This window comes from Schistosoma haematobium, chromosome ZW, assembly GCF_000699445.3.
Source record: "Schistosoma haematobium chromosome ZW, whole genome shotgun sequence".
NCBI classification, from domain to species: Eukaryota; Metazoa; Platyhelminthes; class Trematoda; order Strigeidida; family Schistosomatidae; genus Schistosoma; species Schistosoma haematobium.
The window spans coordinates 36,003,793-36,075,881 of NC_067195.1; the positions used below are offsets into that span (position 1 = coordinate 36,003,793).

General features: G+C 35.4%; 1 protein-coding gene across 3 annotated transcripts; it reads left to right on the forward strand.

Moving 5' to 3' along the window:
• The first annotated feature begins 4,562 nt into the window (after positions 1 to 4,562).
• SGSM3_1 (Small G protein signaling modulator 3) lies at positions 4,563 to 48,263 on the forward strand. Of its 3 annotated transcripts, XM_051211214.1 has the most exons (17): positions 4,563 to 4,825; positions 4,861 to 4,980; positions 5,013 to 6,128; positions 7,352 to 7,630; positions 15,123 to 15,550; positions 16,617 to 16,751; positions 18,183 to 18,381; positions 20,505 to 20,650; positions 24,343 to 24,438; positions 30,192 to 30,326; positions 34,888 to 35,172; positions 36,885 to 36,992; positions 38,552 to 38,811; positions 40,366 to 40,582; positions 41,463 to 41,548; positions 43,218 to 43,340; positions 44,311 to 48,263. In XM_051211214.1, exons 3-17 carry the CDS (start codon positions 6,095 to 6,097, stop codon positions 44,702 to 44,704), a joined length of 2,925 nt encoding a protein of 974 aa, XP_051071252.1. In that variant the 5' UTR covers positions 4,563 to 4,825; positions 4,861 to 4,980; positions 5,013 to 6,094; the 3' UTR covers positions 44,705 to 48,263. The 3 variants fall into 3 exon arrangements, with proteins under 3 accessions (XP_051071252.1, XP_051071251.1, XP_051071253.1); XM_051211213.1 differs by having other exon boundaries at positions 4,563 to 5,933; positions 15,123 to 20,650; positions 34,888 to 40,582; XM_051211215.1 differs by lacking the exons at positions 4,563 to 4,825; positions 4,861 to 4,980; positions 5,013 to 6,128; ... (3 more) ...; positions 18,183 to 18,381; positions 20,505 to 20,650 and having other exon boundaries at positions 20,848 to 24,438; positions 43,218 to 48,263.
• Positions 48,264 to 72,089: the final 23,826 nt, after the last annotated feature.

The following is a 72,089-nucleotide window of genomic DNA, read 5'->3' on the forward strand; positions in this document are numbered from 1 at the left end:
ACCAGAGCGGTTTGTATCCAGGATCTGAGGATTGCGTTCGTAGGGGTGCGGACCAGAAAACGCTGCAGACGTAGGACGGAACCACGTTGAGCCAAGGAACCAGAAGCGACCATAATAACCAATCGCGAGACCAAATGCATGCGAGACATATTCGGAGTCAGAACATCGACTAAGTGCGTTGACAAGAGCGTGGGCGATCAGGCCAGCTTTCTCCAAGATTGACTGAAGTCGACGGTACTAAACGGGCGATGGTCGGAAGCGTGGGCTCAGAATTTAAAAAATCAAAGAAAATGAGAAAAGGTGTAGCACGCATATAGTGTAGGGATAGAGTCCTACACCGTATCCGTTGTTGATTGTGCGGTTGGTCTCGAAAGCGTACGGGTAGGCGCGCTCGGCGACCGGAACGTGAGACAGTAGTCTCATTCGTACCTCGTGAGCCTGCAATCTCATCCGAAGTCAAGGGCGGCGTGGTCTGCTGATCTGGACGTGAGACTGTCGTCTCGTACGTAGATGGTTTCCACGCGCACTAGAGTTGGTTTCTAACAGGTCGAAGCTACATGGGTGTTCGAGGTAATAAAAAACATTTGAAAAGATTAAATGCTCCAAAACACTGGATGTTGGATAAGCTGGGGGGTACTTTTGCCCCAAGACCCAGCACAGGTCCTCACAAATTGAGAGAATGTCTACCACTCAGCATATTCTTGCGAAATCGTCTTAAGTATGCGCTCACTTATACAGAATGGTGCAGATGACACGTGCTGTTGACCGGGACGTGAGAATGAGGTCTCTGATGTATCTAGCGTGGGATCTGAAGTAGATGTAGAGATCCTGCTAGTAGGTTTTATAGGTCCATGTCGATCAACCTTGAAGGTCTTTTCATGACGAGGAATCACGTGGAAAGGTCCTTCGTAAGGCTGTTGCAAAGGTTTGCGTACCGAGTATACTCGTATGAAAACATTTGAACAGGTAGATAACTCTCGAGGAAGAGCGACCTGTCGATGTTGTGTTTGAGTTGACACCGGAGGCAGTGTTCGCATAAAGTCAGACAGTCGATGGACGTAGTCTGACTTATCGAAATCGTTACTGCTCCGTGGTGTGAAAAATTCCCCAGGCAGGCGCATTGTCGTGCTGTATACGAGTTCAGCGGCGGAACATTGAATATCTGCCTTTAAGCTCGTTCTGATACCTAAGAGAACGGGCGTAAGGTTTCGTACCAATTGTTCTGAGTTGGTGAAACCGTTCAACTAAACCATTCGATGCTGAGTGGTAGGCGTTAGTACGTGTGCGTTCGTACCAAGGAGCCGGGTCAGTGAGGAGAATAATGCGGACTCGAATTAATGTCCTCGGTCAGTCGTGACGGTCGAGGGACAACCGTACAGCGCTATCCGTCGTTCTACGAAACGGTGAGCAACTGTCTCCGCTGTGATAGACGTCGTGAGAATAGCTTCGAGTCACTATGTGAAACGATTGATGCATGTGAGTATGCGGTGGTGGCAATGGTCCCACAATGTCTATATGAACATAGTCGAACCGAGCATCAAGCGTAGCTAACGCGTTAATGGGGCAGCTACGTGCCTGTGCACATTTGATCGCTGACATTGCAAGCACTGCTTTGCCCACGTACAGACATCTTTATTCATAGACGGCCAGACGAATCGCGCAGCGATGAGGTGTAATGTGGCTGCGATACCTGGATGAGACAATCCATGCAGAGCATCGGAAACGAGACGACGGTAAGCAGAGGGTACGATGGGTCGGGGAAAACCAATAGAAGTATCACACAATTACTGGTACGATTGGCTATAATAATAATTGTTTCCATTATACCAATGGCGTTCTCTTCATAAAAGTAGGTCACTACAAGTACGTGCTTGTCAGTTCTTCTCCTAACGCTATCCACTAGAGAAGTGGTCACTTCAGCTGCGAGAATTACAAACGGTGACAACTGCTGATGGGAAATAGTGAGAGCGCACCTGGGTGTTTGTTATTTGATGTGCGATCTTTTAAGGGTTGTCTCGGGGAGAATGGTGAGGTTTTGGTAATATGTTTGTGTTGGAGTATTTTGGCCGGTGGGTACCTCTTGTTCTATTGATAGAAGAAACCAAACTAGTAGCAAATACACCTTTAATTAGATCTTGGAACAGTACACAGGGGACTATTAAGTTGCTTTTTTCCAAACACACAAAGCTTTTCAACATTCGGTATAGGCAAATAGTAAATATAATCCCTATACAAAATAAAGAAGTGATTCAGTACTTGAGCTTTAATGTTCCGACGTTTCCTTAGATTTTTTGGTCAACTCAACCGTTTAACCTAAGTTGTTGTACAACTAGCAGATAACCTTTTATTCATCTCTAGCTCAGCAAGAATAATCTCAGGTGTTGTGGTTTTTTCTCATATGAATTAAGTAATAAAACTATCACTAATTGGTTGATCTTCTCTACATTTAGTTCCCGAGATTTATGTCTCATTTAAAGAGACACTGTACAGTGACATCGTGGACTTCACAGTAGGAATGTGCGTGCATTTTAAATATTTAGGAACGATTCTGGAAAGACCATGCAGAGTCGTCTTAAAACTTTTGGTTTAAAAGAACAAAACTCAAGGTGCTGGCTCCAAATTTCTATCCGCTACTCGAAATCATTTCACCTTGTTATACATTATAACTTACTGTTCTTCATTACTGTATTTTCTTACCTTTAACAATAATTTATCCTAGTGATGTCAGTTAGTATAAGTTTTGCCTACCAACTTACCATACCCTTGTCCGTTCACATCCAAGTGCCTTCCTGTTCGTCTGTTCTTCATTTCTTTCAGCATCGCGTTCGCAGTGCACGTCTATGGAACTTATTCTTACACGTGTAACAAACTGAAAAAAAATAACGTACGCGTTTTTATAGATCACCGTTCAGATCTTCTTTATAAACGTCATTTTGGTTGGTCTTTGGTTGCTTGCAGAGCTTTCTGAGATATAGCTTACTGTCTATGTTTTGCGGTCTATTTTGGATTTTAGAGGGTCGTCTAACCGATGGTCTTTGGGATGTCAGTTATATTTCTGCTGTATAACTTGCCAAATCTAAAGTTTCTGTTCGTTCAATGGTTTTACTTTTTGCGGTGTCTTTGTCATTACACAGGCGGGATAGCTTGGCTGAAGTGATGTCTTCTCAGAATTGTATGATATTTGTCCAACTATTTCCTATCAAAGGCTGTCCTACTTTCGAATAACCTACTCTCTGACGCTTAAATATCAAATAAAATGAGAAAGTTTTGTATAATGTCGTCGTACGGAATTCTACTTTTTTGACAGCTAGATTGCTGCTATTTTCCCTTCTCAACGCTCACTCATTGCTCACTACTGTTAACAGTTACTTGGGTGTGATAAACCAACAACTTGGTGAAATTACTACGAGAAACGAATAGAAGCTATCCGATTAACCTCAGTGGGTGCTATGAAGGTTCTATAACTACACGCTATTAATAATGTTAAAGTATAAGGTAGTTGAGGGTTACATAATAGATTGTCACAACAATATACAATCGATACTGAATTCTGGTTTGTGAGCAGAAAAATCAGATCACAATATAAATGATTCAAATGGTTGTGGACGGAATAGAAGAAGCTTTCGCTTAACAGGCTTCCGTGTCTAGTAGCAGGGGATCACCAAAACCTCGATGCAGGAGCCTAGGTATGTTAACAATAAAAGAGGAAAAAGAAATTGGTAAATCATAGTATGATACTATCCTTAGTCCTAAAGAATAGATCAAGTCGCATCTCAAAGGACTCCTGGGAAGTCGCTTGAACTAGCTCAACCGGCAGCGAATTCCAGCATCTAACAACCCTTCAGGAGTGGGGGTTGTGTCTACAGTCTGTTCTCCTATGTTGTGTCTCAACTTTCTGCGAGTTACCCCCTAGATTTGTCTTGAGGCTCAGCTTAAGTAGGTGTTTAAGAGGATGTCCAGAAGTGTTAAGGATACTGTAAGCCATGAGAAGGTCACTTCGAAGACGTCTATACTCTAATGGGTAAGGGTTAAGTGAATGGAGGCGCTCTTCATAAGGTTCAAATTTGAGTCCTCGAACTGATTTCGTGGCTCGCCGTTGGATACGCTCCAGGGTGTCCTTATCCTTTTGGAATGAGGGAGGAAATACTATGTTTCCGTACTTTAAATGGGGACGGATAAAACTATTGAAGATTATATGGAAAGTTCTTCCGTCAAACTGGCCAAAAATGCGCTTCAACGTTACCAGTGCAAGGTTTGCTCGGAAGGTATTTGTAAGATCCATTTTGAAGGTTTTGTGTGTTGGTGAAAATCCCTCCATGTATATACTTGTACTTTGTTCCTATTGATCCCCTTAGTTGTACATTGTTGTATTTTGATTACATTTGAATTGTTAATACTTGTATTTTTTATTATAGTTTTTGTTTTTCTTACGTATTCACTAAGTTTGTGTTTCTTCCTGAACTGCATCTGTGTTGTTTTACTTGACATTTGCTCTTGGCGGTAGCCATATTGATTTGCTCCTCCTTTTGTGTGTGTTCTATCCAGTCAGGATAGAATAACGTTCATTTGTTTTGACTGGTAATTTTCCCTCATCTTCTATCAACTTATTTATTTATTGTAATTTAGATTTGATTGATTGAACAATTATTGGTTGAGTAGCCGGGTGGTAATATTTGTTTAGGTAACGATTTACATTTAAATTTATGATGAATTATAGAACCGCTATTTATCCGATTACTTGTTTTGATTTCGACGGGAAAGGGCGCGTGTCTAAAGTCCCCGGTCGGCTATTCTTCAACGTCCAAACCGTAGTTTGGATTTCACAGTATTTTTGTCACAGCGTAAAACTTTAAATCGTAGGGCACCAGGACTCCTAATTCTTTTTCGACTTGGGATACTACTAGAGAGGAGGTACCTAAGTTGTAACTGCAGTCTGCGACATGTCGCAGATGGACTACTTTACACTTTGAAGTGTTAAAGGTAAGTCCGTTATCGTCTGCCTAACTTTGAAGTCGAGTCAGATCCTCCTGAAGTGCCTGCCTATCGTCTTGGTTGCGTATCTCTCTTCAAAGTTTCACGTCGTCGGCAAAAGTAATAAGGCTGACGTTACCTGTTGGGTAAGATCATTTATGTGAACCAAGAAGAGAAGAGGTCCTCGTACTGAGTCCTGGGGGACCCTACTAGGACATTCCATAGCCTGAGATAAGGTGAAATTAGCCCTGACCTTAAAATGTTGATTTTCGAGTATGAAGTAAGCCAATCGATTAGAGGTGGTCTGATACCCAATCGTTTGAGTTTATTGATAAGACATGTATGGTTAACCTTATCAAAAACTTTTGAGAAATCTAGGTAGATGATATCAACCCTCCCCTTGTGATCGAGGATGCTTGTCCATCTGTCCACCGCAGTCAGCAGGCTGGTAATACAAAAATAACCCTTCGTGAAACCATGCCGTTGAGGTGAGAAGAAATTTAAGGACAGTAAATAGTCATATATACCATCGCATATCAAGGACTCCATGATTTTTGAGGGTATGGAGAGAAGAGCCACCGGTCGGTAACTTGGAGGTTCGCTGAGTCGACCTCCCTTGAAAATTGGTGTGATGTAAGTAAGCCTCCAATTGTCCGGTAGTGTGAGAACAGCACGCTAAGCGGCGTTGCCAAGATTGAGGCTGCTTCCCTCAGTATGACGGAATGGACCATATCCGGGCCAGAAGTGTCTAATCTTAAGTGTTGCAGTTTCCGGAACACCAAGTCAGCGCTCAAGCTCACTTCGGAAAGTTTTTTGGAGTTGTAGATGAAGCTTTCATCAGTATAGTTGATGTGGGTCAGTTGAAATGTCCGAGAGTATTGTTCAGCCAAAAGGCTAGCGGCGTCGCCGTCGTCGTTGGTCGGGCTGTTAAGACGTAGCAGTTAGGAAAATCCAAGTTTTCAGTAAGTTCGAATTTCAGAGCTGTCCTTAAATTTTTTCGTGTTTAATGTACTAATACATTAGGCTGAAATTCTCTTTGTTTGAGTGCATAGGTTTCGCATTCCTTAAAACATCCGTGTTGTTTAGTTTCTTGAGGTCACCGAAGGTCGAGTCGCCGACATAAATGCCCAGCGAGAGCTGTGGTTTTCGCGAAAGTGGTTAGTATTCCAGTTGTTTATTAGACTGAAGATTAAAAACACATTGTTGGCATAGAATTCTTTTGCGTGAATACAGTCATAACCAACCAAAATTACGTAGCATTTTAGTGACAGCGTCTCAAACAGAGCAATCTACCTAAATATTTTACTTTTATTCTAAACCAGACGTATAGGCTTGTGCAATTAATTTTTACTTCGTGTTACGTTCTCCAATTTTGTTACCCTTGGTTCATGTTTGTCTTTTTTAAAGAGTACTAATAGTTTGCCTGGAGCTCAGATACGTGATCACTCGTCGTGTATAGTTATTATAAAGGATCGTAGATATTGAGCAAATAGTCAACTGTTCATTCTTGCCTGTTGTTCACCTAAACTTAATGAATGTGAGGTGTCAAACGTTCTAGTCTTGTGACTACTGTATCGTTTTGCATGATAGACTGGTCAGGACTTCACCTTCAAGTTTAGCCTCTAAATCATTTAGAAACTGCAGCTGGTAGTTGATAATGATATATAAAGGCTGCTATAAGTAATATAGTATGTGAAAGGCTAATTGAAGCCTTTAGTGCATCTGTTTACATTGGTCATGATCATACTCAGTAATGATTCTTAGCACTAACTTCATACTCTAACTTCGAATTTTTACAGCTACTGAGACGAGACTGTGATTTATGTATAAACCAGTGAGATATAAGATATCGGGCCTTGGATTTTGGCGTGAAATTCATTCATCCATTGGCTAAATAGCGTTCTGGCATTTTAGCTGATGTCAGTTCGTGATAAGAGCCCTAAAACTAGTTCCTAACCCTAACCAACTGAAAACCATAATTCTAACTCCTCACATTGGTTCAGGACCCTCACTATGTCCTAGTTAGTAGGTGGAGATTAGGAATGTTTTTCTAGCGTCGTTAAACAGTCCATGATTTATAGTCTCACCAATGTTCCTTATATTTACAAAACCCAATCGGCATAAAAGCTTAAACTCAGTTACGTAATGGATTATTCAGTTCCATGTTAGTATTAAGTGATGTTATAACAGACAAACTTTGAGTTTGCAGAGAATGGTAAAGAATATTTGTTGAAATCATAATCACTTTGTCTTGGATACTTTATTCCGTCTTACCATTCGAATTCATTTTGTGTTCTTTCCTGGTGTCCATCATATTTCCATGATGCTTTTCACATAATTTTCATTTCAACTAGTCATCTATCTGGTTTTTTGCTTGAAGATTCAAAAGATAACCTGAAATACTCAAGATCAGATTTGAATGGGCAATCAGAAATAAATGAAAATCAACTGTTCCGAAAAAATTCAATCGAAAATTTACTCGATATGCCAATCCTTAGAAAGGAGCTGACCGAAATATTGTCATTCTCTGCTCTTGTCCCTTCACTTAAACCGTCATGTGTATATAGACAACTGGATGACCAAGTTTCACCAGAATCCAACGTTCCAATGTTAGTCAAGCGCTACTTTGATGAATTTGGATTTCGAATAGATGATCTTGGTAATATTTTGTGTAAATCATCCCCGTACACTTTAATTAACCCGTTTTATATAGCCCATCAATAAGGATAATATCGGTAATGTTGAGTACATATAAATCTAAAACAAACACCAAAAGGGGTCCTCATCGATAAAGCCGAGCGAATGAAAAGCACCTTGCACTTCGTTTTATAGGGATTCAGGTATTAAATACAACTGTAAATGACAGAAAATGTGAAGACATTAAACTAAATTAGGATTAATTAATTGTAGCCAGTTACTGTGTATAAAATAAACTAGTTTACGTATGTTTTGAAATAAATTGTTTGATTAGATTTCGAAACCGTACAATTATATATAAATTCATTTGACTGTGTTTCGGATTATATTTATGTACCATCGCAATTAAACTAGAATACCTGAAAAGTGACAAGAGTGCGGGCCTTTTGATACTGGATGGCTGTACCTCTAAAAGGTAATAATAATGACAAGATTTGGGATACAGTAATGGAAAGAATAGGTCACTCTGTTATACGAAATATAACGACTGCCAAACGGCTAACGAAACGATTATGTTACAGATAAAGCTAAGATAGATGCGAAAAAGTAAATGGAAGAATAAAAATTTGAGCAGTTTTATAAACCGAAACGACACGTCATGTCTTAGCTACATTGTCAGTCTAACTTCCAGCCGTGATTCTAAGAAAACAGATTATTCGGCCCAACCGACACGACCATCAAACGCCCTTACGCAATCCATGTATGCTAAATTCACCAAGCGTGGTGTCTAAATACAGGACGGAGAAGTTGATTTCTCTCTACATGATAGTGCACTGAATGGAAAGCGAATTTCGGTTCTTTATTGGAACTCAAAATCTGAAATTTAGCAGTTTTTTTTATTGGTATTCTAATAGAACATCTAAGGATTTTCCCTTTCATTTACTCAAATATATAACGTTCATACTATGAAATTATGTGTAATTATTCCCTTGGTTTACATTTTAATAAACGATAAGGGTTAGAATTCCTATATCCACACCCTAAGCGAATAGGTCTTAACTTTGAATCCATCAACTATCATGACTAAATAGAAACGTGCAGCTTTATCGGCATTTCAACCACTATATCCTAATGCAGCACAATAAGCTTTCTTGCTCCATCCGAGCTAGTATGTAGAGTGAAGACTACAGCTATCAGCAAACCCTCAGCAACGTTATACGGTATGAAAATTGTACGTCGCAGATCAGTTAGTTGGCAGGATTAGCTTTAATCGGGTCGATACTGTAATTGCCTTTGCCAGTGTAACTGCGTCACCATTGAACGCAAAGTATGAAGCGATCAAAGTATCAACAAGTTATTTTGGAGAACGCTGAAGTGAGAGATCAACAAGAGACAGAGGCTGTTTCGATTCACTCTTCCTAAATGTACCGTTTTTGGGAAGATGTTTCTAAAACGAACAACTCAATAGAAAGGTCATATAGAGACTCTAGCCAACTAATTGGCGCCACTTATCCAAACATTTATTGATGCCCTCAAACAGGAATAGAGTCCAAATGAATTAAAAATTGAACAGTCTGTTTCAGGTATCCGCTAAATAGCATGTAAAAACTAAGTGCAAGGCAGTAGCAGCATGTATCTGGCTGGTTGTAGGTGATTCGTAAGTTGTTCGATACTAAACTTCTCATACAAAATATTACACAATTTGAGTTTGCATATTTAGACATATTAACCTGTTATAAAAATTAATCATTTTATCTGATCGCTCGTTTGCAACTAGTGCTTATTGGTATGCTGATTTGATAAGAAGATACCGTCCTATATCAACAAGGTGTTATTTTTAATTAGTACATATTTACAGTAGAATTATGCATGTAGTGTTGAAATATTGAAAAGATTGATTAAATTTCATTTTTATATATTGTCCGTTGTACTTAGATTGCTTAACTCTTTATGATTATCTGTCAAAAATGACTTCAATTATAGGACCTTATTCAGCCATATCATCTGTTCACTTTCTATATTTAACGCGGAGGAGTTCATATTCATGCCTAGTAGTTTTGAGATCATGACATATCCATACCTAAACTTTTAAAAAGTTATGTGTTAATTACTTCTACTTTAACTTATTTGTCAGGCTTGTATATTGTGACGATCTAATCGAGATATATTGACTGGGACTCTCGTTCTTTTATGTCATATCATGCTAGGCAGGTCGGTCGGCGAGTGATAAGACCAAACGTCTCAAACTTAAGGTCAAGGATTGAAGTCATACAGTCAACTGCACAGGGGTTTGACAGTAGTACGATGTCTCCATCATACAACTAACTGCTTTCTCGTAAATAAAGGAAGGGGTTAGAAAAATACGTCTTCGAAAATGGCACATCCAACTCTTCCCCATTGATTTTCGTCACTGACGGTAGGATCTGAAAATTACGGAGTTAATGTATCAAAACTGTAGTCGTCAATATAATCTTTGATCTAGTTTTTTTTCGATACTTCAAGAGACAACCCTTCCAGGGTATTAGCATTTTGAAAATGACAACTACCTTCATACAATTAACGCCACACGAGATCACCTTACATTTAAAACCTATTTACCCCATGAAATTTCTGTTTTTCACTCCTAACCCTCATTTTCAGTTTTCGGTTCCTTCCATACGCACTAATGACTCAAGTTCGCTAAGTTCTATCCCAGGTTTACTAAAACCGCATTTCGAACTACATGTGAAGCTTACTGTGTTCAGACCCTATGTGGAATCGGGCGATACATCCAGGATCGCAGCGTGATCATTTACTTGGTCTCACCTACCCAATGTAAGGAGCTAATGCGACTTACCATTTCTGAAACTAAAGACTCGATAGAAACTTTTTGTAGCCTTGTTGGCGACTATGTAGAATATTCAAGAGGCAGTCAACAACAAGAAGAAATGAAAAAGTCGGGATCGTGAGGTCTTGTCTGATACCGGTCATCACTTGAAATGCATTTTGATTCGCTTTGTAGTGAAGTTTCCCGTAAGAGATCTATGTGTTATTGACGATCTTCCCAGGTATTCCCAAGTGTCGAAGAAGATTTAACAAGGCTTCTTTATCCACGTTGTCAAATGCTTTCTCAGTCTTGGAAGTTGATATATAATGGTAAGTTTCATTCAATTGATTGTTCAACAATGATCCGTAGCTTCTCAATTCGGTCGGCACATTCACAAGCCAACTTGTTGACCTCTAAATTGAACGTCCACTGAATTCTTCATTTGTTTCAACAATACTCTGTTGCAGACTTTATCTGGTACTAACAGTAGTGTGATTCCTCTGTAGTTTTCACACCTAATAAGACATCTTTTCCTTGATATGTTGATAAGGTGTCCCTCTTTCCTATCTCCATGTATTTATTCTTCCTTTCAAATCTTTTTTAAGAGAAAGTGAAATATCTTTGTAGTTACCTCTGTATCGGACCTCAGTGCTTCGGCTGGTATGAGTTTCTAGTCCTGCTGCTTTCCCACTCTTGATTTATATGATGGCTTTGCTAATTTATTCCATTGTTCGTGACCCAACACCTGTCATGAGGTTTATGTGTGTTTTTCAATGTTCGGTGAACTCAGCAATGTCTTCAAACAGCTCCCATTATTAGTGAGTGCGTAGCATTGAATGACATTTGTGGTAAATTTTGTTTGTTTGTTTCGAAGGATGAGTTGCTTGCTGATGCTGGTTGGGTGGGTTTCTCATTCTATTAGTGGATTATAGGGTTCTGTGGAGAGGATTAGTGGTATTGCTTTTGTGTGGAGCATTTACTTATTTATTTAAACATAAATATTGGTACAAGGAAGTGCCAAACAGATATGCGCCACATAAGCCATTCGATTTGTGTGAGGGCTGGAATACTGCCAGGGTACCCAAACAAAAACAACTGATTTTCTTAAGGGGCCACACGCCGAGCCCTTAAGCCAAAGGTCTAATCCACGAGGTAGTGGAGCAACGTAAGGAGATGTCGTCCCATTTTAGCCGGTAACCAACAATCGGTTCATACGCTATTTGTTTCCTTAGGATCCTGGAGGCCACGTACACCATTGGTTTGGAATCAGGGTTCTCAACTCCTTAGGTGGATCCTCTGTATCCATCAACCCTGTTAAAACCCCGGATATTCACTTTTTGTCCTCTCAATTTCGTAAACAACACCCCCATCGCGAGAAGGCAGTAAGTAGGACTTCCCTGACAGTGGGTGTATGCATATAGCAACTTGAAAGCACTTCGAGAAGGTGAGCTGACTCTCCCCACTCTCGGCCCTGCTAGGGAATTCGGGGGCATCTTTTCCTTGATAATGAGAAAACAACAATTTATCTTGTGGTTAGTCTTCTCTTTTCAGATTGCGTCTAACGAGTTTCACTTGTCACAATTGATTGATCACTGGGTGGTGATCAATCAATTGTGATTACATCTCAGTCCTACAGGAGGTTAGTCACGGCTCGGATAGCTCAGTGGTAACGTCTCTGACTGTGAAGCTGGGTGACACGAGATCGAATCCGCCAGGGAGCACCAGTTCCCTCAAGATTACAGGTACACCTTGCTGACGAGTGCCAAGTAACACGAAACCCGGGTCCAGGGTTTCTTGTTGACTACCTCCAACCACCATCTAATCTCGAGTTTCACTTGTCCTAAGCATGATCTGATCAGCTTATATTTTCTCATTTCTATAGCCATTCGAATGACACTGCCGATCTGCCACATTGCTCATACACTCCATATTGCTATCCATATTGTTGTGGTTGTTTATGGGAAGGTCATCTGCCTCATGGTTTTTGTAGAATCTTCACTTTGATGATGGAATATAATGACCGTTACCGTAGACATCCATCTCCGGCCGTAAGGTCCCAACAAGTACGGAGCTAACACGGAAACTATTCACAAAAAAGTCGTGTGTGACCGACTCCAAGCAGTTGTCCCTTGGGCATTGCGGTCACGCTCTCAGGTCACTAAAACCACCTTACAGCACTCAAGATCACTGAGTACGGAGTTTAATTAGTTTAAATGTTTGTCTCTGGTTAGAGATTTGGTAGCTGTGTTTCGTTGCATTGGGTGAGGTTGTTAATCATATTCTAAGCCTTCTTATTTTACTGTCTTGGTACCAGCAATTGTCCTAGAGTGACTCGAGCTCTCGTTAAATCAAGTTTGTGGCCATAAATGATGTTTTTTGGGGCAATGATATACGGCGAACTAAATGTTTTGTAGCCATCATCCTCGTATATTACCAACCTAGTGACCAATACTACCATTTGTAGTGTAGTTATTTTATATGGTATACGTAAAGGGAATCACAAATTTCCTTCGAAATTATAGTTGAACTAAGGAATAATGTAAGTAATATGTACATGCTTATTACCATAAAAATAAATACAACAATTTCGCATATACAATCAGTCAAATGCTACTTATTTTAATTCCCCTCACTCTGATGGAATATTTTTTCATTCAGTGGTTTCCTAATACTTTGTTAGTGTGCATTTCGCTTGTTTATCTATTCCTGACAGTCATCATTATTTTTACGTAATTGGTAGAGAAAATTGACTTTCCATGCCTTGTCCCTCTCTAAAGTTATTATCAATTCCTGACCTAATAAACGAAAATGAAATATGTACAAAGTAGAGACTATAACAAGTTGTGACCAAACTCATGTTTTAAATAACTTGTCATATAACTAGTGCATAATTAGAAAAATCGTCCAGTGTTACTTGTATCGAGATTTTTTATTATTGCTTTTGCTGGTTTGTGTTATCATTTTATGTAGGTCTTTTTCGCTTAGTTGTTATTCAATATAATTTTTAATAGTTAAACTTTGTTTTATCTTATTTTCCATAAGGGAACTTATCATTACCTTAGTAAGTGAAAAAAGGTTTAATATTTAAGAGTGAATTAGGCAAAATTAATTCATACTTTTGAGTAAGTTGTATGTATTCATCCTTGATACAAATACACAAAACCAAATTGTATGTAATCTTATCGAAACTTCATCGTCAAAGCAGTCGAATAATAGCACACCATACATATATGCATATATGCTACCATACAGCGTAACATCAGAAGGTAAATCGATCAACAAAAAGAAATATTGAAATAATCAGAAAGCATGCATCTTTTACCAATTCTTTTAAGTACAGTGGTCAGACAGTGCCAATAATTCAATTATTTGAATGATATCAATTCTGATTAGTTTTTCGTAGTGAATAAAATGTATGATTGGGAAACCTTATTCTAAAATGAAGAATATTTGAGCGAACAATTGTTTTCAATAACTTCATCATCAGGCTCTACAGTTATAAGTCCATAATTATAATATTTTACAAAGGCCAAAAATAAGGCATGTTTTAATGAGTTTGACAATGTTATGTTAAAAATGGTGAACGTTTGCATCTGTTACGAATACCTAGACTGAATATTATAAACCTCTTACCCCTTCCTTTATTTTATCTATTTTCCTTATTATCATTATTTGTCATTATCTATATCTTAATCTTCATATCCATCATTCCCAATTTGTTGACCGTAATTACCTTGATAACACCCCCCTTATTACATATTATATTCATACAACAATATTATTATTATCTCAGTTGACAAAATTATTTTCAATTTTGCAATAGTACCATTATCTTATTGTGACTGGACGATTTACTGACCTTTCTAGTTTGCAAATATTACATTTTTTTGAAGTATATATATATATATATATATATATATATATATATATATATATATCGTAACAGATGCAAACGTTCACCATTTTTAACACATAACATTGTCAAACTCATTAAAACATGCCTTATTTTTGGCCTTTGTAAAATATTATAATTATGGACTTATAACTGTAGAGCCTGATGATGAAGTTATTGAAAACAATTGTTCGCTCAAATATTCTTCATTTTTGAATATTCTATGGGGGTTTTTAAATTGTTGAAACCTTATTCTCCTGAATAGTTTTTTTATTTAATCAGAGCTATCAACATATCTATAGTCCCCATTCATTTCAGTAATGTTTAGGAGTAGTAGCTATCATTTTCGGATTTTAATCATTCTACTTTATCATTTAATCTACTGCCTAAAAGTTTAAAAAGCAACTAGTTCAGAATTAAGCATTTGATACCCTTGATATGCTTCAATTAGTTGCTTAAAAGGTAGAGTAACTGGAATGAGTCAGCCATCGATTTTAATACTTCACTTAGTTTAATTTGTGCAGCTAGGTAGTTTCGCTAGCCCTCACACAAACAACCAGGCTCAGAGCCAAGGATATAAACTTGTATGTGATGAGTTAGCTACTGTTTCAGACTGGTTATTTTTGAATATTTTCATTGGGTTTGGTTAGCTGTCCGGAAGATTTACAGTTTATCTTTATCTAGTTCGGTTGGTAATACTTTTATTTTACTTTAGAAAATAAGTTGTGCACAGTGTACAATTTTCTTTCACATAGCTATCACCTTCATCATTATATATGTATAATAGATTGTGTCACTATTTTATGTTCTATATAGAAAACCTTCCATGCCCATTCATCGAATCATCTGCCAATCGACGTGCTTGGTTGACCTGCTTGGAATTCTCTCATACTCATACACTGGGTATATCAAGTCTAGACGAATATGATGCCAGATATAGTTCAGTTGGATCTACCGTCGATGAAGATGATGATCAATTATGGTCAAGAGTAAACTTGCGTTTAGTTCAGTCACCCAGACTAACAGAACTTATTCGAGGACAAGCCTTAGATGTAGAAGCCCTTGCTAGATCTGGTGAACAACTTGGGATTCCTCATTCTCTTCGACCTCATATATGGCCTAGACTAACAGGAGCCTTATTAAAGGCAAAAGAATCTAAACAACGGATCCCTTCGATCACATATACTGAATTAGTTCAACTCAGCTCTACAGACACACTTTTGGCCGGAATTCAGATTGAAAAGGTTGCTTATTTTTTATATCGCTTTTAACTTGTTTATAAACAAATTGTTCGTTAATTTTGTAGTATTTACTTATTGAATAATTATATTACATTAATGAGGCTCATAATAATAAGTAGAAAACGAAAACGGATTATATGTCAAATATGCATTGCTCTTATTATTTGGAAAATATTCTCATACAGTTTGTTTGGTAAATGCAATTATTTACATACTTTAATTTTGTTTGATTTCTGTCAGATTTTATAGTGAAATTAGTTTTAGTATTTGAAATTTAAATATATACATACAGTCATATGTACATCTTAATGTCCTCTTTATCGAATGAAATATTTAGAACCAAGCATGTAGTAAGATCGGCATCCTGTCTCGATGGCTTACTATTCAGTTTTCTTGGCTACCGATTTAATAGGGAATTAAACCAAGTCCGATTTTCGTAGCAAGAACATCACATTTAGATGATCAGATTAATTTATTGGAATGTATAACAGAACAGTCCCTTCTCTAAATAAACATGTAACTAGCTTTTAGAGTTCTTATAAGATATGCATAATTAATAGTTGAGAGAAAAGTATAAACTGCACGCTCCATCCTCGGTCTTTGTGTTTTGATTTTGGACTAACATCGCCACTCTGTTCAATGACAACAGTAGTCCATTAGGACAGTAACTATTTGCATTAAACTCTTCAAACATCCTACTTTGAAAGAAATCTAATGGAAAATTGTTTTATCTGCCACCTACACTAGAAAGTTTTCAAAAACTCGAATATGCAAATCCATCTGTATTACTTTTCATTGTCAACTTTTGTTATCACCTTTAATTGATGATAACTTCGTTTATTGTTGACAGGGTTCTGTCGCGTAAAAAGAATAACAAATAGTCGAAACTCCGTAAAATCATTTATCACCACTCATTGAATATACAGTGGTTCCTTGTTTTACATGTATAAGTAATGGTCGATTCCGACATAACAATTGGCGACGATCAGTGATAACAATAATACAAATTGAAATTTCAGTAAAATGTGATTACTCCTCTCTTCACCGCCTTATTTCTTTTATGTTCTAGGATCTTTTCCGTACAATGCCAAATAATCTATGTTTCCATTCCTCAAATTCTACTGGTATTTCGCGACTGCGTCGAGTTCTGCGTGCCCTAGCTTGGTTGTATGTAGATGTAGGATATTGTCAAGGCATGGGATTAGTAAGTCAATAAACAAAAACAGTTCGTTGTTTAAATTTCCTCCTTTCTCAAAAAAGCTCGCTTAATAATTATTCAAACAAAAAAACTTCGTATTATAAGGCACCAAGAAAGCCTCCATGGTAAAGTAAGTGATAGTTAAGGTAGAAAGTTTATTGTTAGTGGAAGGTCAGTTGTACCTAAGGCTTATCGCTACAATAATATAAATAGTGGCTGCAAAAATACACTATGTGATTTCGATATCGAAATCCAACATTCAATATCGTCTTTCAAGGGGTAACTCGTTTATTTACTGAAAACCAAGATTGATCAGATCCTACTACTTAGCCCAGTAGACCTAATAATAAAAACTGATAAATATTCGGCATAAACAAACAATCAAACACCACAATAAACAACTGTTATTATAGAATACCTTAATACCAAATCCCATTCTATATTATGCTGTGCCACTACTTATCTCGTATTAACAATATTTGTTATTTATTCGTACAATTCTCCTCTGCTTTCCCTTTTTACCATCCATTGGGATCATATATAGCTATGACCTTATTAACTAGAGCATATCTACCACTGTTTTATCGGGTTTTTTGAAAAAAATATTTTTTTAACTATTGATTTCATTATTTTTACTAACTTTTCCTGTTTCCTGTAAACGAATTAGTTTTATTTTCATTATAGTAGTATAACCTGAACTATTATTGCTTCGGTTTTTAGTAGAAATAAGCTTGAACCAAGGGGGAAATTTATTCTCCTGTTACTTAGAAATTTGTTTCACAATGTGCTGTAAGATAAGAGAAAAGAAGTGAGGTCAATTATAATTGCTTCGATAGTGTTAATAGCTTTAATGGTATACCCTCTATACTAATAGTCATTATGACAAAATCGCACATAAACGTGCCAAATCTTAGTGAGGAAGTTCTACGTATTAGGCCAGTAAAGCATGACCTGACGGCAGGAACTCACTTTGTCAATTGGCCTGAAGGTTGTCAGTCTAACCCCTATGGTAAGAAGCTTTTCTAAGGAGTTCCAAAATAAAAGGCTACATTTTTTTTAAAGTTCACCTAATAATGATCAGTATGTCTAGAAATTAAATTGCAATTAGTTATCAATAAGCAATAGAAATAATTATTTAAATCCATAAAAAGCCATGATTTTTTCAAGAATAGTAATTAAGGCTTAACACGAAAAAACATAATGGCCCTTACTCAGTCTTGTAGGTCATTAGTACCTCACTCATTCATCAAAACACGACTTCTAACGTAACCTGATTTTATCACATTGTTTAATATGTGTATGTTTGTGCTGCATGACATTCATCTAGCCCGACGACTACAATATTTGTGCGAACATTTCTTTGAACTTCGTTAACCACAATAAATTAACCTGAATTTTCATTTCATTTTTTTCACTAACCTTTTATGCGTACAATAGATAGTTGCAAATTTATTATTATGCTTAGAAGAAGAAACAGCTTTTTGGATGATGTGCAGTATTATTGAGGATCTTCTACCACCATCATATTTTTCGTCACTTAGTTTATTGGGTGTACAAGCTGACCAACTTGTACTGAATCATCTACTTCCATTCTATCTACCAGAATTAGATGCACGTTTAAAAGAATATGAAATAAGTAAGCAAAATGTTCATTCTTCAAAATACCGTGAACAGATTCTCCGTTTTTTCATACATAACATCTAATTTATAGGTGTTGAATTAATCTTTGTATCTAATATCAAATGATGTAAGACAGTTACTGGTAATAACATGTTATAACTTGTGGCCCTGTGCCCCTATCAGTATATAACGTAATGATACCACCAATTAGAGAACAGCGACTTATCGACTAGACCAATGACGCGTAAACCCGTACGAGTGGTCTAGAATCCTTATCAGACCGTCTCCCTGCCTAGCAATGCCTGTTGAGTCCAAAACACCAATCTCAGCCTCTGAAATATGAGTCATGTATTTCAAACACACTGTATTTATATACAAACCAAACAGACCACATCTCACCACAAAATAGAAAACAATATTTGTACAAGATCTGGCCAAAAGTGGCTGTGAATGTGGGAGATTGTAATTAATAGACTGAGCATAATTCAAGAACAGTAAGTCGCATAATAATAGTCTATGGGTCAAGACAAAGCTTATAATAGGAGGAAATTGAATATGCATAGTTTAGTTACATAACAATTATACAATAAAAATATATGCATCATATTGGTCCATAAATAGGTCTCAAAATTACTATTCATAATTCTCGTCAGGATATAGCATAATATAATTCCTACTACTATCCCATCTTTTCTGTCAACCAAGTGCTTAAACAATAAAATGAGAAGTTGATCTCATTTTTACAGTTATATTATTTTTTTCCGTAGAAAGGAAACCTGTTTTTCCATTAAACTGTTTGTAAAAGTAATGATGCATTACCTTTCCAACGTTGAGTTGCGTCTTGTATTTTTCAAGAAAGTAGCTTATTATGTCATATATATATTGGTTTTTTGACTCATCGCTTTTCGTGATATTGTTTATCTACACCAGAGCATACACAAGAATCAACATGAATGCTAGGTCACAAAATGTGCCATCAAAACAGATTTTCTATCTATTTTTTATTGATCGAAATCTTGATTTTTATTTTCTTATTTTCCTGTGTATGTGTGCTCACTATTTTGAGTACAAAATAAATAGCCTTAGTTATTTTACTATATCAATCGAAACATGGTGATCGTTACATGGTATCCTGTCACTGAGCTTAAAGAATCAGACACCTACTTGCACAGACTGGTGAATTTCGATTGCTTTTGTAAATGAAAAAGCATGATACCTTATAGACAAAATTATATGTATTTATTTATAAACTATATTCTCTTTGACTGTGACTATTTTAAATGCTGGAGAGGAAAGTAGGGATATTACAAAAACGTTTGTACTAATCACTTTGTTGAAAGGTCCTGTTTCACAGAATTAAAACTGTTCTACAATATTGAAAAAAATTTTTGATCGCACCAGACGAGTAAAAAGTTACAGGTATTTTGATAAACCTTATCCTGCCTTATTGACTGTGATTCGATAAAATTTCATTGGTCTTCCACAGTCAGTATATCTCCCCAACAAACATAATCGAATTGACCATTAAACTTTCTATACAAAAGTCTGTAACAACTACAAGTCTTTTAGATTCCATTAGCACATTATTACGAGTTATGTTCTGATGGTTTTACCAGTCCTACTAAATGTAACCATATCTTAAATCAAACCACCTTCAGTTGTGTTTCATATAATCTCTTCCAGGCAGACAAATAAGCCCAAAGGATTAACCAATCTTCTAGGTACTGTTGTGACGTACGGCGGCCAAAATCTGATACTGATACACGGTATGCTATGCGCTAACCCCCCAACTGACTACTTGAGCGATAAAGTGTTTTGATCTACCGAATGAAATGCACAAATATTCATATATATACCACTCTATCCTTAGGAAATTAATCCATTGACCCCACTGAAATGTACTTGAGCTTGGGTCACTTATGATTACCATCGATTGACCTTTTGCTACTTCTGATTGGCTCTCCATATCAAGTACACTTGCATTTTTGTAAAAAATGATACAACTCAGAATTTTCAAATAGTTTTTCAAAGTTGATCCCATTAACTTAACAGTTAAACCAAGCTGATTGAGTAAGCACCATGATTATTTCAAACATTTGTTAACTTGTTTTCTTTTTCCTTTTTACACTCTGGACACAGGCCTACCGCTCATTACGCTACAGTGGTTTCTCACGCTGTATTCAAGTGTATGTCCTACAGCTTTAACATTTCGAATATGGGATTTATTATTTTATGATGGTTCAGTTGTTCTATTTCGCATCGCCCTTGCACTTTTATCCTACAAAGTATGTACAAAGTATACTTACAAAGTATATATATATATATATATATATATATATATATATATATATATATATATATATATATATATATATATATATATATATATATATATATATATATATATATAATTTGATTGAATTTCTTGGCTTCGATGTTATATGTAAATTGCACCTAATATTTATTTTCAGTCACAAGATATCTTTATTCAGTATTTAAGTTGGATTGACAAAATGAACAAAATTTAGGATGTGGTAAATTGTCGAAAACAATAACAGATAATACAATTGTAACATCTTACTTAAGACATCCAATTTGGCTTATAAGTCATTGATGAGTGAAGTATTTTTTTTGTGATTGTCTAAAGTTAATTCATTAGTGCCGAGAAAATCCTTATATAATGTTGACCGAAAGAACATCCCGTGAATTACCCGTATCTGATTATCTATCAAATCATAAATATAAATACTTTGTCAAGGTCAGACCACCTATAGTGAATAATTAAACATTACATTATCATTCCAAACATTTTGTGCTTTCATCATCTTTATTTTCTTTTTCCTACTATGTTGGGGACATTTAACTCCCCAATAACAACTTCTAAGGCTTACTTTTTTATAATTTGTTTTGTACATATTTGAATTCAGCGGTTTTCTCGGCAATTCTCCCTACGCTATATATCCTTCGTTTTTACCGCTCTTAAAGCTACTATTTCTTCCTATTGGCTTGCGGATATCTTAGTTCACTGATTAGTTACATTAATCCTATGGACACTTCAGATATACAACAGATGTAGACTTTTATCAAACTTCATGTGAAACTAGCAAATTTCTTAGTCACGTATTGTCTTCTATCTTCGCATTAGCTGGGACTGGGTGAAATGAAGAGAAAAGCGTCACTTGTTCATCGTCCATGTAAGTCAGTGTTCAGCAAATATGCGTTATTTATAATCGAGCTGTATCTTATTAAATACAAATTAGGTCCATAGTACGTTATTTTTCAAGACCTATTTTTGGTCTGTTAAAAATGTATCCAGATAATTCATCAGCTTCACTGTTCACTTTACAAATTGCTATCATACTAATTTTTCATATCCAGTTGCCAACTTATTGACTTATACGTCTTATCTTATGCGATGACAATAGAACATTGTTGATGCGTTCAATGCATAGTAACAATTTTAAGTTGGATCAAATATTAAAATAAATCTGGAAACATCTATTACATCAAAAATAGATTTGTAGTAAACTGTTTGTTGTGGGGACGGATTTCGAGAAGCACGATGGAACCGAAGAGTTTCCGCCCAATCAGAACCTGGTGGAGCTTTCTATGATATTAACGTGACATGCTACGATTGGACGGTAGCATAACTTGCCTCCTTGTGGATTGGCTGCACTATAACGATGTTATGACCCATGCTAGTAACTATGACCAAACATGTTTTTCCGTACACTTTTGATTCTTACCCATAAATCATTTATCCTGCCTCTTCTGGTTTGCAGCTACCGGGTTCTACACATTCGAACGTCGTTTGTTATGTATCATATTCAGTGCTAATCAAGTAGAGGACTTAACATTTGTAATCTAAATTAACATTTTCCAGAAATAGATTCGACATGTTGCTTTTTGACCATGAATGAAAACCAGGATAGTCTAAAACAGCGCTGTGGTCTGAAAAGATGGCTTTATAAAACTAGTATGTCTTGTGGCCCATCACGACTCAAGTTTTTATCTTGCTATAAATATCTAACATATGATTATCCTTGTTATTTCCTTAGATTTCTTGGGAATATTGAGTCATTCTTCTTTTCTTTGCTCTTTTGATAACTTGAACTAATGCATTAGCAGTCAGTACTTCATCTTCATTTTTTTTTCTAATAAGTCATGTATTTGTGCCCGAAAGTTGTAAATACTGATATTTACTACGACTACGACTACTACTAATAATAACAATAATAATAATAATGGAACAAGTATGATTTTTTAATACTTCTTCCATTTGTTTTTTTTAACTTTTATTTCTGTTGCTTTTAAACTCAATAACTTCTCAACGTTCATCTCTTGATTCTTACGTAACTACCATCCTATTGACCATCCGTTAAAATTCTGTTCCTTCTTTGTTTCTTACATTACTCAACGTAGCAACTTCTTAATCACTTTGAATATTAATAATCCTCTTTCTTCCAATTAATCAATGTTAATTTAAATGTCATTATGTAATTATTACGTAACGTATCTGCTCGAGGAGTATTATATTATTATTGTAATACGTATATGTATTAGTGTAGAGCCATGATGAAAAACTAATTGAAAAGAAATTTCTTCGCTGAATTCGTTCCTTCTTTAAATATAATTTGATAGATATATTTTCATTTAGCTTGGTCTGTTTACTCCCGTTGCTTCATTTATGAAACATAAAGATGGGTCAGTTTCTCTGTGCATATCAATTTCAGTTTTCGATCCTTAATATTTATTGTCTTAACTAATCCAGTCAGTCGTTCGTAAAATTCCACCTCTATTTGGTAATCAAGTCATTCAAATTTTTCTCATTCATTTAACAAAACAAAGCTACTAAATTTAAAATACTTTTTTTGTTTGTTGAAAGCATAACTCATCTTTTCACATATTGAAATTCAATTCCATATCTTCTAAAGTAGAGTTAGTGGTTTTTCTACTTAGTTGTACATACTTTACAGTGAATTACAATACCTAATTATCTAATCAGCTTAAGTAGGAGTTATATTACTTATTTTTGTTATCAAGATATCAATTTGTGAAGATTATTCAATTTTAAATGAACAATCATCATTGGTAGGATGATAAATCAAAGAGCACTAAAACAGTTGTTTCATTCTGACCTGAGATACTTTAGCAGTGAGCAGCAATGACTCACGCGAAGCTAATCGGAAAAGTTTGATGTCTCCCTGCGATTACGATGCTCTTCGACTACTGGCCTGATCTCTTATTGTATAACCTGGTATTTTCAAACCCCATCCATCCTTTACTACCAGATGATTTCATTTTGAATTCAAAAACCATAACTCATCAGTCTTATTTACTCTGGTTGTTATCAACAACCTATTATTCTAAAAAGCATAGCCTATGGAGAATATTACTTTGAACAAAAACTAATTTTCAAAAATCTAGCTTCAAAATGCTAAAATAACGTAGCAACAAATTTTCGATTATTCATAGATTGTAAGAGTTTCCGTGTAATTACTATATTCTCCCACTCTTCAGAATATATCACAATTTTTAGGAACAGTTTGCGATATATTTGTATATAAAGGTAATATAAATTTGGCTAAGTCTTATTTTATAATAATCTTATCACTAATAATTTGCTTTTGTTATTGGTGCATTTATAGGAAATATTATCGATACGTTCCACGGTCTGTTATCCGATTAACCCCAACAATTGTTCTTCACATTTAACCAAGTTTCCTTGCTAGAATACGACTTGAAGTGATATAGTGACAGTTGAAAATAGTTGTGGATGGACTTTTTTCTAATGATTGTCTTGTTGAAAATATTCCTCTACATAAAAATACAATGTAAAAGAATAGATGTATGCACTCTTATCCTCGCTATTTTCCTAGTCCGGGATGAAGATAACGAATTCTTTTTTTATTCTTCTCTCTCCACACAAATAACACATTTATGTATGATTTGTGTAATTTTATTTTGTTCCCTACAGAGCGAAGAAATTTTGAATTTAAACAATTCATCTCAGATATTCCACTCACTTTCTAATGCACCAGGGTCAGTGACTGACGTAAATGAATTAATCAAGGTAAGTATATTCATATAATACCTTCCTGCCAGTAGTTAATATTTTATGGATGTATTCTTGTTACCATTTAGCTTATATAACTCCTACTGCCTAAAAGTATAAACATTAGTTCCTCATTAAAGTGGACTTTTTTCATGTTTTTGTAATTTTAAACAATTCCATCAACAAAATACATCCAGATGTTTCTTAATCTTCATGTTTTAGACTAAGAAGTACTAGATTTCATTGGCAGTCCAATCATTAGTGATGTATAAATAATGCATTTACTAATGTGATACTTCAAACGGAAGTATATTTATCTTTCAGTTTTGAGAAAGGAAACGCGGACGGTGTTGCTAGTACTGATAGTTTTGTCCTATCAGGAAGACCGCCCGAAAGTTTTCAATTAGAGTGCCTTTTCTTGTCTTACGTTTCCTTCGTTCCATTTTGGTTGGTTGCCAGGTGCAAAGTCAAGGATACAAACGAGGGTGGGGTTTGTCCTCACCCGATGCTTGACGTAACTTATCTTGTTAAGTATTACCCACTACCATTACGTGGTTGCTGTCGTTCTACTGGTTGAAAGTTATTTGTTGATAAACATTTGCTCCTATTTATCTATCTTGTGAATCTGTTTCGTGCAATTTTACTTTCCAAAGTTTTGTTTGTTAAAAGCTTTGTACTTCGTGTTTCTCTTAATTGTTCTTTTATTAAGAAAGAAATTCCCGACCGTTGTTGCTACCCTGACGTGGTGGTCGGGATTGCCTATCGTGATGAAGCAACCAAGCTATCCTGACTGGAACAACCGTTCCTCAAGGTCATACCATGTCAGACAGGTCGGTTGAAGAGCAGTAAGGCTAAAAGCAACCAACCCAAAGTCCGAAGGCGAAGTCGTACTGCTGACTGTACAGAGGTGTGGCAGCAGTAGGGTGTTTCCTTCATGACAGCGATGCTGCCTTCCTACAAGGAGGGGTGGGGTTAGAAAAGGTCGACCCTAGAAATGCACACCTTGCCTTGTCTCGCGGATATCCGTCTCCGGCAGTAAGGTCTCAACGAGTACGGAGCCAACACAAAAATTACTCATAAAAAGGACGTGTGTGACCGACCTCAAGCATTTGCTCCTTGAGCACTGCGGTCACGCTCTCAGGTCACTAAGATCACCTCTAATCCAATTTCCTTTTCAGGTACCCCTAGAAGAACCCTTCCACGGTGTGGGCAACCTGTAAGTGATAACCGCCCTCATACCTCTAACAGCATTCAAGACCACTGTATTCATAATCAACCTCCCTCTTCAATTCCTATTATCCCTCCTACATCGACTTTCAAGCCTAAGCTTCCTCTTTCGGCTTCCTCCTCAAGTGTCACCATAGCCATACTGCTCAAAACACTCCAAGGTGTACGGAAACCTAGCTCCAAACTACACATTGGAGCCTTCAACGTTCGCACCCTATGTCAAATCGGCCAACAGGCTTCCTTGACTAAAACCCTAGAATCTCGTGCCATTGATGTATGCTGTCTCGGAGACACGCACACAGAATCCTAGTGTGGTCATTCACTTGACCTCGTCTCAGCAAAATGGAGAGCTGACAAGATACACCCTCCGTGTATCTGGTGACCCGATAACCAGTTCTCGTGGACTGGCAGGTGTAGGCATAGCACTAAGCGGACCAAGCACTGTTAGAGTGGATCCCCGTTAACAGTCGTTTATGTGCTGCTCGGCTAAAAGGCTCCGTAAGAACTCGGAAGGATAGAGACACACGTCGTTGTCTCTTTGTTGTTTCTGCCTACGCTCCTACTGACTGCAGCTCGGATGAAGTGAAGGGTAAATTTTACAAAAAGCTCTCTGAACTTCTTCAGAAGGTTAAACATTCAGACATAGTACTCGTAGGTGGTGACTTTAATGCCCAGATAGGTAGTTTAAACCAAACAGTAGGGCATTTAGGTTGGTATTTTAGTATTCCGGCACAACGAACAGATAATGGTGATCATCTGCTGCAACTGTGCTCAGACAATCGTTTATTTTTAGCAAACACAAATTTAAAGCATAAGGAGATACATCGTCTAACATGGCGACCCCCTACACCAAACCAACGATGGACTCAAATAGACCATATTGCTATCATTCATCGTTGGAGAGGGTCGGTAGAAGATTGTCGCTCATTCTGGAGTACCTGCTTGGACTCCGACCATGCCCTAATACGAGCACGCATCTGCTTGCGCCTCACTGGATGCAAAAAAGCCACACTAAAAAGACCCATTAGAACTGAATTGAGTAGCAAGAAAACCAAAAGTAGGTTCCAGGAACAACTGAGGTTACACTTAGGTAGTTCTGAAAACGAGGCTGACCCAGATGTTGCTTGGAAAGATATACAAGCAGCTGTGGAAACAGCAGTGACCTCTGTTAATGATTTAAACCACAAGGTTACAAAGAACCAATGGATTTCTTCAAGGTCTATTGCACTGATGGATTCTCGTAAACTCATCCCATCAGGCTCAGAACACGATGATGAGCGAAAGCGAATCAGATCTAGGTTAACCAAAAGTCTAAGGAACGACTGTGAACAGTGGTCGGCAACGAAAGCAAAAGAGGTGGAAAATACGGTGGCTATAGGTAACACAAGACAGCTCCTCAGACTCGTGAAAGAAACTGGAACTAAAAAGTCAAGTGTAAGTGAGACTATCTCACAAAAAGACGACACTCGTATCTGCTCCCAGTCCAGACGTTTAGAACGATGGGCGGAACATTTTAGAGAACAGTTCAGCTGGCCTTCAGCTACTCTACAACTACCCTCCATTCCCAGACAGTAAATGGAACATTGAAGTAGGTCCTCCAACTCTAGCAGAAGTTCAAAAGGCTATAGTTAATCTGAAACGAGGAAGGGCAGCTGGTCCAGATGGATTGGCTCCAGAGGTCTTTAAGGATGGTGGTCCAATTTTAGCGATTAGGTTGACTAATATTTTAGCTAAAATCTGGGAGTTGGACGTAATCCCATCTGACTGGTCACAATCACTTATCGTCCCAATATATAAGAGAGGGTTAAAATCATCCTGTGACAACCATAGAGGGATTAGTTTAACTAATATAGTATCTAAAATACTAGCCTCGATAAATATCGGACGCCTAACTAAGACTTGTGGACTGAAAACACGAGAGAATCAAGCTGGCTTCAGACCTGGTCGTGGCTGCATCGACCACATATTCACCATTCGTCCGACAATGGTGGTCTTTCTTGACTTAAAAGCAGTATTTGACTATGGAGACCGATAAGTTCTGTGTCAGTGTCTGTCATTGGAAGGTGTATCTCAGAAGTGCATAAACCTTGTAAAAGCTCTTTACTCGAACACTACCAGTCGAGTCAGACCTAATGGTGAACTGTCATGCGATATTGCAACCTCAAGTGGTGTCCGACAAGACTGCCTGTTATCTCCATTTTTTGCCCAACTTCACCAGACATACTGCTGGAAATAACGCTCTCGTATTCTAGACTTTAACGAATTGATTTCGTTCCAGGAGGTTTACTTAAGATACGCAGATAACAATCCTGTTTGTTGAAGACGCTGATAAAATGTAGAAACGTTTGGTAACAATGAGCAACAATGTCAGGATGTTAGGGATGTGCTTCTCTACCTCAAAATGAATGTTGTTGCTTCAGGATTGGCCGGCGTCAACACCTGAACTAAAGATAGGGAGTGAAGTAGTCGAACACCTTGACAACTTCACTTATCTTGGAAGTCTGATCAGCCCTAATGGGTTGGTGTCTGACGAAATCTCAGCACAGATTCGAAAAACTCGTTTGGCTTTTATCAACTTACGTCACCTGTGGCGAAGGCGAGATATCCGTCTATCAATGAAAGGACGAGTATACTGCGCGGCAGTTCGTTCTGTTCTACTTTGCGGCTGCGAAACGTGACCATTAAGAGTAGAAGATACTCGTAAGCTACTAGTATTTGATCACAAATACCCTAGAAATATTGCTCACATCTGCTGGGATAACTGGGTAAGTAATAGTGAGGTTAGACGCAGGGTATTAGGGAATGATGGCAAATTAGTTCATGACGTAAATCTTCATCGACTGAGATGGTTGGGCCACGTGTTGCTTATACCTGAACACCGATTACCACGACGTGAAATGCTAACCGATGTTCGAGATGGTTGGAAGAAAGTTAGGGGTGGTCAAACCAAAACGTGGCATCAGTGCTTGAAGACACTAACTTATGGTCTGACCCTTGTTGGTAGATGCAGACTACTTGGTTGGGGTCCGCGTGACTACTGTAGCCAATGGTTGGAGGCTCTGTGTGACATGGCTCATAATCGATCACAAAGGTGTAGGTGTATACACTCTCTGTCTTCCCTTAAATTAAGAGTTTAAAATCGCTTCATATCTTTCTTTCTACCAACTAACTCTTTCTTCCTGTACTATATCCTTATATGCGATCTTTCTTTGATATATTACCACCATTGAATTGACTACTTCTATGAATCCGGTGTTCATCTTGCTGTGCTAATGTGGTGTGGTAACTTGGACCGTTGCATATATGTGTCTGGTCCGACGTTGTAGCTGACTGACTGAAGAAAGAAATTATATTTATTTCTCCCTCTACGACAATATAGTCATTCTAGTTGGATTTTTGGAATTCGGTTAAACTCGATGCGTCATAGTAAAAAAAGAAGTTCATCTTTTTCTTACATCTTACCATTTGACACTCCACTGTATATTAACTGGAGCTGGCGATCATCACTAATTGTATTTTTTTTTACTTGAACTTTCATTTAACTGACCTTTATTATTTTTCGAAAAAGAATGCCCTGTCAAGTATATGCGTGACCAGATTTTTCGAAATGTATGGTGCAAATACATAACATTTTTCAGATCAACTCCGTCTTCTAAGTGCTCTATCGGAATTTATAAAAGGGACTAATTGCTTTAAATTGTATTTGAATCAAATTATCTCGATTTCCAGAATGGCTGGAATGTCTTTAGATGTTTCAAACAAACCGAAAATACACATTTACTGAGGTACTGGAATGTGCGATAAGTACTATCTAACTACAAGTTAGTCATCTAATTGTAGAAATAGGATCCTAAGTGTGAAGTATTCGGTACCTTGTAACCAACCTAAAACTCTGATAAGTAACAGAGAATATACGGTATGCTTATAGTGCTAAGTCATGATGAGGTTGCTCATTACAACTGCAATCAAAGTTATGATAAATAACTCACACGATACATCTTTATATCATCATGATACTGTATCACTTTCTAAGTAGAAATATTTTCATGCCCTCCTAACTTCTCTGGTTTTGATGTATAATATATAGCAGCTTATAATATACTTTTAGAGTAAATTAGTCTCAAAACAAAACAATTGCTTATACTCTTCTAATAAAGCTCACTAGAAAATTTTACATCAAGAAACAAATTCCTAATACTTTTTCGTAGCCACATCAGTCATTCAATCTAGAACCTGGTCAAGTATCACGGTTTTGCATTCCTCATCTATATAAGCAAGTCCGATCCGAACATCGCATTTCTTATTTGCGTGTAATTATTCGGGCATAAAAAGTGCGTACTGAATACATCTTTGTGTACTAGAATCAAAGGCATCAGAAATGACTTGAAACTAAATTTACGATGTTCCATTCTCATAGTGACTATTTTTTTTAGTTACAATACATTGCAACTACCTTAATTGTTCTGAATTTCGACTTTGCCGTTAGAATTTTTCGGTATTTAGAAAAATTATACAGAGTTTACATTCATTTTTCTTTTCGTTAGGCTGCCTACAGTCTAGATGATGAACATTTGGAACCATCAAATATCAGTAGTCTTAGACGTCATTATTTAGCTCAACTTATGGTTGATGAAGGCGCTGTTCTGAAACCAGATTCTCGTCCTAATTTACCTAAACAAGTGAGCAAAAGTCTCATTTATTTCATTTGTTTCTTATGCTCAGTACATTTTTATTTCTGTTTGATTAAAGCGAATTCCAGTCTCTTGTTTCAATCGCACTTGCTTAGCATTCTTACCTTGCTGTTTTCTGGATTATCGTTTGAAGGAAGAGCGATACAGTATTATGCTGAATACGTTTATCAATAAATAAAAGTGCTGTGTTAAGTTTGAAGGTGAAGTGTCCGCTTACCTTACAAAATAACTTGAAGTGAATATATCCACCTTGACAGACTTTCGTCTGTCTTAAATTAAACAAGTTATCATCAAAAACGAATTGTATTTCGACAATCTAATTCCTTTTTTACCACAAACATGAAGAATTAATCAGGCACCACTACGTCGGGTTACAAGTCATGAATTTGAAGTTACTTTTCATAATGATCTCAGATATCTCATTCTTTTCAATTTTGTCTTTTCTGTAGCTCAGTAATTTTTTTGCCATTTCATATACGCTATCTGTGATGTGCGCTAAGATTGTTTATCCATGTATCAGCAATAAACTTTATAAACATTAGATTCATCATATCATAAAACGTCAAAATTTTGAAAAATCACATTAAATATAAATGGAAGTTAATTGTAGAGAATAAATCTAATAGGAATTTTTCGTTTTATGTACTATCGGTTCTAGTTTACGCCTTGTAGACAGATATATATATACTGATTGTTACGTCATCAAACCCGGTATTGTTATTGTGTGTTATTAATATCTGCATAGGCGTTAACAAACTAAAGTAATATCTGCTTGTTTACTCCACTGATCAATCTTTATATAGTGCAACAAAATTTCTAAAGTATTCCCTTTCTCAACTCTTTGTAGTTGAAACTATTCAAAAAATAGTCTCTTGTACTATGTAATCGCGTATGTTGCTAAACCGTATTTAAGCTTTGTTACATTTATAAGCAGAGATGGTTGGTGGCTAGTTGTGGAATCCAGAACGGAAGTTATTAGGTTGTGAAGCGAAGTAGTTCAAGTATTCAAACTTAAGTTACTCTATCATATTCTTATGTCATTGGGTTACACATATCCAATATTCTAACCAGTGGTTGGTTATTGAGTTACCCAGAATGGAAGAAATGTTTTAAATCCATCGATTCATTCATTAGCTACGTCGTCATAATACTGTAATTCTTGCATATCCATTTCTAGATAGACAACCGTTTATAACTCGAGCACTGTAGGTCATCAATTCTGTGATGTGTAGCATAAGTATGGCAACAAGGACATGGCCATCTAACTACTAAATTTGATCGGCAACGTGACAACGTCATAATCTGATTTATCTGATAAATATTCTTTTTCGCACTCGATTTTGTTGACCTTATAAGTCACAGTTTTTCATTAGAATCTCAGGTAAATCATCTTGAATTAACGGGTCAGTGAACAAATAATGATTATTTCTAAAGTTTGTCAAGTAATAATTATATTGTTTCATGAATTGGTGAGCTAAAAGAATTTAGGACAGTTTTTTGTCAATAGATAATTCTGGAATATTATTGTACTATCCTTCTGTCGATGATCAGGTGACCACTCAGCCCTCTGTTTATCAAATTTATTCTAGCAAAGTCATTATTTCACAGGAATACAGCTTCGTCATTCCTAGCTCAGTTACTTTCACGAATAGCAAAAATATTACATGTGAATTTGATATATCTTAACAATGTGAATGATAAAGAATGCATACAGTTGAGCTTCAAGTGTAACCTATTTGTGTAGAATATAAACTACGTTTAATTATGTTTAGTTTTCTTTCATTCTAAATAACTTATTCGGAGGTATTTACAAACTTAAATTCCGATAGCTAATAAACTAATAATTACTGTTAATGACATTGCTGTTTACTGGCGAATGTATGAGCAATATACAAAGTCCCTTTTGAGTAACTCATTTAATTTGATAATCTTTAGGTTTCGTATAATGCCCGACTAATCTTAAAAATTACTTTTTCATTACGCGTATTACCACTCGTGGAGCATAGGCCTTACACCAACTCCATCCCGGAATAACTTTTCTGGTTGTTCTCAGTGGTTATTCATTCTTTTGATGTCTGCTTCCCATTCCCAGCGGATTGTGTTATATGTTCTTCCTCTATTCCGTTTCCCTTGCTTACGCCAGTTGCCCCTCGTGTAGCACAGGACTCTTCTCTTTTCGCCTTCAGGATTCCAAGTTTGGGCTTGCTTCGTGATTCAGTTTGGTGATTTCTGAAATGTGAGTCCTATCCACCCCCAGTGTCTTCGTAGTTTCCTCTTCAGCTGGAAGTTAGTATGTTCTCTACCGCAGTAGGTTATTGTTGTTGTTGATGATGATCATGATTGTATTAGTTCTCCAAGTTTCAGCTCCGCAAAATAGGATTGTTCTGACATATGTATTGAAAATTCTGACCTTGGTGTTGGTTGACAGTGGTTTTGAGTTCCATCTGTTCTTCAACTGAGGGAATTCCGCCATTGTTTTGTAAACCAGTGCCTTTACATCTAAATCAGATCCTCCTTGTACACCAATGATGCTGTCCAGGTACGTGAAAGCTTCCACTCGTTTCAGAGTTTATCCATCAATTGTGATTAGGTTGGTGCTCACTGTGTTATATTTTAGGATGTTGTATCCCCCTTGTACATGTTGAGGCCTACTGCTGCAGAGGATGCTGTCACATTGTCTGTCTTCACTTGCATTTGTTGGTGTGTATGGGATAGAGGAACCAGGTCATTTACGAAATCCTAATTGTTTAGCTTCATCCAAGGTGTTCACTGTATTCCGTGCTTTCCCTCAGATGTGGCGATCATCAGTATTCAGCTAATTACCAGAAGAAAGAGGAAAGGTGAAGGTGAGTAGCCTTGTCTGACATCAGTCTTCACTTTCAATATATTTGGGAGCAAGCCCCGATGCACGACTTTGCAGTGTAGTCTGTCTCATGAATTCCGTGTGATATTGACGATCTTCGCAGGTACATTATAATGTCGAAGATGGTTCCATAAGTTTCGCCTATCCACTCTGTTAAATACTTGATCGCAGTCGAGGAAGTTGATGTATAGTGATGAGTTCCATTCAATTGATTGCTCAACGATGATCCATAGTGTCACAACTTGGTCTGTGAACGACCGATCCTTACGGAATCCATCTCGTTGATTTCAAAGTTGGGCATCCACGGAGTCTTTCATTCGGCTCATCAACACTGTGGAAAACCTTTCCTGGTACTGATAGTAGTGTGATGCCTGAGTATTCCTCACACTTGCAGAGATCTCCTTTCTTTGGTATCTTGATGACGTATCCTTTTTCCAGTATGTTGGCACTTGTCTTTCTTCCCAAATCCTTCTGAATAGAATATGTAGCATCGCAGTTACTTCTGTCTGATTTCAGTGCTTCAGATGGTATGTTGTCTGACCCTGCTGTTTCCTCACTCTTAGCTTGTCTTACGGCCACACTGATTTCTTCCAATGTTGGTAAGTTAATAACTTTGGGGAGGTGTGTACGTGTTGTTTTGATGTCCAGTGGGTTCAATGGAGCTGACCTATTCAAGAGTTACACAAAGTGTTCTATCCATCTGTTCCTCTACTCTTAAATCTCAGTGATTCGCTTACCTTCGTCCTTGACTGGTCTCTTTGGTTTACCATATTTCCTGTCAGTTTATTCGTTATATCATATAACTGTCTCATATTTCCTTCCATTACAGCTTTTTCCACTGTCGATGCTAGATCTTCTACGTATTTCTGCTTGTCAGCTCTAATGCTTCTCTTCACATGCTTGTTTGCTTTTGTGTATTCAGCTTGTGCCTTGACTTTCTCTGCTCTTATCCGACTGTTGTTAATTGATATCTTCTTGTTCTTCCTTTCTTGAATCTTGTCCAGGGTTTCGATAGAGATCCGTTCCTTATCATGTTGCTTGTTGCGGCTCAGCACCTTCTGACACGTTGAAGTTATTGCCTTTTTGATCTCATTCTAGTTGTCCTCTATCTTAGTTCCTTCTTTGAGTAGTTCTTGTAAGGTTTGGAACCTGTTGTTGAGAGTTATCTTGAATTCGTTGAGTTTGCCTGTATATCGAAGGAAGGCTGTAATGAACCTTTGTTATGATATTTCTTCAGTTGTACAATGTTTCTCCGGCTTTAGTTTCATCTTGACCATCACCGGGTGGTGATCGGAAGTTGTGTCATCTTTATTTGTTCTTCCATCTTCCATCGGGCTTAACTTTTTATTGATGCATGTGTGATCGATCTTGTTCTCTGTAGTATGGTCTGATGAAACCCAAACGGCTTTCTGTATGCATTTCTGGGAAATATTGTACCACATATAACCACTTTGCTGATTGCAAATCTCTCACCATTCACTTTGCTTTCTCCCATAGTTAATGATAGTTAAATTATCGTAACTGTGTTTGGTTGTCAAACACTACTTGTACTTTACTTGCATTTGTTATTATTTAGAATAAATTTAATGTAAATAACCTCTTTTCTATATTGTTCATTGTAATTCCTAATTCTCTCGCTTAGTAATTCAGTATTTTCCTTCTCATCTATTTATTTTTTACCTTCAGTATCTAGCTAAACGACAATTTCAACGACCCAAATCTTTATTCACTACATTATTTGCATCTGTAGCGTCAAATGGACAACCATATCGTCGAATTACTGGCATGGCTGTACCATTTCAATATTCTATTGGTAATAATGATTTGTCACCGCCGTCATCATCTATACATTATAAGCCTGCATATGTAAGTGTAAGCTTACATGAAGGCAGCGTTGAAGCGGACGACCCAAAATTGAAGAATGTGCACCAAACGGAAATACTTGTAGAATTAAAACAATCAATTCAGTTGGTATGTCAACTAATATTCTTTATATCGTTCTTATTATTTATCATATTTTTTAACGTACGTATACTGCTTGTAACATCTATAATTATCAGTGTTTCATCTGTTTGTGTACAATGTCATAGTGAATTGCTTTTAGATGCCAGTAGTATGATTCCGTTTTTTTATAGTTTACTTACCTTACAGTTTAGTGTAGACAGATACATGACTGGTGAGTTACATTCATTCAGTTAGGTTCCTTGTACTTCTGACGGTAGATACTTTACATCATTGTGCCTATGTCAAGACTTAATGCGGTCTAATTGTTCATGTATTACATTACCAAATGCCGTGGTACGGCCGAGAGTGGGGAGAGTCCGCTCTCCCCCTCCAAATGCTCTCACATGGCCACGCGTATATAGCTTCTACCAGGGAAGTCGTACTCACAGCCTTCTGGTGGCGAGGGTGTTATCTACGAAAATGAGAGGACGAAAAGCGAATGTCCGGCGCTTTAACCAGATTCCAAACCAATGGTGCGCATGGGCTCCAGTATCCTGAGGGAACATATGGCGTATGAACCAATCGTTGGTCACCGGCTACCATGGGACTGCATCTCCCCACGATGCCCCACTGCCTTGTGGGTCAGACCTTTAGATCAAAGGCTCGGGGTGTGGCCCCCTAAGAAAACCACCTGCTTCGCTTTGGGCACCCTGGCAGTATCATAGCCCTCACATATATCAAATGAGATTTATGTGGCGCATATGTATTTGGTGCCTCATTGTACCAATATCTGTGTTAAAATAAATAATAAATAAGTGCACCGCCACACTTATCTCGAAAATCGTTGTTTAGCTGTCAGTGACATTCTGGAAATAATTCCGAAGGAAGTACGTGAGGGTTTTTTTTGCCTGGTGAAAGTCTTTTCAACTTGTAGTACCTGAATGACATCCGAATCGCATCTAATTAATTGGTAACGTCCGTAAATATGGGATATACTTTTTACCCTTAAAATCCAGTGTATTATTGCGAGGCTAACGAAATCACTTAAAAATAGTCAAGAAGTTATGTCTTATTAGTTGTGTGAGTGGTAATGTTAGAAAAGGAGATTATATCAATGTGTGTATAGTGAAAGTCAAAACGTTATATGTCAGTCTGAGCTGAGTTAAATCAGTGGTATACTGATTTCGGTGACCTAGTCATATTTTATGAGTACCATTTCTGTAGCTTTCTACATCGAGCTTTATTTCCCGACACTTGGACTAAACAAAAAAAGCTGAAAGGGAGTCGTTTTATAACATGTGACCATAAAATAAAAGATTGCTCTATAGAACGGGCTTCTGTTGGTCCATCATGACTCCATGGTTGAATTCTTAGTGATCGTGTCCTGGGATATTATCATCCGTAGCTCAAAATAGAAGTAAGTTTTCTACCACACTTAATAAAAGTAAGATGATCCTTCATAAATGAAGGAGTTCTACATTATCATATTTATAATGGAACTTTTCTCTATATTTACTATTTTCTCTATCTAGTTAGTGACCATATGACTTTCCTTTCTAATAACTGTGCACAATACTATCATTCTATTTTGTATTGCTCATTCTTTTGATGCCTTATTATGACAAATATTTCTTATGTTACAAATAAATAAAGCTAGGTTTCGAAATAAAAAATGGTCACCGCCTAATCGTGTCACTCATCTCTCACTGTCAATTTCATCGTGTTGTTTTATATTTTAGATTGTACGTCACTTCCGTATAAATGATCCTGAACAACACGGTGACGCTACCGCACATGCAGATTATTCAATGGAAAGTCACAAATTAGACCTCGATTCTTATGTACAAGTAAATTTTAGCTACTTATAATTTTGTTTGGTTCTTCTACGTTTGCTATTTACTAACTGAAATTTATCAACCATCTGGCAAGAGAAACATTCAAGTGCTAACTCTTTGCATTTATATTTTTCTATCGCTGTAGATGAGATCTCATCGGTCTTCAGTACTTAGAGACCTCATGACGGTTTATATAAATCTCGTATAAGTCGTTCACTTGATGAAACCTATCATTAATGGATAAACTCTAAGAATCATTAAGCACTACATATGTTTCCATTTTGTTTGGGACTACTCATTTGAACTTTTCACTTAATTCTTTCGATGTCTCAAAATCAACATTTGTTTCCTGCTAACCAATAGGAAATTCAGGACATTATCCGACTACATTTGCATCGTATATTAAGTTTCTTTTTCGTCGACACACTTTCTCGTTTAATTATAACCGTGAAATTATTCGTTTTTGTCTTTCTCTTTCAAACTGTTTGTGAATCTAGACATGTATAAAAAAGCATTTCTTATCCAAATTATGGCAGAAAAGAAAATGAACATACGTCAGTGTTCATATTCAAATATAAAAATCGAATTGTCATGATCATTTATTCAGTGATCTCAAGATCACTGTATCTGAAGTCCTTTTCGGGATTTTTAATATCGTAAATGTAGCCATTCAAAGACATTGCTGTCACGTATTAAACCACTGATGTTATGGTAGAGCTATGCGTCTGTACGACAATTCATTGATTTCAGGGTATTACGTAGTTGTTACCATGACGTATTTCGTTCCAGCACTGGCTCAGGACTTTCGAACGGTTAACTTCTGTAACCAAACCACTATAATCCATTGAGGATTTTTGACGACATTTCAGAGTCTGGTAACTTGATTATTTAAAAAGATTAATTCAGTAACTTCGTTCGTACTATAGGTTTTGAACATACAAACTTCTGCTCCAATCAACTGTCGCCACTATAAGAAATGATTTCTGCACTCAATTGTTTACATCATTTCGATCAATTATAGATAATCTACCAACTACTCAATAAAAATAAGTATTTTATATTTATGTCCTACGTCATTAGATCACAAAACAAATTTTTAAAAATCATTAATTATTGTCTTATTTTTTGTCAACACATTTCTATTATGTCATGTAGAAAAATGATCTAAAAATTGTTTCATTTACAATATTGTCTCATTTACTCAGTATTTGTGTCCTATATTGTATATTATATATATGCATAGTAAGTCTGAAAAGTATGAATTGTTCAGGAAATATCAGAAGCAGACAAATATTTTATTCTGTTTCGTTGTTGCAACAGATAATTTAGAACAGAATTTCGCTTCTAATTATTAAATCATTGTTCTACAAGCCGTTTTCATTAGTCAATGGTTTCGGACTACATTGTAATGTTTCGTTTCGTCTGAGATTCGATTGACTGTCACCATCCATTCAATAGAAGATAGATGTTTGTGTACAGACATCAGAATGTAATAAAACACTTACAGTAATCAAAACAAGTACCAACACTTTTTTATAATTTCTTAAACATACCATTTGTTTAAAAATCAGATCGTGCAACATCGTAGACGACGTGCCAAAGCATTGATCGATTTTGAACGCTTTGAAGTAGATGAACTGGAATTTCATAAAAATGATATCCTAACCATTATTAACTCAGATGACGAACATTGTTGGATCGGTGAACTAAACGGTCAACGAGGTTGGTTTCCTGCCAAGTTTGTTGAATTGTTAGATGAACGTGGAAAAAATTATTCTCCAGCTGGTGATGATGGTGTAGACAGATTAATTATTGGCCTTGTTCGCGGAAGGTAATTTTATAATCATTATATATCTTAATCACAATTCTTATATTTTTATAACCACACCTTTTAAAAGATTTGCTAGTTACATTGATCAAAGTTCAAAGATGATAAAATGCATGTACTTATATTTAACTAGAATGACTAAACTTTTCAACATTTTTGTTCTGATAGGCTTATGTGTTTACCCATTGAGTTGCCAATTATGTCCTAGTCATAGCATTCCTGAATTGTACATGTGTTTACCATCTTATCTGGTTATTAATAATACAAGTGAATTTAGGTTATTGGCTTTTTTTGCAGAATAATAAATCTCTACACAGATAAGTTAAAGTGAATAGAATGTGGTTAGAAAATATTCATTTTGTTCTACCCACTTTTTAACGTAGTGGGATTAGGTATTGCTTCTCTAGAGTTTTTTTGGAACGAAATTAAGGTCATCAATTATTTGTTTTTATTGAGATAAAGAATAGAGTAATTCTTTTTTTCTCCCTTCTGAATAAAAAATAAAATTTAGAAATAAGTTCACCATCTACTATAGGTTTTATTATAGTACTTGTTATTATTACTCCATTCTTAATTTCTCTCTATTCTCTTCTTTCCAAACTCCCTTAAATAATCTTTATTATTTCACTTACACCCATACTAATGTACAATTAGCAAAAGAATTTACAACTTAGTAAGTTAAATACACGACTTTGGAACATAAAGTCACACTCATTAACCAGCTATTGAGTACATCTAGTGAATCCACTCACGGTCGACAGTCCACGAAACATTCTCAACTACTAATCAAAATACTAATAAAGCCAACCACTTATCTCCTACTATCTTTTGCTACCCAGAAAATAATTTGACACATTTTACATTTCCGTTTATACTCCGTATTATCATTGATTAATTGGATCAGAGTAGTTTTGGCCCATAAATCAAATCACTGGTACGTTCAAGGCATCTTATTATTTCAAAAGTAAAAGTTGATAGATTTTTAAGATTAAACGTAATCGTGTTTGCTCACTAAATTAAATTACATAACATGTCCACATACACATTGCTAACCCTGACGTTTCACGTTTTTTTCGCAATCTAATCCCATCTAAAGTTTCTTGGAATGTGTCACTCAAATATGATTGATTTTTATCTAATTGAAAGGCTATGTATAAGATTTGTGTAATAACATTCTATCTTCCTTTACATCCTCCTAAGCATTCCGCCATTTTATACATCGCCTTGAGTAATAATTCGTTTCTCCCCCTCTAAATCCTAAATATTGCCCCAGAACTTGTCTGTCTGAGGTAACGAGTGTATTACATATACATATCGAAAATTCATTCTCGTATTCGACTTAGTTTGTACCTTTATTTTTTAACGCTAATCAAGTCGATAATTATATACGAGGGTAGCCGACATTCATGTTTCGTTAACATCATACGATCAAATCGGAGTTATATCAACGGGCCACTCAAATCTAATCAACTTTGGTTAACGTCTGATAAAATCTCGACACAAATTCGTAAAACCTGGTTTTCTTTTTCTTACTTGCGTCGCTTGTTTTTCCTTTAGTTTTTGCCATTCACTTGGAGCTGTATTTTCACATGGATTGAAGCGACCACGTCTACTCGGTGATACTGGTTGTCATCCATGGCATTTTATTGAAGAAGCTGCGGCTAAAGAAGTAGAAAGAGATTTCTCTTCTGTTTACTCACGTTTAGTATTATGTAAAACCTTCCGATTGGACGAAGAAGGCAAAGTCCTCAGTCCGGAAGAAGTGTTATATAGAGTGAGTTGTCATGCTTGTATTTACACATTATTAATCTTTTTTCTATAGTCTTTCAACTATCGTTTAGCTTTGTTGTTAGACATGCAAACGATAATCAAAATCGACAAAAAAGTAAACTAATCATAGATATTCACATTTCAGTATAAGTGTATGCTTCCGTATTATCAGCTTTGCTCACCATTAATCTAATTTTAATTTCACTGATTACAGCAATTTTTGTTTACAGTTATGTCATGGAAATTCCAATTGTCAGCATCATTTGAATCTTGTGGAGACGTCATTAGTCAATATTGTCCTAGTAGACATATAAGTGGTATCCCCTTTTAGGATTTGTTGAATTTATTTCGATCATTGTGTAATTATCTTTGTTTCCTGCTTCCTCATTCTGTATAACTAATCACATATTGGCCTATTTGATTTAAGCCACTAATGACATTTTTACGAAATAATTACAAACATATTTTATAGTCTAATGTTATTTTTCAGAATAATAACTGATTAAAATCCCATCTTAGGCATTTTTCTACCTTCCCCCATCCATATTTTTTTCAAGAGTATTACGTGACATTGTTAATTATTTACGTCATTTGACTCCAGAAACACGGATTATTTAAGGGTTTATTGTTATTATTATAACCATTACTATTATTATTTATTGCTTTTATTATTTGCAATGTATACAACCATAAGCTATATAACTTCATTTTCATACCAAACAACGTAGTTTGTCGCTATATTTAGCTCAACCTGTTTTTTTTTCTGTTTCTATTTTGACTATCGGAATCACATGCGCTTTCCCGAAAACGCCTACTCACCGCGTCCAATCCGCCTACGAATGCTTATATACTGTCTATACACAAAAACATACACGCTTGTACAGACAATACATAGTATAAACATGTCACACGATTTAGCTAATGCTCATATGGATATCAAATTTCGTTCCTTGATCTGCTCAGGTTTAAAGTGAGTAGTTTCCCTAGCTTTTGCTTTTTCGATTCTGTCTTTACATGTAAAATTGATAGTTTTATCTGCTTTCTATTGACTGAATGCGGAAAAAATTTCTACGTATAAAGACTAAAAATGAAAATAATATTGCTTAATAATTAATAATCCGCCCTTTGGCAGTCTTTCAGTATTTGAATCCACTTTTAACATTCACTTCTGTATATTTATAGACAGAGGAAAACACTAGTTGTAAACTCAAGTTCCCATAACTGTTTAATTCCTTGTTTTAGCTTCAGTACAGTCGCTTATTCTGATTTGGCTAATTAAATGTTAGTTTTTATTGTGAATCATTAAAAATCATGGGATACTGGATCTCGTACCAGTTTGTATGTTACATCCAATAAATGTGAAGCGTTTGATTCCAGCTTAATATTGCTTGCTTAAACATGATACCCCTTTTGGGCACAAATAACCTACTAGCGAATTCCAAGCAGTTCGGTCCTGGGCTCACTTTTCAGTTTGTTGACAAGTTCTATTCATGCTTTTAATGCCTGCTTCGAACTTACGGTGAGATATGACGTTTGGTCTCCACACATTTATGTGATGAACTCGAACCTCTCATGTAACTGACCCTTATCACCACTTTCATCATTATTGAGTACGTAGCACTGCATAACATTAGTAAATTTTGCTTGTTTGTTTCGGAGGATGGGTTGCTGATGTTGGATGCGTGGATTTCTCATCCTATTAGTGGCTTTTGTGGTTCTGTGGAGAGAATCAGTGCCATTGCTTGTGTGTGGAGCATCTTTTCCTTGATAATGAGAAAACAACAATTTATCTTGTAGTTAGTCTTTTCTCTTCAGATAGCGTCTAACGAGTTTCACTTGTCCTAAGCATGATCTGATCAGCTTATATTTTCTCATTTCTATAGCTATTTGAATGATACTGCCGATTTGCCACATTGCTCATACACTCCATATTGCTATGCATATTGTTGTGGTTGTTTATGGGAAAGTCATCTGCCTCATGGTTTTTGTAGAATCCTCACTTTGATGATGGAGTATGATACCTGTTGCATATCATGACCGTTATCCCTCGAGTACATAGTCTAATTAGTTTAAATGTTTGTCTATGGTTAGCGATTTCGTAGAGGCTGGTGGCAATGCTGCTGTAACTTTCTTTTAAAAGAAAAGAAATCTTTCTTAGATGAATTTCAACTGATCTTTTCTAAAATTATTTTTCTTGTTTACTTCCCCATAGATAGTTCGCCTCTTTCTTTTTTCCTCAATTTTATTACTTCATTTGTTTAGTAAATTTTCGATGCCGTGTTATACCAAAGTGTATGCGCTATGAATGTATATCCATGTAAAAATAGCAGTCACCGTCAAATATCAGCCAACTTCAAGAAGATTTTAATAGTTTTCTCCTTTAAGCTTACGCTGTTATTCGCTTCAAAGACAATGAAAACTTCAGTAATAATTCTCTCATGTCAGATAACGTTTTGCTTTCAAAACATGATGTTTCACATTTCGGCAGATTGAATTAATGATACTCGTATAACAAACGTATTAATATGTTTCACTGAAGTATCAGCTGTACTAAATATTTTACTTGTGATTTTAAAGTTTTATGATCATGTCCAACATTCACATACTTAGCTTAATTACTTTTTCTGACAATTTTTAAGCGAACAACTATTACATCTATGGTTCGAAATTCTTTGTTCATCAGTTAAAGTAGTTAGTAAATGGTATCATCCTTGGTCATATCTTCGCAGTCCTGGTTGGGTTCAAATTAAATGTGAATTACGGTATGTGTACAGGTTAAAAACAGTTTTCATTTTTATAGAATAATAAATTGTTTCATTAGATGAAACTGAAGTATGAATTTGTACTTTGTCGTTTGTATAAACGTAAGCTTGCTAAATATTGAAGTTAAGTGAGTATTTAATGTAACAGCTAGGTGGCAGCCAGACCAGATATGATTAAAAAACGCTGAGAAAATAGAACTATATTTAAATAGAGTGACAAAACAAGTCATATTTTCCTTAGTTTATACGAAATATTTATAGGTAGAAATGATTTCACCACTAGTTCGTCGATTCGCCACAATCAAAATGAAGCAGCAACTTTGTAAAAGTTGTTAATAGAAATCTTGTTTGAGGAATTAACAAATATATATACGTTCTCTATTCCGTCTTCCGAGAATACAGCCTTTTTACTTATTATTTGTCTTCTTTATCCGTAGTTGGGTTAATCAAATGTGAAGAGTTGCATAGTGGCTAAACTTTTCCTCATACCATAAGAATATGTAACCGTTTTAGTAGGGAACAATTTCTTTACTCTTAATGTTTCTATGTGTTCATAAGGGCCAACCTTTTAGGTTATTCGCGTCATAAATGCACCGTATTAATGATGTTTTAATGAATTGGTACAACAAACAGTCAGATTCTCACTATTTGATATTATCATCTGTTCCCGTCTATTGAAAAATTCCGGAGATCTTAATCACTGAATAATATATTCATACATATTCAGTTTTTGAGGTGTTATACATTCCATCTTTAAATTGTGTCACATCTACTCAAACACTGAATCAGTCCCAATTGATTAACCACATAGAACATAACGGGTCATATTCGCTCATTAATTTCAATGTTGTACTTGTAGTGTACTTATTTGCTTTTCATCAGTTGTTCTATTCAGCAGCTTTCAATTTTTATAGATATTGTTTCCAATGATTATTCACATAGCACTGTCCTTTTTGTAATTTCTTAATAGTGTTCTTAGTCAATTCGCGTTTCATTTATCACCAATATACGAATTAAACAGTCTTCAAAATTTCAATCATATTCGACAAACTGGTTTTACGGCGTCTAAATTATTTGCTTTATCATCGGAGAGTTTGCCGCGTCGTACCAATAAATCCAGCTCAAAGGTAATATCTACGATGGGTAATGCATTAGACTTGCATAAAGTCAAACCTTTACAACGTTTAATGACTGCTTCATCTGTTGTCGATCCAATGAATGATCCGCCATGTCTGTCTTTATCATCAATTCTAATACCCAATGATGAGAATTTGAATGAAATAGATAGTAACATGACAACAGCTGCAACAGAGACGACCGGAGACATGCTAGTCAAGTATCATCTCTTCAGCTGGGAATTGTGACAAATGTCTTAATACCAGCCGACGTTTTCACTCCTTGTTGTTGTTTTGCTTCACGATTTCGCACCAGTACTCAGAAGTGGGTCTTGAACAAGATCAATTTTTCTGTGATTCCTTTTCTAATTTTTTGCCTACCGCTGTTTATCATGCCTCTTTTATTTCTATGTGACTCGAAGTTTTATTATTTTAAACTGCGATGACTGACTATTTTTTGTGTCTTTTGTTCAATTAGACTTCCATGATTTCCTCTCTTTAAATTATATATATTACAAGATGGCGGTCTGTCATGTCATTTTGGTGTTGGTCTTGTGATATTTGTCTGTTAGAGGGTACGTTCAATTTTTAGTCGTGTCTTACTGTAAACTGTTGTGATTGTTTCCTTGCTTTCGTTCACCTCATGGTCTTTCTTTCATATCACATGAAAAATTTGTTTCTATTCTCAGTTAACTTGGAATTAGTCTTTTTTGTCTATACATAATGAGTAGGTTTCGTTGACTTTCCAAGATCTTTGTAACAATATAAGATATGTGTTTCGTACACCAAGAATCGTATTTCATTTGTATTTATTCACATTTTTCCAATTTCCATGAATTTACTCTTTTTCTAAAAACAAAGTATATAAATTATGTATTTGTTTAACTCTTTTCTCTACCTGAATCATTCGAAATATACACGATAACTGCACTTTTGTAACGGTGTTTTGCAATACTAGTATATTTTTATAACTATTACGTACATATAAACATATATTTTGGCGGTGCATCATGTCTGACAAAATGTCGTCAACTGAATGTGATATAATAACGAATCATTTCCTTTTTTTCAAGCGAACTATTTTGTGAAATTTTCAAAGTTTATTCACATCGTGTAAACGCTTGTCTGTGTGCTATCACTACATAAATATCTGTGAATCGTTTGTTTATGATTGCAGTCTTGTGTCGTACGTGTCTTTTTGTTTCGTCTATTCACTCATTTCCTTTTTTGCTTTATTCGTATTGTTTTACTGATAATATACACATATAGGTGTTTATCCGTCTTCATTTTCATTCTTCCTCCACCCCCCTCCTCACTTTCCTAACATTTTGATCTATTTTCCAGTGTATTGTGAGTCAAACTGTGATTCAATAGGTTAAAGTTTTGTTTGTATGCATATGTTTGTTTACTGTTTGTTGAAAAAAGTAAGAAAAAACCGTTCATGTTTTTCTTGATCGTCCCAATCACAAAATAAAGACTAATAAAATTCGAAAAATTCCCTCCATTTTTTCAATTGTGTTTTCCAGGTTACACTTTCGACTTTATGTAGAATAGAGTTTTAAAGTATTCTGATCTCTTAACTGTTTCACCAGTAATTCGTCATCATATCTACCCAATTTTGATAAATACACATAAAATTGTCTACGCTTATGTGATAGCTTGCTATAAATTAACTTCAAATAATCCAGTAAACGATATAAATGCGTGTTTATTTGTATACCAATAGGTTCCTGTTGTATGACTCAGGTGAAATCAAAAACAAATTATGGGGCAATAGAAACGTCTATCAAATTACTGGTAAACATCGAGGGTATAGCTCAACTATACATGTTAATTGTAGGATCTTGATCTTACGATGTCTGTAATTCATCTCAATGTGAGCTATTGATTAATTAATAGTGAGTGCTGCGGATTTGAGTGTACTCAGAACTTACTCTTGTCACCCTTCGTGAAGGAGCATAGGCCGCCCACAAGGTTTATTCGAAAACTAGCTATTAATCAATGTACATATAATGTTGGGTCTATTTTGAATGTGAAAATTAATCTCCGTCTCAGTTATATCCTTTCTGTCTTTGGACTGTGCCGAATAAGACTGGATGGCTTGTGTTGTGGCTTGTATTTAAGTAGTAGTGTGGTGTTTGCTACTTAGGCTGACAGATATAAGTAGTGTTTAGCAGCAATCGGAAGTGGAATACCTACCAGCAGGAGATCGGAGAGCAATCGAAATAACAAGTGAATTAAAGGAATAATATAGTATATAAAAAGACAATGCAAACGATGTATTTAATGTATGATTTTCATACTTCACCAAGCCACTTTGTGATTTTACATTAAACAATAAATTGGTTTGCCCCACCAAGTCTTCGATCAACAGACAATACCCGGACATCTCAGCTTTATTGGTTTGGAACACATAAAACATGTTGATTGAAGCCAGCCAGTTCTCCAAACAATAGTAAAAGTCATTGAATTTCAAACAATAGTTGATAACAAAGGAACTGAATCCTCGAAAACCAATAATCGATAACCACATTCATAGACTTAATGGTGTGGAGGAGTTCAATAAAATTTATTCTAAATTATGGTTCGCAATCATAGTATGCGGTTCCGGAAGATTCTTTGAATTGAAAAGGTCCAAAGATCTGTCGCACTTTTTAGTGATAAATTATTTTACAAAATTTATGATATGGTTCATTCTTCAAACATCTTGAGGGACTTTTATCAAAAGCTGCTGTGGATTAAAATCAATAATATGCCCCCGTATATTATACTTTAATTCGAACCGTAATAACAACGTTGAACTAATTCTTTCTTACTACACTAAGGATGATACCACACATTTATGAATCTTACTAGTAAGTAAACAAAAATAACTAGCTTATCGTGATTTGATAAAAAAAACATTACAAGATTCAATATGGTGCATATCTCATATGGCAACCATCACAAACGAATATATGCAGAATTGATGTTTTCCTAATTTTGGTTTTCGTTGTTCTAAATCATGAAGTAGATAAATACGATAAAATTACACAACAGAATCATGTTGATTTGGAGGCTTCACCTTCTTGGTCACAATCCAATTACGAATCGAAGAACATTCAAAATATGAAAAGGAAATCTTTGATTATTACCCGTCTCTCAGTGGTTTTTAAAATAACAATAGTTTGTCACAAAATTTATCTTTAATGTCTTTTACAGTTGTGATAAATTACCCAAATTAATATTGTATATAAATTTTGATTACTAGCTGAAACTACGTATATGCGCCCAAAAAGAATGATCAACACGTCTGAGAAAAAATATGCATATATTGGTTAAATTAGTGTTGCTTTATTCATATTCAATCACGCTTAGTGCAGACAAAGGTTTTAATCACCTTACAAAGTTAAAAAGAATAAAAAAGCAGTTTGATTTAAGTTTTGCGCGAAGTCCGTCACGCCCAGCACCACTTGTCACTTTACCGTTCATTTAACTAATGAGTCCTGGGTATTTAAGCCTACTTTTCATCGAAAATTTTATTTCAAGCCCCAACTTTCTGTATTTTGGCGTTTCTTATGTGGTATATTGGCCTGAACTTAACTAACATATGCATTAGAGAAAGTTGCGGATAACTCCAAAAGCTTGACATGAAATCTTCGGTGAAAATTCCACTAATATTCAGCAGCCACCCACTAAATGAATAGGAAATTGATCGAAAGTATTGAGTGAAGCACTCATTGGGAATAGGAGATAACCTCAGTTCACAGGTTCCTAAAACTCACTCTATAGTTTTACTTATAATGCTGACCTGTATCAAACCCTGCAGCTAACAAACGAAATATCATCGGTCAATGGATTATTTAGTTGGGACATGGACAAATAGTAAGTAGACAATAATAAATACACTTCAGTTCCAACAGATATCTGGAATATGTATGTGTATAAATCCCGAAAACTCGATGTCGTTCGGCACTTATAGCCAAACTTGAAACCATAAAATATTTCATCACTTCAGCAGACAAGATACTGAAGGAATGAAGATAATGAGCGGAGGATTCATTCTTACTATTGATTTAAGACTCAGTAAGAATATCCACCAACAAGTGGCTCTCATTCTAACGTATTACCGATTGCCGAGCTTAAAAACAGACTGACTGGAAGATACGTTCATCAAATCTCCAAAACAATTTTGCTCGGGTGTGTTAAATGAAACAATTATTTCCAATCAAGTCAACCAAAACTCAGATTACTTAAAAACTATGAGTAGTATAACTTAGGTATAATTCATTTTTATATTGGCTTTTTGGATCTCGGCATTGACATTTAGGTCTGCGATTGATCAGTCTCTTATTGCAATATGTGCAGTCTCCGAGTTAACATCAACTCTTGGATTCATGTGTATCCAGCTAATGAGCCCCAAATGGGGTGAAACGCACGTCCTGTATTCCACTGCTAGCCACCATCTATTTGCTTATAACTTAAATATACCAGTAAATTATTATCTTCGGTATGGGGTTGTGGAGATTCCATTAAAATCATGAACTTGACTAAGTAGACAACCATTGAAAACGTAGGAGCACTGAATGACTGTTTCGTCCTAACTAGCTTCGAGAGAAAATTTCCAGAGTTTTAGTGAAAAGCTGTAACCAGTGTAGGTGATTGGTATCGAGTGTGAGACAGTTACTCACCCAACAGAATGGAAAATGGTCGCGCGATGATGTGGATTGATTTTGTCAGACATTAACACCGATGTATTACGGTTAAGTGATGTAGAGCCTAATCGCACGAGCGGAATAGTGGGTGCGCGCTCCTGAGGAGTCCCATACTAGGATAAAACGGCCGTCCAGTGTCGTCATGTTTTAAATGATGATCTAACTCACTTCTGTCCATGGTTTATGAATAAGAGAGAGCGATAATAAAGAATGGACCCAACACCAACTGACAGAATTGCTTGGTAGCGAAATAAAAATGTAGATCATACCTAAGTTATTTGAAAAAACTAGGAGCTGTCCTTGAAATAATAATTAAAAATCACTCTTAAGACCTGTGTATGATGTTGGGCTTCCAGTAGCAGTGCCAGAAGCATTTCATTACTAATGGCTTCTTATCAATGCCGTAGACAAATTTTACTTTTTTATGACTGGTAGTCAAACAACGAAATTAAATTATATTCCCTAATCTCTTGTTATTTATAAGTTTAAACTACATTCAGCAAATTTTTAAAAAGTAAAGTTCCAAGTAGATCCAATTCAGTCAAAATTTCTGTGAAGATGCTCGAAAATTCCTTACAAATGGAAACGTATCAATAGTAATTATATGACAAGAAAAGATGGGTTGAAAAAGACATTTGTTCTACTTTTCCATGAGTAAAGATTAATTCTAAAAACTTAAAGCAAAAAGGTCCATCACATTCTATTTATGGTAAACTTGCATGTTTATGCTCACTGCTTGCTCTTGAAGTATGAATTCATTTTATTCCAACTTCGAAACATTCGATGCTCCCAATAAACTACAGCATATAACTGTTGACTTACTGTTCCAGTATATTTAAGAATTCTCATGGCTTGGACATGATATTAAATACAGATATGAGATATATAAGGAGACTCACCGAGTGATTTTGAGTTTATGTGTAATCATAGTGGATTTTTTTTTCTGGCTATTAGAAAGTTATACATGCACATCGCAAGCGACGAACTCTCATATAAACACGAGAAAGTAGATAGATCTTTTATCTCAAGAAAATGACCAGTAATTATGTATGCATTTTTCCTATATATCCCCCAACACTTCTATTTTTATTGATTTTAGCAATGTCGTTGGGTGCCAAATCAATGCCGTTTAGACACAAATTAAGTTTGATATTATATCAAGATAATATAAGGCTTTTCAATCACGTCAAAAGATCATGTCTATAGGATACAATTAGTGAGGAGTTGAACATAATAATAGTTACTCTCAAAATTCATGACCAAGTATGTTAAGACAGAAACGAAGCAAGTATAGTATGCCATGATGGAAAGGAAGCTGTCTTCCTAAGACATGACTTTCAGGGTAATGAAATAGATGTTTCTAGTTCCCAATCTGATTTTCTGTATCAAACGATCTGTTTGTTATGACAGTCATATATGACAAATTTTCGTCATATATTACCTTTAATCGTTTCTACCAATACACATGTACGTGCTGGAGCACATACATTGGAGGAACAGAAAGGAGGCTTAGTGTTCAGAACCCTGAATATATCACACAGAAGCTTAGACTAAAAGGACAGCGCATTGTAACAGTGCGATTGCACACCATATACTTGATGGTGCTCATTGCGTTCATGACTCAAAGTCTTTCAGGGTAGTTTGCAAACGTAGCACGTTAAATTTACTGTTTTGTTGAAGCAATTACCATTAAAAACGTGAACCAAATTAGTGATTCAATTATTAATTTTACCTTACCATAGCAACCTAATTCATAAATGACTGTCACATAATCGTTCTTACTTTTTAATTTTTCTATCCTTTCTGATCTCCACTTTGTCAATTTCATTTTATTTTTAGGGACTACATAACTATAACATTGATATTTCAATGTTAAATGATTCTCTTTGTTTATTTTTAGTTTGTATTCTAGAATATTCACATTTTCAATCTCTAGATTGACATTATTTAACATATGAACATCTCTTATAATTCTTCAATAATTTCTAATTTTTTCATGAATCTTTATTGATGAGGACTTTTCCGATATTATGGTGTAAATTAAGTGCACTGATTTCCAATACGTAATACTATTATGTTTGTGTTATAAACGACTAGTGAGAAACTAGAAATCAAATGAATTCATGTTTTGATCAAATTGATCAATGGGAAAATTGTACGAAACTTTATTAGCTAGCCTTTAGGGTAGATATTTTTACAGAAAACAGACAGGAGATAATTCCCTCCCATTTTTCACGTCCCAAGTGCTGCATTGTGTTTTGGCTCTTTTGAATAGAGTCTGTATACAACTCGTCTTGTGTGCTGCTGGGTTGTTGCTGCCGTTATTTAGTATTTGATTAGTATGACTTGCTTCCTTTATACTTGACGATGGTCACAAAACGTTTTGGAATAAATGTCGCTCGTAAACCAAAATATTCGCTCCACTCTATTTTATTCAGACAAAAAGACAAATACAATATCATCTACAGAACGAATTATATCAAGCTTGACGAACACTATATTTGGCCAAGCGGATTCCCTTTCCACCTACGCATACATTAACATAAACTACCAATGAAATGATGCGATACCACTGATATTAGTACATGTAGGCAGCTGCGGACATTAATCCCACTGAGAGAACGTCGAAGTTCCGGATCGCGGAAACTCCAAGAAAGGCAGAGAATTTTTCGAAGCATGACATTTAGATTAGTCAGCAATTAACAGACACATTGATTTAGACCTGATCTTCATTCGGGAAAGGCAAGGCAATAGCCTGGACAAAGGTCAACGGAACAAAACAGTCAATTCTATTACAGGTCCAGCTGAAGATAATCAAACTTACAAAGATAACCAGTTACATTAATGACACCAGAAAAAGCTGATTTAAGACTCATGGAAAAGCTAAGAAGCTCACTTCTAGACGAATTAAGCTCTGATGATGTTATTCAGAACCATAATGAAAGCTTCACAATCAGACCGTATAGCTGGAAGAACTCAACAACACTGAGGCCATCCACCTGAGCTGTAAGTTTTGTCCATTATTTCGACATAATGTAGATATATTTTGCTTTTTAGCTCAGCAACCTAAGCGTCAAAAATATACTTCATATAGATTTCGGTTAAACCGTTTTTACAAAATCTTTTACTATCTACAGACTTTTGGGGTACCACTCTGCTAGTATAAAAATAATATTCATAAAATAAATATAAGGCTGCTCTATACAAGTGAAACTATTCATATGGTTTACAAGCATATATTTTAGTTAATTGTAATAATAGACGTTGAAGCTAAGAAAACAAACACTACACCAATTAATAAACATTCAGAGAAAATTACTCAGCACTGTCTAACAATCAAGCGTAGAACATAAAGTAATAATAAGTAATCGACAAAACAATGACCATTTTCATGAAAGAATAAGTAAAAGTAATGTTTGAGACAATATACCTTGATGTTTTAACTTTCTTCCAGTACAAATCCAACTGTCTGGGTCCATTTTCAGCCGTATAGTGTTAATTTGCAGGTTTCAAGTTATTACCCTACTCGTCCTACTATATTGAGTAAATGTTAAGGTTCTTTTTAAATCTGAGAAATATCTAAGCAGTTAGTGAAGACAAAAATGATCGTCTGATATGTGTTTTTAAACGACCTTTATGATCAATATTACTACTACTGAAATTCCACTATGAAGATCGATTTGATATACTTAAAACTTTCGTTAGTTATATTCCAGTAACTTATAATAAATTTAACCACATAAAACAAATTTATTTTCACCATTTTTCAATTAAAGTCAGCACTTCAGTTCGTAGCATTCTTTTACGTGATCAAACGTGAACAAGGGTGTATAACATTGAAATAACAAGACGTGTTTTTACAACAAGGAAATAAGGTTAAATGTAGAAATCAGTCACTTTTCTCGATTATACACTATATATGGTGAATTTTGTAAAGTAGTGAAAATAGTATGTGGTGTATTGAAAAAACCGACTAAATATTATATATATATATATATATATATATATAAATTTTAAAGTAGGTTAGTTAACATATTCATTGCCAACAACAAACCAACAATAAAGTAAACTAAGTTTACTATGATACATTTCAGTGTAGCAAAATATTCATTTCTTATTCAGTTTTGCATATTCACACACAAATAAGTGTGCAACTTAAATGAAAAATCAGAAAATCTGTTATTTTAATTTACTGTATTTAGGTTGACTGCACTATAAAATATTTATAAGATTAAAATAAGAATACATCAACTCCGCCAAACGTGAATAATGACATGGAATAAAAAACATATTTAACTCACTAGTTAATGAAAGAGAAAAAGTAAAATCAACATCATCACAATCGACATTGATGATGATGATGATGATGATGATGATGATGATGATGATGATGATGATGATGATGATGATGATGATGATGATGATGATGATGATGATGATGATGATGATGATGATGATGATGATGATGATGATGATGATGATGATGATGATGATGATGATGATGATGATGATGATGATGATGATGATGATGATGATGATGATGATGATGATGATGATGATGATGATGATGATGATGATGATGATGATGATGATGATGATGATGATGATGATGATGATGATGATGATGATGATGATGATGATGATGATGATGATGATGATGATGATGATGATGATGATGATGATGATGATGATGATGATGATGATGATGATGATGATGATGATGATGATGATGATGATGATGATGATGATGATGATGATGATGATGATGATGATGATGATGATGATGATGATGATGATGATGATGATGATGATGATGATGATGATGATGATGATGATGATGATGATGATGATGATGATGATGATGATGATGATGATGATGATGATGATGATGATGATGATGATGATGATGATGATGATGATGATGATGATGATGATGATGATGATGATGATGATGATGATGATGATGATGATGATGATGATGATGATGATGATGATGATGATGATGATGATGATGATGATGATGATGATGATGATGATGATGATGATGATGATGATGATGATGATGATGATGATGATGATGATGATGATGATGATGATGATGATGATGATGATGATGATGATGATGATGATGATGATGATGATGATGATGATGATGATGATGATGATGATGATGATGATGATGATGATGATGATGATGATGATGATGATGATGATGATGATGATGATGATGATGATGATGATGATGATGATGATGATGATGATGATGATGATGATGATGATGATGATGATGATGATGATGACGATGATGATTTTTGGATGGTTAAATGAAACCGCTTAAACATTTATTGAATTATAATATTGTATCTCTTTATGTGATCGCATGACTTGTTTATTTGTGTCATTTAGTAACTATATGTTTCCGTTATTATCTGTACGGTCTTCAATGTTTTCAACTGAGTATTTTGATTTTATTTATTTCTGACTTCACATGTTTGATCATGTGTCATTTTTCATAAGAATTTGTGGAACTTTTTGATGTTAACCAAGTGTATTTTTATCTGAAATTCAGTGTCCGAATTTTCCCTGAAGACAAAAATTCAAACAAATAATAGTATTTTTGTATTTTTGTAAGTAATTGAGACGAAAACTTCAGAATTATTTTGAGTATTAGCTCATCCTATTTTTTTGTCTAACACATTTGAGGATAACCAGATTATAATGGGAATTTGTCTAAACATGTTTAGAGCTGTGTGATGAGTACACTCGGTCTCAAAGCGTCCGAAAATCTAGGGACATTGGGAAGCATATATGCAATAAGCATATATTATTCGAAGTATATTGAAATATAATTTTCATTTACTGATATTCGACCAATGATGTCTCATCTAACAGACTGATGATTTCTATTAGTCTAAAAAAAGGCTTCAGTAATTTGGCTTCACCTGAATTAACACTGAAAAATAATAACACCCAATAAATAAGTTCCATTCGACTTTTCAAACCAATCAGATTTTTCACCCATCGGAATAGTTTCATCTTCTTTAGTTAACCATAAACGATAGATAATCTAGTAAAATGCAAGTCAACTCTGATGACAACTACCCTTAGTCAAGATAAGATTGATCTTTATTCAAATTCATTAGTTAAACATCAATGAATAAGGGAATCAGAAATTGCTTTCTCAAATGATATCGAAATCTCCTATAAAATATTTTCTACTCGCATATCTAATTTTTAAAAAGCTCTACCTCATCACAAACCACCTTGTTTTAAATTTACTTATCTCAACCTACCTTGATAGCTTCATATTATTTGATTACAAAATTTTAGATACATTTTGTCTATTGGTAGTTGATAACTTGAATAACAGCAGGTATATCATCATATGATCGAATGGTCTGACGAACCTACGTGAAAAAACAATAAAACCTTTAGTCATAAATCAACTTAAATGTTAAAGACTAAAACAAGTCAATATTAACTTAGAAGCTGGTTTGCAACGCATCTGGATTATTTGTTTAGTGTGTTTTAATAATGAAGTGCCCAGTGTGTAACAAAGAAGTTTACTTCGGTGAGTATTTTATAGTGGCTTTTTATTGAACAGCTGAACGCATTGAAACACTGGGTAAGGACTGGCATCGCAGCTGTTTAAAGTGTGGAAGATGTTACAGACCGATTACACCAGGTTATCATTGCAAGGTAGGTGTAATGCATGTTAGAACATTGCGAATAAAGGATAATTTGACAGATATGCTTACATTAACTCATATAATAGCACAGTTTTGTTACTATGCTATGAATATACATGGAGAAATTATATTCCATAAAACTCTAAAATTTGCTTAGAAAACATCAAATTTCATCACTTTTTTCTTATTTAGTTTCACAATTTTACACTAATTTTATCACGTTCCATTAGGATATCTTTTCCTCAATAAAATTATTTATTGTCAAGTTCAACCGCTGTTGCATCTACACATAGTTGTACGTATCTCAATGTATAATTCTGTGCTACGAACAATGTAAGTGACGATACATTCACATTGATACAGGGTCAAAATGACAGGGGATTCCAACGGGTATCATCTGTAATTCTACATGATAAATCCTAATCTCATTGTCACATTTTCGTCAAACACCATGACGATCAGTAGCTTCTCTGAGTTATTTTTTGAATCTGCTTTATTTTTTTATCTTGAAGTCAAAAGGTTAAAATATGTGAAATGTAATGACAATGTAGGTGAGATTATTATTCACAAATTACTACACACCTCACTTCATGAAAATCTTCATTGGACCAGATATCTTTAAAATATAACTGTATTTAATCCTTACCTAAAAATGTTTGATTGGTCTACTAATAATACTGTTATCAAAAAGCCTGAAAGTTCATCTAGTATTTAGTTAACGCTCTGAAAAACTCTACAACACACTGGACTTTTATTACATAGTGTCACTTCAAAACAGCACGACCCCTACATTATGATAGATTTGATAATCATATCTAGAGAATGAGCACAGATCTACGTTAACACCTTGATTGGTCTCCCCACTAGTCTCTGCTGAATATCCAAGAAGATAGTTATCTCGATTTACTTTACGGCTTTGAAGCGACAGGCTACTTAGTACGATCTTGAGACTTTTAACGCGTGAGTTCAACTTGTGACTGAAAGACCTTTATAGTAGAGAGAAGAAACTATCCTACTACTGAAATTTGACCTGATTAATTGGTAAGCGAAGGAGGTTGATTTAGCTGGAATATTTACTCGATTTGTTATTGATTTAACTACCGTAAGAAAGGTACATAAATATATAACTAACGAGACCTCAACACACAGGGAATGTGAAAAATACAATCACATCCAAACGAGGACACTACAGTAGAATGAATGGAATACAAGAATCATGTTTGAATGTTTTAATTTTGAAAGGTAAGACACAGTAATTTATATGTTATAAAAATACTTAAAATTTCCCGAATAAAGCAAGTACAAAACTAAATGTTAATATTGTACAGATTCCGAATTAGGTGAAAGTGTCCCAAAAAATCGCTTTCGTTGTTTATTCCTGCTTCTTTATTCATATCATAACATCAGTTTAGTAATATCTATTTATCATAATTTATATGAAGTCACATTTCACTAGCAACATAACCGAAACTAGTGGTAATCAGGGTCATAAGATAATATACCACACCACAAAATGTTTTTCTTAATGCAAACATCATTACATTTCAGCGTAATGGCCGAATTTATTGTTATAAACCTTGTTACATGACTCTGTATGGACCAAGAGGTGAGTAGTTGGTAGTTTGATAGCCTTCGTTTTCTAATGAAATCAATGTTCATTATTCGACATTTATTAAAACAATTTACGTAGAAATTATTTGTTGGTTGTAAACTCGCCTATCGACCAATTCGTCGTAGATCCGAACTTCACCCTACCTATTTCAGCTTGGGTAGCTGATATATCAATAGTTCTGACATGTTACTCGAACCTGCGCGTAAATATCTATAATTGATAAATGACTTTCTACTAAAACAATATAAAAAAAGATCCGAAAAAAATATCTTAAATTATACCCTACTGAAAGCACCACTTAATCAATTTGTACCACGTAGGATTTCGTTAACAACATGAGTGATGATATACCAGAACAATGTCACTCGATATATTGTTGCTCCAGGTTGTAAACAATAGTACTTTGTTATGATTTTATATTAGAGTGGAGATGATGCAATGAATTAATATACATGTTAGTGTATTTCTTAATGCACACCAGCATATACGGATATACGTGCATTAAAAAAACTATTGAAACCACAACTAACTCAACGCTTTAATTTACTTCACTGCTTACTCATTCGAAAGTTCGTCTAACTGTTTTTTATTACTTGATGACCTATAAAACAAAATCTGATAGACGTGATTAATATGTACGGAAATAAGAAAGCATGCTACTCGCGTGTATGAAATTCATAGGACAACACAGGATAAACGTCAGGTAAGATATGGAAAGTTTAGATAATTAAAATGGCAAACAGAAGTGGCTGCCCTATAACATAATTACTGTATAAAATAATGCCGATTTCTATGAATTATATCTGTTCAAATAAAAAGAGTACTGCATAAGATGTTTTCGTTTCTCTATTTCATTTTAAAAATAAACACCGATGTATATCACAATGAGAAAACTGAATCATGAAAACTGAGGTTGGTTTCTGTCTTCACAAAAGGAATAATAAAACAAGAAATTTCTATACACTTTTACTTATCATTTCCTTCAGGCTATGGTGCGGTTCCAAACACTGAAAATTACTCATAACAGAATGAACATGGATGACGATAGGGATGAATTGTCATTATTGACACTGTTTTCAAGACTCATGAAATAGATTTATTTAATTACTACTTATCTCTGTGATTTTAATACCATATACTTTGTAATAAAATCGCTTATCATAAGATGCGTGTTTTTCGTTCTATACCACAATGATCCGGGGTTAAATGATAGTGAGAGGTGCTAAAGGTTATCTTTAGTAGACCATGATGCACTTTGGTTTACTGAATAACGATCATCGTTGATAACTAGTTTTCAAAGAAATTATCAGTAGAAATTTGGAGAAACGTAACACAAATAGAATAAAATCAAACAGGTAAACTTCAGGTAAGGAGTAGAAATTCTCACATCGTAACTATAAAACTCAGAAGGGTTCTATTACCTAGAACGAGATTAACTCAGATAAATAATTCCTCAATATTTACATACATTGTTCAGATACACCTATGCATCATGACGCTGGAACAGTAAAGTAGGAATCTCTTCCTATTATGCTAAGTGCTACAACTTTGGAATTAGCCTCTCTTTCATACTTGAGAAGCGAACAAAGATCGACAGTCAAAAGGGATGGTGGACCCACCAATTCCTCAAAACTTTTATAACCCGACGAGAACTATAAGTGGTAGATTTTGAGAACTATTTATGGACCAATATGATGCATATATTTTTATTGTATAGTTGTTATATAACTAAACTATGCATATTCGATTTCCTCCTATTATAAGCTTTGTCTTGACCCATAGACTATTATTATGCGATTTACTGTTCTTGAGTTATGCTCAGTCTATTAATTACAATCTCCCACATTCACAGCCACTTTTGGCCAGATCTTGTACAAATATTGTTTTCTATTTTGTGGTGAGATGTGGTCTGTTTGGTTTGTATATAAATACAGTATGTTTGAAATACATGACTCATATTTTAGAGGCTGAGATTGGTGTTTTGGACTCAACAGGCATTGCTAGGCAGGGAGACGGTCTGATAAGGATTCTAGACCACTCGTACGGGTTTACGCGTCATTGGTCTGGTCGATAAGTCGCTGTTCTCTAATTGGTGCTATCATTACGTTATATATTGATAGGGCACAAGGCCACAAGTTATAACAAAAACACAACGTAAACCCGTTAGTTTACCAATGAAAACAGTTGAAAAGGAATAATGAAACAGCAGTAAGACTTGTTGATAGAGGTCCTCGTCGAGTTCTTGAGTCCTAAAGTGGTAGTAATAAAAGATATCAACCGAGAAAAGAAAATCTAAATTTTATTAGATCTAGTTGCCAAATGAACAGAAGGCAACTTTCCCATACGGCAAAAGAATGTGTATATCAACAGCATTCGGTCCAGTTTGTTTAATATTTAAATACCCCTATTTTCTCCAAAATAATTTACTCTTAATGAGTTAGTACACTTCAAGCTTCTTCAAAGGAAATGAAGCTTGGATCAGACTGACGAACATAATATGGGATTTCTTTTAATTCCAGTCACTGAGATTTTTACGAAAACAACTTCATTAGTGTCCTCCGTTAATTCCGTTCCTGACTAACGTGAAACAGTTCTTTCAAATTTAGAAATAATAATAATCTGTTCAAGTTCACCAACTCTTTTCTCCTAAAAACACATATCATGGGCAACTTACATTGCTACAATTTACCTCTTACAAACAAACCCGCAAGAATCCACACAAATAAGTAAGACATATGAGTCCGAAAGTTGATACGGCCACCTCTTTTACCTTGGACTTTTGCTAAATTTAAGCTTACACTAACGTTTTTCATTCTCATTCTCATATGTACAGGATATATCTCAATAACTAAGCCAATCAATGATACTTAGGAAACATCTTATTACATTTAAGGGAAAAAGTTGATCTACATACACATACATATTGTTTATTGACTTGCCACCATTTTGACTGGTATTCCGAATTCAGAAATAGTTTTTCATTCCCTATACTAATAGATTGTTCACTAATATTTCCATACTAAAATAATTCAGAATCTGTAAAACATGGACACTGATAACAGATGTATCAGTTTGTCCTCTACGTAAGTGCAGATTTATCAGATTCTGAAGAGAGAATACTTTAAATTCATGTTTAACGTCGCTTGTTAACTTTCAATATATTTCCGGAAAGTAGATCATTTCTTAATCCGTACACTGAGATGGTGGAGAAGATTTGTAGCTCAGGTGGATGATTTTGGTGGTGTTTTGTTCTCTGAGCTGGATGGTTTGGTCGTGGAGCTTTCATCGTTCTTCTGAACGACATCATCAGCACAAACTTCAGATAGAAGTGAAGTGTTCGAATTTCCCCATATGTGTTTCACAGCTTGTTCTGTGCACTTCGATGTTGATTGGTTCTTGTTGACCTTAAATTTATCATTATTTACTTCTTTGTTTTGGTTGTGTCTCCCATTGGTTTGATTTTTGTTCCTATATTTATGCATGATTTTCCTGATTGGTTTATAAATTGGATTGATTTCAATGTTTGTTGATTGACCTGAGTGCCAAGCTTCTAAAAATTCTCTGGTGTTTTTGGAGTTTCCTCTGTCTAAGATTTCTACATTTTCCCAATCGAATGAATGTCCGTAGTTATCCACGTGTATTGATATAAGTGAAGAGATATCATGGCGTTTGACTGCTAATTGATGTTCATGTAGGCGTAGGTGGAGGGGGCGTCCGCTTTGTCCGATGTAGTGTTTGTCGCAGTTGGTACAATTTATTTTGTAGATGATGTTTGATTTGTTTTCCTTTGTTATTTCATCTTTCGGTTTGCATAGGATTGATTGTAATGATTTTGTTGGTTTGTGTGCCACACCTATCCCGAAGGTTTTCAGCAGTCTCGTTGCGGTTTCTGATACTCCTTGTATGTACGGTAGGGCGATCCTTTTGTTGATTTTTGTGCTTGATTTGGGTTCTGATGCTGTGTGCCGCTGGTGCTTTTTGATGAAGTTGATTGGGTAGCCGTTCTTTTGAAATATGTCCTTCAGGTATTTCTCTTCATTTTTTCGTGCTGCCAGTGTGCTGCAGTGTGTCCTCGCCCTCTTGGACAATGTGTGTACGCAGTTGATTTTGTGAGCTCTTGGGTTGTTGCTGTTGTAATTGAGGATTTGATCTGTATGGGTCGGTTTCCTATAAACTTGAGTTTCCAGTGTTCCTCTATCGGTTCTAGTGATCAATATATCCAAGAATGCTAGTTGCTTGTTTGACTCCTGTTCCATTGTAAACTTGATGTCGTTGAAAACGTTGTTGATCAATTTGTATGTGGTTTCCAGTTCATCCTTTTTGACGATGACAAAGGTGTCGTCTACGTAGCGAATCCAAATTTTTGGCTTGATCACTGGTAATATCGTGGCTTCTAGTCTTTGCATCACTGCTTCCGTACACTCTCCCATCGCACTCAAATCACACGTTGTATGCATGGTCCTCAATCAAGATGTTCAGCTCACTTTCTCTACTAGTTGTTCGTATAGTATGCGGTATAAACAAGAGGACAGAGAAATATATTGAAGATACATATCTGTCGCTACATATTCATGTATGACTTGATCAATACACCCCTATCAATCAGATTCATTTCATTGGACTTCAACTGCTCAAGTGTGATTTTAATTGGTCGTTGATGGCCTTGAAAATAGTGGTCAGAAAATCATGTGACATGACGGTGAGACCGATACGATTGGATAAACAATAAAAGCATGAGAGAAGTTACGTTGTGTAAACTGTAGGTCGTGCTAGCGTTTTGTCGGTATAATTTCTCCCTTCTGTTTTTGTTACCTGGGTTTATCAGCCATGAAATGCCCTTCATGCAATAAGGAGGTCTACTTTGGTAGGTTTAGTAGTATGCAATTATATTAAATAGCTGAGCGGGTCAGTTCACTTGGAAAAGACTGGCATCGTCCGTGTTTGAAATGCGAAAAGTGCAAAAAAACGCTGACTGCGGGTTCCCACTGTGAAGTAAGTGTCTTTGTTTACCGTATTGTTTTCATGAATAAGTTGGCTTAAAATCATTATAATATTGTTCAAACGGGAGATACGTCTGAGAGTATCCATCACTTCATACTGCCTAATTTTGCATCCCAATAAATAATTATCTTTCTTGTCAACATGATTATTTCAATTTATCTTATTTTCACTTCGTATTTGATTCAGCTTCGCTTCGCGTCGATTCACCCCTGACCTAATATAACATTAGTATGACTACTTGTTTGTATTTGGCAAATATTTGGTCTAATTTATTTCCTGTGCTTTTAAAGCAATTAGTCCCTTTTATAAATTTCGATAGAGCAATGAGAAGACGGAGTTGATCTGAAAAATGTGATGTATTTGCGCTATACATTTCGAACAATCTGGTCACACATATACTTGTCAAGGCATTTTTATATGAAAATTAATAAAGGTCAAACAAACAAATAAAAGTACAACTAAAATAACTAAGGGGGGAGAAAGAATAAGAAATTGTCGCGTTATCCTAGGCCATAGAATGACTTAAGGATTACCAAGGTAAATTCAAGGTTACGACAAATTGTTTTTGTACACATAAGGGGGGTTTAAATTTACGAATAGCTAAGGCTTCAATAAACTTAAGAATTCGACCTTGACAATTTCTATACAACATTCTAAATGCTGTATTAATGTTAATTTTGTGCCCCGTCTCAATTATGTGTTTTGCTATTGATGAACTTGGTTTTCTACCTCCTACATTGATCGGATCATTTGACACACACTGATTTTGAAGCCATCTGCGTACATGTTTATTGACCCTTGATTGCATTGTTCGATTACTCCTCCCTATGTATGTGTGTCCACACAAACATGTAAATTGGTAAATACAATGGGATGTGACGTAATCATTAGTGCATTGTTTGGGTCTATTATGAATCATGGCCTTAGACTTTTCAATCACTACCAACTGAGCAGCATAATACGTATTCTCAATGGCTGCTTTCAATCTGTGCCTTAAAACTATACTGTTTGATTCGCCTCTATATGGTAGATTAATGTAAACCTTTTTCTTTGTCACTGAATAAATTAGAGGTCTTGGCATTAACTGACTTTTGCACCTATTAATAAACTTGAGTGGATAACCATTTGCTATTAAAGTGTCAGTCAGTAACTTTTCGTCTTTTTCCACCATATCAGAGGTACATATTCTTCGAGTCCTCTTAAAGAGGCACTTCACTAGACCTCTCTTGTATTGAAATGGACAGAAACTATGGGAATTTAGGTATTGTCCCGTCCAAGTTGCCTTCCTATACACGGACCGTCCTGTGCTTTTATTTAAACTGACTTGCTAGTTATTTGTTCTCTGGAAAAAGTGACTTTCACTAAGTCGCAAGGTGTCATAAATCCGACTTTTTACTCATTGGGTTATTACGAATAAGGTATTATTGTGAGCAATCTATTGGAAGGTCAATTTATTTGAAATTCTCAAGTCAAATCGCTCTAGCAATACTTGAAAGATGACTGGTGGGTTTTTTTTTTCTTCATTTACTTTATACTGATTCGAAGGAGTATTTACTGAGAGACAAAAGAAATAGAATGATAAAGAAGTACGGCACAACCGCGTAAGTCTTATTAATGCCTATGAGCAATCTGTGAAAATGTGTTATCTTGAATATTATTCTCATTGATTAGGATCTCCTAGTGGGTTCTGTGGAATGTTCTTTGTCACGTTCTTTAGTAGTGTTTGTTTTGGTCATTACATTCACCGAAACGGTAGTGTGAACTGGTCTTTTTGAAATAGTAAACGGTGTATCAGTGTGATAGCTTTGGTTTCGTACTGCTAGTCTGAAGCCGATGAGATATCACTATCCACATAGCATTTTACAACATATCAATTAATTCTTTTCAACAGAAAAGTGTTAGTCAATGAACTTTCTCAGTGTTTTTTTCAGTGAGACATAATGAGAATTAAAAGGTTAAGTATATTGTTCGGATGTTGTGGTTGTGTATAAGAAATGTAAGTTTTATTATGGAGTTGATGTAAACTAAGGACATAATACAGTGACTTTTGCAACTGCTAATCAATATGATATTTATTTATATTTCAGCATGATGGTAAACCCTATTGTCAGACTCCGTGTTACCAAGCCCTGTTTGGACCCAAAGGTGAGTGATCATCAAGTAATCGGTTCTGTTTGTTAATAAGTTGATTTGAAAGCTTGACAGGTGCTAGAATGTGTAGCATTCAATGTGGTCGCAAATGCGTTTAGTACGAACTTCCACTTGCAGTATGAGGTATAAGCTAGTGAACATTGTGTTGTTACGTCCTTCATCTGTCTGCCCAGAACATACAGGAGAAGAATTTCCTCGATCTAGGTTAAGGCTTTGACACGGTAGGCTAACTGGTTCAACCTTGAGGCTAGAATTGCGTGAGTCCGAATCGAGATATATGAATAAATATATGACTAACACGGTCACAACGTACAATCAGAAAAATACAATTATATTCAAACTAAGCATTAGGGTAAAAAAGTAGAGTGCAAATCGTTACGTATAAATTACAATAGCTTTGGAATAGAAAAAGGTATGGCAGTGTATTATGCATCAAACGGAAGCTTACGCTTTATGAAATAATCCAGGAACTAAACGAAATGTTAGTATTTTACAGACTTAGAATTAAGTTTAGTAATGTCCTCAAGATCAGCTCCCTTTGTTCGTCATAGCTTCTATATCTCTCTATTCAAATAATGTGTAGTCTGATTAAATTGTGTGTTATTGAGAAGTTAGTATTGTATGTGCTCATGAAAACGACTGTCGTCCTGAGTATATGTGAAGTAAATTAGGCACTTTAAGACGACAATAACAAGATTAACTACAGGCAGGTCCCCAGTATTGCAAGATAGGAGGGCTGTGTATATTGCCTTAAACTTGCAAAGGTATGTTTTTAAGTGGAGTGAAATATCGGTCCTGATTTTGTCTATTTTAGAAAAAAAAATTGTGTAGGAGAAAGTCACTGTCAAAAATTAATATTCATCTACTATACTGGCACATTTTGTTTTCAGGTTATGGATCAGTGGCCAGCAGTCACATCTACAAATAGATAACAAATTTGTTATTTCAAGTTTTGTTTATACATTCTACGTGACTACTTTTGATGTCTCTTATACAATTTCAATAGATCGCTCCTTCAAGTACTGTTAAATTACTTGATTTTGATGTTTTAACTTATGAAATAAACTAGCTGCTTAAAATTTGTTTTGCTTTTCACTCTCAGTTGTAAGTCCGTAATTGACAGTGAGAAGTGGTTACTTCGGCCACGTCGTTGTATTAAATCATCAAACTGGTAAGGAAATGTGTTCATGTGAAAAACGTGGGGTAATCAGCGGATGAACACATCGTTACTGAGCTGTTGATAAGTCCGGCCTTTGTGATTTTATTTTAATCTGACTGTTTCCTTGTTATTTCTAATCATCAATATAAACTAAGAGGTCAAAAACAAGTTGGAAATATACCCAGTCGCTTCTTACCAACAAATCGTCAGCGAATGGATATAGGAACTACAGATTACAAGTTTTAACTGTACGCAAAACAATGCATTCTAATTTGTTAGTTCCTAGAAAACGCAAGCACGATTACAACGTATACAACATAACTTTTCTCATGCCTTTATTGTTTATCCAATCGTATCGGTCTCACCGTCATGTCACATGATTTTCTGACCACTATTTTCAAGGCCATCAACGACCAATTAAAATCACACTTGGGCAGTTGAAGTCCAATGAAATGAATCTGATTGATAGGGGTGTATTGATCAAGTCATACATGAATATGTAGCGACAGATATGTATCTTCAATATATTTCTCTGTCCTCTTGTTTATACCGCATACTATACGAACAACTAGTAGAGAAAGTGAGCTGAACATCTTGATTGAGGACCATGCATACAACGTGTGATTTGAGTGCGATGGGAGAGTGTACGGATTAAGAAATGATCTACTTTCCGGAAATATATTGAAAGTTAACAAGCGACGTTAAACATGAATTTAAAGTATTCTCTCTTCAGAATCTGATAAATCTGCACTTACGTAGAGGACAAACTGATACATCTGTTATCAGTGTCCATGTTTTACAGATTCTGAATTATTTTAGTATGGAAATATTAGTGAACAATCTATTAGTATAGGGAATGAAAAACTATTTCTGAATTCGGAATACCAGTCAAAATGGTGGCAAGTCAATAAACAATATGTATGTGTATGTAGATCAACTTTTTCCCTTAAATGTAATAAGATGTTTCCTAAGTATCATTGATTGGCTTAGTTATTGAGATATATCCTGTACATATGAGAATGAGAATGAAAAACGTTAGTGTAAGCTTAAATTTAGCAAAAGTCCAAGGTAAAAGAGGTGGCCGTATCAACTTTCGGACTCATATGTCTTACTTATTTGTGTGGATTCTTGCGGGTTTGTTTGTAAGAGGTAAATTGTAGCAATGTAAGTTGCCCATGATATGTGTTTTTAGGAGAAAAGAGTTGGTGAACTTGAATAGATCATTATTATCTCTTAAATTCACTGCTATTTTTCGCAATGAACTATCTTACGTGTATATCGTACTGCAATCCAGTGTGTCACTATACAAGGAAACTGAAGAATGAATACAGTTCTTTCCGTCTTCAAATCTGTTTCCTCTCTTTATGGCGCATATGTATTTGGTTCCCCGTTGTGCCAATCGTCTATATCCAAATAATAGTAATAATATACCTTAATACAACGACGTGGCCGAAGTAACCACTTCTCACTGTCAATTACGGACTTACAACTGAGAGTGAAAAGCAAAACAAATTTTAAGCAGCTAGTTTATTTCATAAGTTAAAACATCAAAATCAAGTAATTTAACAGTACTTGAAGGAGCGATCTATTGAAATTGTATAAGAGACATCAAAAGTAGTCACGTAGAATGTATAAACAAAACTTGAAATAACAAATTTGTTATCTATTTGTAGATGTGACTGCTGGCCACTGATCCATAACCTGAAAACAAAATGTGCCAGTATAGTAGATGAATATTAATTTTTGACAGTGACTTTCTCCTACACAATTTTTTTTCTAAAATAGACAAAATCAGGACCGATATTTCACTCCACTTAAAAACATACCTTTGCAAGTTTAAGGCAATATACACAGCCCTCCTATCTTGCAATACTGGGGACCTGCCTGTAGTTAATCTTGTTATTGTCGTCTTAAAGTGCCTAATTTACTTCACATATACTCAGGACGACAGTCGTTTTCATGAGCACATACAATACTAACTTCTCAATAACACACAATTTAATCAGACTACACATTATTTGAATAGAGAGATATAGAAGCTATGACGAACAAAGGGAGCTGATCTTGAGGACATTACTAAACTTAATTCTAAGTCTGTAAAATACTAACATTTCGTTTAGTTCCTGGATTATTTCATAAAGCGTAAGCTTCCGTTTGATGCATAATACACTGCCATACCTTTTTCTATTCCAAAGCTATTGTAATTTATACGTAACGATTTGCACTCTACTTTTTACCCTAATGCTTAGTTTGAATATAATTGTATTTTTCTGATTGTACGTTGTGACCGTGTTAGTCATATATTTATTCATATATCTCGATTCGGACTCACGCAATTCTAGCCTCAAGGTTGAACCAGTTAGCCTACCGTGTCAAAGCCTTAACCTAGATCGAGGAAATTCTTCTCCTGTATGTTCTGGGCAGACAGATGAAGGACGTAACAACACAATGTTCACTAGCTTATACCTCATACTGCAAGTGGAAGTTCGTACTAAACGCATTTGCGACCACATTGAATGCTACACATTCTAGCACCTGTCAAGCTTTCAAATCAACTTATTAACAAACAGAACCGATTACTTGATGATCACTCACCTTTGGGTCCAAACAGGGCTTGGTAACACGGAGTCTGACAATAGGGTTTACCATCATGCTGAAATATAAATAAATATCATATTGATTAGCAGTTGCAAAAAGTCACTGTATTATGTCCTTAGTTTACATCAACTCCATAATAAAACTTACATTTCTTATACACAACCACAACATCCGAACAATATACTTAACCTTTTAATTCTCATTATGTCTCACTGAAAAAAACACTGAGAAAGTTCATTGACTAACACTTTTCTGTTGAAAAGAATTAATTGATATGTTGTAAAATGCTATGTGGATAGTGATATCTCATCGGCTTCAGACTAGCAGTACGAAACCAAAGCTATCACACTGATACACCGTTTACTATTTCAAAAAGACCAGTTCACACTACCGTTTCGGTGAATGTAATGACCAAAACAAACACTACTAAAGAACGTGACAAAGAACATTCCACAGAACCCACTAGGAGATCCTAATCAATGAGAATAATATTCAAGATAACACATTTTCACAGATTGCTCATAGGCATTAATAAGACTTACGCGGTTGTGCCGTACTTCTTTATCATTCTATTTCTTTTGTCTCTCAGTAAATACTCCTTCGAATCAGTATAAAGTAAATGAAGAAAAAAAAACCCCACCAGTCATCTTTCAAGTATTGCTAGAGCGATTTGACTTGAGAATTTCAAATAAATTGACCTTCCAATAGATTGCTCACAATAATACCTTATTCGTAATAACCCAATGAGTGAAAAGTCGGATTTATGACACCTTGCGACTTAGTGAAAGTCACTTTTTCCAGAGAACAAATAACTAGCAAGTCAGTTTAAATAAAAGCACAGGAAATAAATTAGACCAAATATTTGCCAAATACAAACAGGTAGTCATACTAATGTTATATTAGGTCAGGGGTGAATCGACGCGAAGCGAAGCTGAATCAAATACGAAGTGAAAATAAGATAAATTGAAATAATCATGTTGACAAGAAAGATAATTATTTATTGGGATGCAAAATTAGGCAGTATGAAGTGATGGATACTCTCAGACGTATCTCCCGTTTGAACAATATTATAATGATTTTAAGCCAACTTATTCATGAAAACAATACGGTAAACAAAGACACTTACTTCACAGTGGGAACCCGCAGTCAGCGTTTTTTTGCACTTTTCGCATTTCAAACACGGACGATGCCAGTCTTTTCCAAGTGAACTGACCCGCTCAGCTATTTAATATAATTGCATACTACTAAACCTACCAAAGTAGACCTCCTTATTGCATGAAGGGCATTTCATGGCTGATAAACCCAGGTAACAAAAACAGAAGGGAGAAATTATACCGACAAAACGCTAGCACGACCTACAGTTTACACAACGTAACTTCTCTCATGCTTTTATTGTTTATCCAATCGTATCGGTCTCACCGTCATGTCACATGATTTTCTGACCACTATTTTCAAGGCCATCAACGACCAATTAAAATCACACTTGAGCAGTTGAAGTCCAATGAAATGAATCTGATTGATAGGGGTGTATTGATCAAGTCATACATGAATATGTAGCGACAGATATGTATCTTCAATATATTTCTCTGTCCTCTTGTTTATACCGCATACTATACGAACAACTAGTAGAGAAAGTGAGCTGAACATCTTGATTGAGGACCATGCATACAACGTGTGATTTGAGTGCGATGGGAGAGTGTACGGATTAAGAAATGATCTACTTTCCGGAAATATATTGAAAGTTAACAAGCGACGTTAAACATGAATTTAAAGTATTCTCTCTTCAGAATCTGATAAATCTGCACTTACGTAGAGGACAAACTGATACATCTGTTATCAGTGTCCATGTTTTACAGATTCTGAATTATTTTAGTATGGAAATATTAGTGAACAATCTATTAGTATAGGGAATGAAAAACTATTTCTGAATTCGGAATACCAGTCAAAATGGTGGCAAGTCAATAAACAATATGTATGTGTATGTAGATCAACTTTTTCCCTTAAATGTAATAAGATGTTTCCTAAGTATCATTGATTGGCTTAGTTATTGAGATATATCCTGTACATATGAGAATGAGAATGAAAAACGTTAGTGTAAGCTTAAATTTAGCAAAAGTCCAAGGTAAAAGAGGTGGCCGTATCAACTTTCGGACTCATATGTCTTACTTATTTGTGTGGATTCTTGCGGGTTTGTTTGTAAGAGGTAAATTGTAGCAATGTAAGTTGCCCATGATATGTGTTTTTAGGAGAAAAGAGTTGGTGAACTTGAACAGATTATTATTATTTCTAAATTTGAAAGAACTGTTTCACGTTAGTCAGGAACGGAATTAACGGAGGACACTAATGAAGTTGTTTTCGTAAAAATCTCAGTGACTGGAATTAAAAGAAATCCCATATTATGTTCGTCAGTCTGATCCAAGCTTCATTTCCTTTGAAGAAGCTTGAAGTGTACTAACTCATTAAGAGTAAATTATTTTGGAGAAAATAGGGGTATTTAAATATTAAACAAACTGGACCGAATGCTGTTGATATACACATTCTTTTGCCGTATGGGAAAGTTGCCTTCTGTTCATTTGGCAACTAGATCTAATAAAATTTAGATTTTCTTTTCTCGGTTGATATCTTTTATTACTACCACTTTAGGACTCAAGAACTCGACGAGGACCTCTATCAACAAGTCTTACTGCTGTTTCATTATTCCTTTTCAACTGTTTTCATTGGTAAACTAACGGGTTTACGTTGTGTTTTTGTTATAACTTGTGGCCTTGTGCCCTATCAATATATAACGTAATGATAGCACCAATTAGAGAACAGCGACTTATCGACCAGACCAATGACGCGTAAACCCGTACGAGTGGTCTAGAATTGGTGGGTCCACCATCCCTTTTGACTGTCGATCTTTGTTCGCTTCTCAAGTATGAAAGAGAGGCTAATTCCAAAGTTGTAGCACTTAGCATAATAGGAAGAGATTCCTACTTTACTGTTCCAGCGTCATGATGCATAGGTGTATCTGAACAATGTATGTAAATATTGAGGAATTATTTATCTGAGTTAATCTCGTTCTAGGTAATAGAACCCTTCTGAGTTTTATAGTTACGATGTGAGAATTTCTACTCCTTACCTGAAGTTTACCTGTTTGATTTTATTCTATTTGTGTTACGTTTCTCCAAATTTCTACTGATAATTTCTTTGAAAACTAGTTATCAACGATGATCGTTATTCAGTAAACCAAAGTGCATCATGGTCTACTAAAGATAACCTTTAGCACCTCTCACTATCATTTAACCCCGGATCATTGTGGTATAGAACGAAAAACACGCATCTTATGATAAGCGATTTTATTACAAAGTATATGGTATTAAGATCACAGAGATAAGTAGTAATTAAATAAATCTATTTCATGAGTCTTGAAAACAGTGTTAATAATGAAAAATGATCGTACGTTTTCGAGATTTCAATATTATGCGTAAAAGTCATCAATGTCTGGAACCGCACCATAGCCTGAAATGAAATCACAAAAAAACTGTACAGAAACTGATTTTATTTACAATTCCGTCTTATTTATAAATGAATTTCAAAACCAGTTATTATCATTGAGTAATGAATTTGTAATTAAGCATTTGATATAAAAGCAATATTGTTCAATAAGTTTATGTCCTAAAAAATAAACTAATTCAAATGAATTGTCAACCAATTTCAAAGTTAGAATCTTCAATTCGAACGTCATAAC

What these genes read in the sequence shown, in the direction of transcription:
- SGSM3_1 (XM_051211214.1), top strand. Translation starts at nt 6,095, where the DNA reads ATGCCCAGCGAGAGCTGTGGTTTTCGCGAAAGTG. An exon ending in TAAAACAATCAATTCAGTTG is followed by an intron (nt 35,173 to 36,884) that starts GTATGTCAACTA and finishes TTTATATTTTAG; the next exon opens with ATTGTACGTCACTTCCGTAT. An exon ending in ACCTCGATTCTTATGTACAA is followed by an intron (nt 36,993 to 38,551) that starts GTAAATTTTAGC and finishes TTTAAAAATCAG; the next exon opens with ATCGTGCAACATCGTAGACG.